The following is a 70,739-nucleotide window of genomic DNA, read 5'->3' on the forward strand; positions in this document are numbered from 1 at the left end:
ACTAGGATGTTTTCCCATGGTCGCATTTGGACATGGTAGGGATAAGTCCAAATGTGATAAGCCATGCACTTAATACTGACAAGAACTTCCCTCCGAAGCAGCAAAAATGAAGGCTCCTGGACGATGATAGAAAGAAAGCCCTAAAGGAAGAAGTCGACAGGTTAAAGGCAAATCGGTTCATACGAGATGCCTTCTATCCTGATTGGATCGCCAACCCAGTATTGGTTCTGAAGCCCAACGGAACGTGGTGAACCTGCATCGACTACTCCGACCTCAACAAGGCATTCCCCAAGGATTGTTTTCCCTTACCTCGGATCGATCAACTCATAGATGCCACAGCTGGGCACGGTCTTATGTCATTCATGGACGCTTACTCTGGATATAACCAGATCACCATGCACGCATCGGACTAAGAGCACACAAGCTGTAACGACCCCAAATTCGCTAATGAGGCTTAAGGGCCTTGATTAGTGTGCCAAGATGGCCTTACTGGATTGAATGTGATTAAAATGTGTAATTATATGCTCAATAATGTTTGTATGATAATTGATAATAATATGATATATATATATGTGATAAATGTGAGAACCACATTATTATGTGGGTAGGTTCGCAGAGCATGACTCGAGGCGATCCTAGGGCTAGTTAGCAGGGAAAAGTCACAACAGGGCATAACAACTGACTTTGGAAAAGTCAGGGGTACTTTAAGTATTGGGTAGTTATTTGGACTATCGGATTATGAAAATAAATATATGGAGATATATTTGAGGTTAGGAAGTCTAGGTGGGAATATTGGGGGATTTTACCATTTTGCCCTCTGGGACGGTTTCGGCACCCCAAGCCTTGGGATTAACTTAGCAAGTAAGATAAACTTAAGGAAACAGTAGATAGAAATATTAGACCGACTCTTTCTCAGCTCTACTCTCTACTCTCTCTCAAGGAAACACAAGGAAAGAAAGGAACACAGAAATCTTAAGGGAATCAAGCTAGAATTTCTGAGAATTGAGGTGGGGATTTGGAGGCTTAGCTCAAGAGTTAATCAAGAACTAAATCAGGGCTAAGGTAAGCATTTAATTTCCTTTTCTGTGGTTAGAAATTCTGGGTTTTGGTTGGGTTTTGAGGTAAATATGGTTTTGATGTTTAAAGACAGAATTAATGAGGAAAGCTTGGGAATTTGCTTGGTTTTGGCTTGGTGAAGTGGTTCAGCAGAAGAGGTAAGTTTCAATTCATGGTTTAGAAGTTTTAATTTGGATTTGAATGGCTGGTTTGAGTGTTTATAGCTCTTGAGTTTTAGAAATTGAAAAGAGAAGATTAGTGTGTGTTAGGCTGAGTTTTCTGTGGAATTATGTTGTTTAAGGCATGCCAAAGGTGTTGGGATTAATTGGTTATGAGTTGGGGAGCTTTGGGATGGTTTAAGGTGAGGTTTGGATGTTAGAAATGGTGGGTTTTTTTGGTCACGAAGGGAAGGGCCGCGGCTCTATTCTAGAGCGTTGCGACCTTAGGATGAAGAAAAGCCAAGGAGGCTCGGCCAAGGGTGGGCGCCGCGACACGCAAAGCAAGGGTCGCTGTGCGTGTCTTTGCCCAGGGTGGTCCTTGGTTCTATTTTGAGGCTAGGGCTGCGGCTAAGCTTCAAGGGCCGTAGCCCTTAGTTGTGTACATGAACTTTTGGGGATTTTAGGCATGGGAATGTGGTCTAGTATGCTCGGGATTGGTTTCACCATCGTGCTTGGTGGAATTCGGATTCCCGGGAGTTAGTTTTGTAACCGGGAACCTATATTTGAATATTAATGGAACCTTATGTTAAGAGTGTGTCCTAAAAGCATGTAAAGACATTTGATTTTCTATGAATAAATAAATACAATGGTTTATTATTATTGTTATATTTAGATTGTTAAATTATTGTTTGAATAATTTTGTAAATATCAGAAAAATTCCATATTCATTATTGGGGATGTGATCTTGTATTAGTACAAGAGATTTAAGATCACATGAATGAATAAAAATAGTCAACAACAACAAATTAAAGTTATGGAATTCTTTAATTGGAGTTGTAAGTACGGTTTACTGAGTATCATAATGATACAAATAATCTAGATTCAGATTATTGATGTGGAAAGACATCTCGGTAAAGGTGTTTTATATAATATGATTATATATGACATGGACCGATATGAATTAGAGTCTTTATCCAAAAACTATTTAACAATAAAGACTTGTAATTCATATCATAACTGATGATCATTTATAGATCAACCTAAATCCTGAGTGTTCATGAACTCCTGTTCATGTTTATTAAATCTTTTGATTCATTCGTTAAGGTCTCTTCAAAGAATGAGGCTAATGACTTTTGTTTTGGAGATTTAATATCATGGATGGTTGGGAACATGTATCAACAATACGAAATCTAATCTTTCCTAACGGATCGTATATTAGTTCCCTTAAGGGTTAATTCTGGAATTGAATGATTTTGAGCTCAAATCTGTAATTAGATTATAGATTAATTATTCACTAGTGAATTAATAGTACTTAAGGAAAAAGAAGTAAATTAGAAAGGTTAAATGGTAATTCTTCCATTCTAATTTATGAACTAATTAATTAGAGGGTTGAACTATTGAAAGATGGTTATATCAATGGACGACTTAAGAAAAAGATTTCTGTAAAAGTATATCTATAACATAAAGAGTGCAATTCTGAATTTATAGTAGAGTAATATCAGAATTAATAAATTAATTATTATAATTAAAGAGTTTAATTATTTAGTTTCAATTTATTAGAGCTTAATGTTATAGGTCCATGGTCCCCGAAATAGCTCAAACAATCACTGTCAAAGGCAAATACAAAAATGGGCAAAAAAGACTTATGTGATAAGTAAAATATTTTTTTATGTATCAAACATAATTATTGTTTAATTATGTGTAATTAATTAATTAATTATTTGATTTAACAAAAATATAATTAATTTTGAATTAATTTATTTTTGGGATTTTTGGTATTTAAATAATAATAAAAATTAGAAAAATCACATCTCATCACAGGCATGTGGTACACGTGTGGCACAGTGCACAGGCACTGTGCTACACACATAAGAGAATATACTCAGTCTCTTGATTCTACAATTTTAGTTATTTAAATATTAAATAAATAATGAGATATTTTAATATGATTAAAATATTATTATTCAAACAAAAATCTGATAACTGATCAGTTATTTTGAATTTGTGTAAAATAACAAATATTTTAATATATAGGATATATTAAATATAGGATATCAGTTTTTCATAGAACTTAACTTTTCAGGGATAGAAAAATATCTAGGAATCTCTCTCAGAGAAAGAGAACAATGACAAAAACTAAAGTCATTGTTCTTCACAAAACCTAGGTCCAAAACTTTATCAGATCTCATGTGTTGAGAACATATGATAAATAGTTTATTGCCTATTATTTGTATAGCGAGCCCACACTCGTTCTTTGTGTGCCTGAGAACATTTTGGAAGATCTTGGTGTGAGATCTCGAGGATTTAGCCATACAAAAAGATAGCAGCAAGGAAGGACCTGAGGTAATTTTTTTATTCATGTCCTTGATTCCATATATATATGCATGTGAAGAAGTAGATCTAGAAATTTTATGGGATTAATCTAACAATTTCATTGTTGTTCCGCTGCGTATAATCTCTGATTTGATCAATAAAAACCAACACCTTATACCTTGGTTGTGACTAGGTGATAAAAGCATAGGCTCGGGAACGAATCGTGCTTGATGAGTGTCGCTCATAATCAATAATCGTAAAGACTAAAGGTAAGAAAACTGCACCTGATTGAATATATGTGACGGGACTAAGAGTTCCCTATTGTAAATGCTTGAAATGATGGTATTATGTCGTGCAAGATATTTAGTGAACCAACGGCCTAAGGGTGCCAAGGGTTACACTAGCGCACAAGGCGCAGCTCGGCCACTGGTAGCCGAGGACAGCTTATTAAGCACTGAGCTCGGTTTAAGCGGGCCGGAATCAATGGGATAAATAGAGGGTGCGACCTAAGTCGTCGGTCCTAAATATTATGTGATATGAGTGATATAAGTGATTAATTGCATCTTAAATCTGAATATATGTGCTGAATGTCTATTGTGGATTATTTGATGAGAGTTCATGCTTAATGAATTAACTGTCTGATATCATTGATTGTGTTGCATACAATGTTTTCTTGCTGGGCCTTGGATCACGGGTGCTACGTGGTGCAAGTAAAGGCAAGGGTAAACTTGACCAGCCTTGATTGGAGAGCTCTGCGAGCGAAATGTACATAGCCAGCTGCTCAGCCGCCACGGTTGAGGTTAAGACAGAGACGCGAGACCCAGAGATTGTCTATTTTTCCTTGGTATGGCTAACCTTTGCTTATGTATTTTTTAGAATCTGTAAATTAACTTTTAACTCTGTTTCTTTTGGGATCCCGTGTATGTAATAGTTTAATCATATAAAATGCGTCTTTTGAGACCAAAACCTTTTCAACCCTAGCTCTTACATGTTTAATGACACGTTTTCAAAATAATGACTTGGTTAGCAAGTCTTGCACCTTTATAAGTACACAGTGTTGCGGTCTTGGCTATCCAGGGCGTTACATAAGCTTTGTAACCGATAAAGGGCTATACTGTTACAATGTCATGCCTTTCAGGCTTAAAAATGCTGGAGCAACGTACCAAAGACTCATGAACAGAATGTTCTCCAAGCAGATAGGTAATAACATGGAAGTTTATGTGGACGATATGTTAGTCAAGTCTAAACATAACGATAACCATGTAGATGACCTCGAAGAATGCTTTGTCGTATTACGGAAGTACAACATGAAACTCAATCCCCAAAATTGCTCTTTCGGAGTATCTTCGGGGAAGTTTCTAAGCTTTATAGTGAACGCGCGAGGGATAGGAGTTAATCATGACAAGATCAAGGCATTAATTGATATGCCCTTGCCTTGAAAGCATAAAAATGTCCAGAGTTTAACTGAACGGATGACGGCATTAAGTAGGTTTATTTTTAAATCTATAGACCATTGTCTTCCATTCTTTAACCTTCTGAGAGGAGGAAAAAAGTTTGAGTGGACAGAGGAATGTGAGCTCGCATTCCAAGATTTAAAGAAACAACTTTCAGAGCCTCCGATCTTGTCAAAACCTATCACAGGAGAAGTCTTATACTTGTATCTCGCTACTACCGAGCACGCCATTAGTGTTGTGCTCGTCCGAGAAGACAATAAGGTACAAAAAACAGTATATTATGTCAGCAAAAGGTTACTGGGGGCAGAATTGAGATACCCTTCAATGGAAAAACTGGCCCTTATCCTGATCCATTCATCTCGAAAGCTCCGACCTTACTTCGAAGCGCACCCTATCCATGTGTTGACTGACCAACCACTGTGACAAGTTTTGTCCAAACCAGAGGCCTCAGATAGATTGTTAAAATGGACAGTTGAACTCGGACAGTTCGAGATCACTTATCACCCGAGAACAACCATAAAGGGGCAAGCCCTAGCAGATTTCATCGTAGAATGAACTGGAGTACTCGACGACGAAGTTATAACCCCAGCCCGCGAGTTGTGGAAGCTTTATGTCGACGGATCTTCCAACGAAAATGGATCGGGGGTAGGAATAATACTAATCACTCCATTAGGAAATCAATTTCATTATGCCTTGAGGTTCAGCTTCGAAGCATCTAATAACGAGGCTGAGTACGAAGCTTTATTGGCAGGACTCCGAATAGCCAAAGAATTCAAGGCAAAGGCAATACAGTGATTCACAGTTGGCGATTTTAGGGGAATATCAAGCTTGAGGCATAAGAGTGGCTGCGTATTTAGAAAAAGCCAAGGCTGCACTCGAACATTTTGAGTTCTACACTATAGAGCAAGTTCCTCAAGAACAAAACTCAAATGTGGATGCCTTAGCCAGGCTCGCTACATCCAACGAGGCCGACATGCTAAACATAGTACCAATAGAGTTCCTGTCAACCCCCAGTATTAGCAAACCTGAAGAGGAAATGTATGCATGATCGGCTCTGAACCTACCTGGATGACCCCAATAGTTGATTACCTCAAAACTGGCATTCTCCTAGTAGAACGAAACAAGGCTCGGAAACTGATGTATCAGATTCCGAGATACACTATTGTGGAAGGAAGGTTATATCGGAAAGGATATTCTATGCCACTACTCCGATGTGTGACTCCACCCGAGTCAAAGAAAATCCTAGAAGAAATTCATGAAGGATTTTGTGGAGACCACACTGGGGGGCATAGTCTACCAAAGAAAATTATAAGACAAGGATACTTCTGGCCTATTGTCAAAGCAGATGCATTCGAATATGTTAAGAAATGTGATAAATGCCAGCGATTCGTAACAATCCCACGAGTTCCGCCATCCAAGCTAACCATGACGACCTCCCCATGGCCATTTGCGGTATGGGGAATCGACCTCATAGGTTCATTACCAACCGGCAAGGGTGGAGTAAGGTATGTTGTTGTCGCGGTTGATTATTTTACAAAATGGATTGAGGTCGAACCCCTGGCAACAATTACCTCGAAAAAAGTTATGGACTTTATGGTAAAAAATATCATCTGCCGATACGGAATGTGTAACGCCCTACTTCCTTAGAGCCGTTACTAAGTGAGTTTTAAACATGCAGTTAACTCGCTAATCGAGGCTTTTAGGTCAAAAGTGCAATTAAATCATAAACAGTGAAAAAAAAAAACTTTGAAAACAATTCCATTTACTACAAAACGTTGAGTGTTTGACACTTAGGATCCCAAGATACTGTTTAGAAATATTTACAACATAAAATTTACAAGTTTGAGTCGACTAGACGACAAAATCTAAGTTTTAATACAACCATCTCCCAACACCACTGGTCGTGGCAGCCAGGCACATGTACACGCTGCTTCACGCTCTCCATACTCATGGTTGGTTGACTTTTCCCTTGCCCATACATGCACCACAGAGCACCCGTGAGCCGAAGCCCAGCAAGAAAACCCTCACAGGCAGATAACATATGCACAACAAACATTTAGCATATAATCAGGCCACCAATCGGCTAAACACATACGGCCATGCCGTCCCAGGCGCTTTACCAGGCCCTGGGTTCGCGGTCCACACCGTGAGGATATCCCAGGTATCCTATAGGGTCTCACCCTGGAAACTCGCACACCAAGTGCTCAACACTGCTCCCGGCCCCTTGCCGTACTCGGCCTAGCACTCAACGTGCCCAACGCCGTTCCCGGCCCTCTGCCGTTCCCGGCCCCTGCTGACCTCAGGCTGCGCCGTTCCTGGCTCTCGCCGAACTTTCATTTAATCGCATTCATAGCATAACAAAGATATACTGTATACTAACAAATTCAATCAAAGGGCTACGCCCTGCAACTCAGACATATTGGGCTCAGCCCTGCATACAAGCTCTATGGGAACAGTGGTTTTCTTACCTGTATCCCGAGCTTCCGATGCACCAAGGCCGCAAGCACGGTCCTCTAACCTGAGCCTCTCCAAAGACCTAGTCACAACACATATAAAACATCATTTATTACTAATCAATCCAAAACAACTTCCTGGGACCAATCCCACACTCTCGGAATCCCCAAATTCCTAAAACAACTCATCGGGAACATCCCCCGAACCCCCAGAGCAAAAGCTCAAAATTGCAAAATTTCTATGCCCTGAAACTGGCCTAGCACCGCAGCGCCCAGCAAGTCAGAGAACTTTCCCTTGCCCAGAAACAGCCTCACGCCGCGGCGCCTAAGAACAGGGCCGCGGCGCTCCTTCGCGAACCCAGATTTCTGGGTTTTTCCCTGCGTTTTCCCCGAGCTAAAACCACTCCAAATCATCCTAAGTAAGTACCTAAGCCCCAAAATCAATTCACAACCCCACATAGACCATCTAACAACTCAGAAACACCAACAATAAACCCAAACACACAATCAAATCCCCAATTCACCAATTGGCTTGAAACTTTATGAAACTTAAACTAACAAACCAGCAACTTGATACACAGCAGCTAATACATAACAGAGATGCATAAAACCCTTACCTCAAGTAGAAATTTGCCCCTGAGTCTTCTCCAAGTCCAGCTCCAAGCAAATCCCCCTTATTCCCAAACTGAATCTAAGCAAGCTTCATCTCCAAGAATCCACCAAACAGCCACACATCAACTTTCAATTTTCATACTAACACTCTAAGAAAATCAAGCTTAGAAACTTAACAAAACAGAGATAAATCCTTACCTCAGAAAAGTCTTGGTTTGTGATCAAGTTTAATTGCCTCCAACCACTTGATTCTCCTCCTAGATCCCTCAAGTTTCAGCTCCCTTCTTCCTTTCCTTTCTTTCTAGTTCTCTCCTCAAACTTTCAGCCAAAACAAAATATACCTAAGTGTTAAAACGTGAATGACTTCTCTTCTCAGCTGAAGTTATCTAAATCCTTGCCAAAAGACCATCTTACCCTTCCATCTAATTCCTCTTCTAACTAAGCATCAATGGCACTCTTGTCCTTTCACTTATATTACAATTCTACCATTTTCCATCCAAACTTGTTACTCTCAGCAGTTACTAATGGTTACTCAGGTTACCTAATCACCAATAACCATTAACCACAAACTCACAACCCAACTCATGAAATTTCCCCAAAGTACCCCTAGGCTCTTCCCGAGCCGGGTATAGAATCCCGTTGTGACTTTTGAGTTATCTAGCTCTCTAGGACCATCTCGGCATGTGCATCACATTAATATCACCACACCCATGTGGTACAAACCACATAATACAATTATCACATTTATGCCCTCAACGGGCTAAAATTACCAATTTACCCTTATCATGCAAATGGGGCCCACATGCATATTTATACCACCTAAACATGCATTCTAATTACATATTCATTTAAATTCACATATTAGCATATTAATCCACTTATTGCCCTCCAGGCACGCTAATCAAGGTCTTAAACCTTATTAGCAACTTGGGGTGTTACAGAATGCCTAGAAAAATAGTATCAGATAATGGTACTCAATTTGACAGTGAATTATTTACCCATTTTTGTGAAAAGAATGGGATAATAAAGAGTTTCTCTTCCATGACCCATCCCCAAGCAAATGGCCATGTCGAAGCAGTCAACAAAACCCTCAAAAGCTCAATGAAGAAGAGGTTGGAAGAGGCTAAAGGAAAATGGCCTGAGGAGTTACCTCAAGTTCTGTGGGCATATCGAACCACAGCTCGCACTTCAACAGGGCATACCCCTTTCTCCCTGGCATATGAATGCGAGGCCATGTCACCAATTGAGGTTGAAATACCTACAATTCGAAACCATGCTTATGATCAAGCCTCGAACCAATCTAAGCTCGAAGTAAGTCTGTACCTAATTGAAGAAAGGCGAGATGAAGCTCAGCTGAAGAATGCGGCATATTAGCAACGAGCTACCCGATACTTCAATAAATAGGTTCAGGATAAAAAGTTCAAATTGGGAGACCTAGTACTAAGACGTGTATCCTAGCTACAAGGGACCCGTCCGCTAGCGTACTCGGACCTAATTAGGAAGGACCTTACCAAATTGAGTCCATTATTCGACCTGGAGTATATAAATTGACCAGATTAAATGAAGAATTGGTACTGCGAGCTTGGAATGGCGAACATCTACGACCTTACTATCAATAGTGTAGGAATGATGTCTCATTGTAACCAAGCATGTTTGTATTTACAAAATTTTCATTAATAATTTCAATTTTGATCAAAAGTTATTTTCTTTCTTATATGTTGAATTTTTTGCAAACTTTCTTAATTTAATAACCTATGGTCACACTCATAGGATATTAAGGGGGCATCAGTGGTATACAATAATACCATAAGTTTGAAAAAATAAATATCATAAAATAAAAATATCTGGATCATCAACCAGATTAAATAAGTTATAAGTGTCTGGATATAACCAGATACGTGAGCTAAGATGATCTCGATAACTGGATTATATATAAAAATTTCTAGATATAACCAGATACACGAGCTAAGATGATCTGGATAACCGAATTATATATAAAAATGTCTGGATATAACCAAATACGCGAGCTAAGATGATTTGGACACAACCAGATTATTAAAAAATATACAAGTGTATGGATTACAAACCAAACACGACCTAAATAGGTTTGGAACAAACCATCTAAAACCAATCGACAAAAGTTGAGAAAAAGATAAACCTACTTCGAGCTAAGTTGAGATCGAGGCTGGAATATTTTGAAAAAAAAAAACAATAGTTTTCACCTCATAACCTTAAGGAGATACTCGAGGAAGATGAAAAGTTACTAGAAAAGAAAAATATAACAAAACTGCTTATTTTACATGTCACATAAGTACTTTCGAGTGCGTGGTAAAAGTAAGGTCTGATCTTGACAAATAAGGAGATCGGATATGGATATATCAAGAAAACTGTGTATGAACGCATCGAAACTCGAGCCTAAATCCAACAGATGTTTGTATGAATCAACAAACATAGAGGCAAACATTTAATATAAAATGCTCAAAATATTTCGAACTAAAAATGTGAAGCAAAAATATTAAAGTAAAGCTGAGTATAAAATTAAAAACATTAAATGTGAGTTTGGACAAACAAAAAGTAACTCTTATACGAGCTGTAAAATTTTTTTGCCCCGAGGGCATATATATATAAATATATATATAAAAAAGCAAAGTTTAACTATTACAAAAAAATTTAATGGGACGCAGCCCATGATCTTGCTTTTAGGAAGCTGGAGCGCCCCCCCCCCCCTGGCAGCATTCGGCATTTCCTTAGCCTTTTCAGCCTCCTCCTTAGCTTCCTCTGCCTCCAACCGAGCTTGCCATCTCACCAAGAACTCGTCCTCAAGGGTATCCAAGAAGCTTGTATCAAGGTCGGCATTGTTGGCCCAAATCCTGTACATGGTCGAGTCTACTGCGCGATCCTTCTTTTGCTTGAATTCCTCAAGGAGGCGAGCCTTTTCACCCTCCATTATGTCGAAGGTGGCCTTTTTCTCCTCCTCGAGCTTAGCATTTAACTTTTAAAGCTCCTTAACCCTTGAGTTCTCCTCCTCGAGCTCTTTGATTTTTGAGTTCTTCTCTTCGAGCTCGGCCTCCAGCTTCGACTTGGCAGCTTTGAACTCGTCAGCGAGCTTAAGCTGGAGATTCTTCGACTCTTGAGCATAGGACATGCTCGAATGAACCTCATTATTCAGCTGAGCAAATGCAGCAAGGGCCTACACACAAACAAATTGGGTCAGAGCATATACCAAGTAAAACCCAAATAAATAACAACAAGAGTAAGAGAAAAAATTACCGAGGAGATGAGATCGATACCCTTGTCATAAAGGGCATTGGAATCTTGTGAGTTGGTCAGGAATTGCCACTGAGGACCCCAAGATTGCTGAAGCTTTGGCCCACTCGAGACAGAACGTCTGAGCCAAGAGTGGCTCCGTGGGTCCCCGCAGCACTGTCGATAACATACTCATCAGAATGAGTCGAAATCGACAGCAAGCGCTCCCGAGTGGGAGCTGGCTTCTTCGGAGCTGGTGCGGTCATCTGAAGGATTTGGTGTTGGTTTTTATTGATCAAATCAGAGATTATGCGCAGCGGAACAACAATCAAATTGTCAGATTAATCCCATAATATTTCTAGATCTTCTTCTTCACACTCATATATATATTGAATCAAGGACAAAAATAGAAACATTATCTCAGGTCCTTCCTAGCTGCTATCTTTTCGTATGGCTGAATCCTTGAGATCTCACACCAAGATCTTCCAAAATGTTCTCAGTCACCCAAAGAACGAGTGTGGGCTCGCTATATAAATAATAATAACTATTTATCAGATATTCTCAACACATGAGATCTGATAAATTTTGGACCTAGGTTTTGTGAAGAACAATGACCTTTGTTTTTGTCACTGTTCTCTTTTCTCTGAGAGAATCCTATATATTTTTCTATCCCTGAAAACTTACGTTCTGTGAAAACTGATATCCCATATTTAACAATATCCAATATATTAAAATATTTGTTATTTTAAACAAATTCAAAATAACTGATCAGTTATCAGATTTTTGTTTAAATAATAATATTTTAATCATATTAAAATATCTCATTATTTATTTAATATTTAAATAACTAAAATTGTGGAATCAAGAGACCAAGTCTCTCTCTTATGCGTGTAGCACAGTTCATGTGCACTGTGCCACACGTGTACCACATGCATGTGCAGGCATGTGATTTTTCCCAATTTTATTATTATTTAAATACCAAAAATCCCAAAAATAAATTAATTCAAAATTAATTATATTTCTGATAAATCAAATAATTAATTAATTCTCAATTAATTAATTACACATAATTAATCAATAATTATGTTTGATACATAGAAAAATATTTTACTTATCACATAAGTCCTTTTTGCCCATTTTTGTATTTGCCTTTGACAATGATTATTTGAGCCATTTCGGGGACCATGGACCTATAACATTAAGCTCCAATAAATTGAAACTAAATAATTAAACTCTTTAACTATAATAGTTAATTTATTAATTCTGATATTACTCCACTATAAATTCAGAATTGCACTATTTATGTTATAGATATACTTTTACAGAAATCTTTTTCTTAAGTCGTCCATAGATATAACCATCTTGCAATAGTTCAACCCTCTAATTAATTAGTTCATAAATTAGAATGGAAGAATTACCATTTAACCTTTCTAATTTACTTCTTATTCCTTAAGTACCATTAATTCACTAGTGAATAATTAATCTATAATCTAATTATAGATTTGAGCTCAAAATCACTCAGTTCCAGAATTAACCCTTAAGGGAACTAATATACGATCCGTTAGGAAATATTAGATTCTGTATTGTTGATACATGTTCCCAGCCATCCATGATATTAAATCTCCAAAACAAAAGTCGATCACCGAAATCATAATCCTAGCGCAACCAAATCGAGGATATTCAACGACCTATCTCTATACCATGATGATTTTGCAACATATACAAAGGGAGCTTATGTTTTCATTACATCAAGAAAATAGAGTTTGAAGAAATCACAAGGCAAGTTCGAGACAAGTTCTGTCATGGGAGTTTACGTGAAAGTTATCAACCGGATAGGAGATTTGGGATGACCTCGAGAGCATTTTGCTAGAAGAAAAGTTTATCATACGAGGGAAATCGTATAATAAACTTGGGGGGCAAATGTTATACCCAAAAATTGGAGAATGCATCCTAGGAGGCTAAGGAGAATGCATCTAGGAGAGTGCCTCCTAGGAGAGCTAAGGGGAGTGGTCCTAGGAGACTCCAAGGAGGATGTGGTCCTAGGAGACACCAAGGAGGGTGTGGTCCTAGGAGACCCCAAGGGTGTGTAGGAGGAAAGCCTCCCAAGGTTTTCTAAGTGTTGGCTCGAACGTGTCCAAGGTAAATAGCTAAGGAGGAGGAGTCTCATGCAAGAGAATGGAGACTTAGACTTTCATAAGGAAAGTCTATACAATGTTCGATCGGACATGTTTGGGAGATGCTAAAGAAGGTTGCCTCAATGTTGTCCAAGGTGAGGTTGCCTCAATGTTGTCCAAGGTGAGGTTCCCTCAATGTTGTCCAAGGTGAGGTTGCCTCAATGTTGTCCAAGGTGAGGTTGTCTCAATGTTGTCCAAGGTGAGGTTGCCCCAATGTTGTTCAAGGTGAGGTGCCAAGGAGGTTGCCTCGGACCACCTTGGTCCGAGGAGAAGCCAAGGAGATTGGTTCAAGGAGGAACATGGCATGCTAGAGGAGAGTGCATGTTAGAGGAGAGAAGTGCATCTCCTACCACCATGCATGTTCAACCTACCACCATGCATATCCTACCACCATGCATGTTCAACCAGCACTTGCATGGGTAGTGAGTAGGAGATGGACCAACTAGCTAGAGGAGACTAAGTCAGACACAACTTCAACAACATGCGCGGGAATCTCTCATTCTTCCCACAAATGGGGAGTTTGTTACATTTCGAATTTTGAATGTTTATTTGTAATATAAATGTAATAAATATAATAAAATATCCCTATTATAAGGGGATATCAGTTGAGGATCTCAGGCCTATAAATAGAGAGCTTATGGGATGAGAGAAGGGGACTTCTTTGGCTTCTTCTTTCTAGAGAGAGAAAATTGGGTCTGTCTATTCTAGAGAGAGAAAGTGCTGAAATTAGAGAGAATTCTTGTATTTTCACAATCTGTACTGAAGAAACTCAGTTGGCTCAGTCCATCTGATCTTGAGTACAGATATATAAATCACAACTCTAAGTGGATTAGGCTATTACCGACAATCGGGGCTGAACCACTATAAAAATCTCGTGTGTTCTTTATTTTCTTTATTGTACTGTCTGTGTCGTTTTTATTTCTCTTGAAGGCTTGTCGTTATTGACGTTCTCACATCGTTGGCTAAAAACGCAGTCAACACCTTCGAATACCTGAATCGCTCGATTCCAACACTCAAGATCCCCTTGAGTAAGCTAGATGAATCCCTTCACCAGTTAGATTCGAAATCCCTTCGAATCAGATCTGAACCTCTGATGGCTCTAGCAGCAAGCTTCACCTCCTTTGTTTGGCAATCCGAGGATACATTCACATGGCTAATTTTGGGAACCTGGCTCTGATACCACTATGAAGGTGATATACTACCTAAGAATCTACAATCTTAACGAATTAAAAACAAGATTTAAAGAAATAGCTAAGAACAAGTAAAATTCACACCAAGAAATTTTTACAAGGTTCACGACTACACAAAGTAATGGCTAATCCTTGGGACCTAGTCCAGAAAGAAATCCACTAAGATATGAATTGCAAGTTTTACACAGTATCTCTCAATTTACAATCAACACAATAAATCATCTATACTTGTCTCTCTTGCAACAATCCTTAGCTTGAACTAGTTGAATCTTCACACTTGAATTCTTGCAGATCCAGCTTTCTTCCAATACTCAGCTTGATGAACAATCACAGCTAGCCATGGATGAACAACCTCTCGAGATTCAGTTCTTTAACCTGTAAAAGAAAGATAACCAAAAAACAAACTATACGAAAAACATACACCTCTAAATCCACGGCTGAGAAAAGCAATTAACCCATATATTTATAGAACTAAGATCTAACTAACTCAAAAACCCAGCCATGCTCAAAACAGAAAATCGTTAGAGAAACTAATTAATTCAGCTACCACTGAAAAACTCGAAACCTAATGATACAGTCATACTCAAATAAAGCCACGTAAGCAAACAGTCAATTAAAACAATGTCCAACAGCTAGATGCAACTGGCAAAACAGAAGATGAACCAAAATACTGTCAAGAAACACAAAACAGATGGAACTGAGAAACTAACAGATGAATCATGAAATTGCCAAAATACAGAATACACAAAGTAAGACACTTACAATCTCCCCCTTGGAAATTTTATGATCAGTGCAAAAAAAAAATAAGAACATCAAAATAAACGAAACAACAAAACACTCAAAAACCACCCAAATCTCCCCCTCAATGATCATAAACGAGCCGACCGACGAAGTCTGCCACACATAAGCTTTCGCGGAGGAGACGAGGATTGAGCAGGAACAGAGACAGAAGGACCAGCAGAAGCAGGATCAAACTCCCCCTGGACAGGACCCGGAGCCCTATCAGATGCAGTAGGAGACAACTCCCCCTGGGAATTAGCCGGAGAATGAGCAGACTGAGGCACTGATGCCCTCGGATGTTTGCTTTATTTGGCTCCCAAGCGATGATTAAGCATGTTATCAAGGTCAAAGTCCATATCGCCTGCATAATCAAGTCACACATTAGTATACGAGCTCAAAATACTAAAGTAAATTCGAAGCAAACATTTTATGGAAACAAAGATTCAAGTAGCGAGAAACCTAACTAGAACTCTCCCATGAGCTCATGCTCGGTGACCAATTAATCTCCCTATCTTTAGAGGAGGCTGGGGGAGTCCCTTCCCTATATGTGTGTAACGACCCAATTTCGCTAATAAGGCTTAAGGGCCTTGATTAGTGTGCCAGGAGGGCAGGTTGGGATTTATGTGTGATTTTATGAGTTAAATGTATGGTTATGATTTAAAGCATGTTATTTGGCTATTTGTTTAACTGAGATGCATGGCTATGTTTACTAGTATGCATGTAGGCCCGGATCGTGTTAGAAGGGCGTAATTGTAATTTTGGCCATGTTGGGCATAACTGTACTGATATGTGATAATTGTATTCTGTGAATTGTACCACGTGGGTGTGGTTGTATTATTGTGATGCACGTGCCGAGACGGTCCTAGAAAGCTAGTTAACTTAAGAGTCACAACGGGATTTCTATACCCGGCTCGGGAGGAGCCTAGGGGTATCTCGGGAATTTTATGGCTAAGTTGAGATTTAGCGGGTAATGGTTATTGGAGATTTAGTAACTTGGGTAACCATTAGTTACTGCTGTGGGTAACAAGTTTTAAGGTAAAAAGTGGTAGAAATGAAATAGAAATGAAAAGACTTAAGTGTCCTTTGAGGTTTAGCTAAGGAGGATTAGTAGGAAAGGGTAAAATGGTCATTTGGCAAGGGTTATAGGCAATTCTCAGCTGGGTTTTTAGTGGGTCACGGTTTGGGCATTTGGGATATATGTTGGCTTTGCTAAAATGAAGAGGAGGAGAGTTAGGGCAAGGAAGAGAAGAAGAAGAAGAGGAAAATGGGCTGAAGTGGGAGCTTAGGAGGTGAATCAAGGGAGCTTGTTGGGTGGATTCTCCACTTGAGGTATGGATTTTATGAGCATTTAAGTTTGATTTTTGTTTTGAATTGTGAAACCTAGAGCTTGAGTTAGTGTGTTTGAGTGTTTGGTTTGAGATGCTGAAATTAGGAATCAAGGGGTGGATTCTTGAGTGTGTTGATGTTTTGGTCTTGTATCTAGTGCCTATAGGTTGTTAAGTTGTTCATATGAAGCTTGAAATTGGTTTTGGGGTTTGGGTATTGGTTTGGTATGATTTGGGAAGGTTTTAGCTCGGAGAAAACGCAGGAGAAAACCCAGAATTCTGGGTCTGCGATGGCGTGCCGCGACACAGGTTTTTCGTGCCGCGGCAAGGGAGCCCCTGTCTGATGGGTGCCGCGGCACAAGGCAAATTTCAGGTTGACATTTTTGGCAATTTTAGGCCTTTGCTCCGGGGGTTCGAAGGATGTCTCCGGGGTGTTGTTTTAAGGTTTTAGAGGTCCCGAGAGTGCGGGATTGGTCCCGGGAAGTGGTTTTGGGTTGATTAGTATTGAGGGATGTTTCTTGTGTGTTGTGACTAGGTTGTTGGTGAGGCTCGTGCTAGAGGACCGTGCTCGCGGCTATAGTGCATCAGGAGGCTCGGAATTCAGGTAAGAAAACTATAACACCCGTAGGATAGGGCGTGGGCCCATAGTATGATTGCGGGGCGCGGCCCTATATTGCATCACATGTTAGGGTGCAGACTTAAATGAATTAATATTTGATTGCATGTTGTTGTGTTATATTATATGTGTGATTATGATGAAATGAACGGCAAGGGCCGAGTGCGGTGTAGGCCGGGGCGGCCGTGGGCCGAGTACGACGTAAGCCGGGGCGGCCGTGGGCCGAAAGTAACACCTAGCACATGGGATGCTATATTCAGGGTGGGACCCAAGGGATACATGAGTTATCCTCGCGGTGAGAACCGATACCCCAGGGCTTTGGTAAGGGTCCTGGGGCGGCATGGCCGTGTTTGCTTAGTCTAATGATTGACTTGTTTATTTGTGGATTATCTGTTATGATAAACTGTATACATTGCATATGTTATGTTCTGCATGAGTTTTCTTGCTGGGCTTCGGCTCACGGGTGCTCTGTGTTGCAGGTAGGGCAATGGCTGAGTCAACCAACCATGAGTACGGAGAGCGTGAAGTGACGCGTACATGTTTGGCCTGCCCGACTGCTTTGGTTGGGGGTTTATTTGAAAATGGCTGTAATAATCTATGATTTTTATGATTTATCAACTGTGAACTCATTTTTAAGATGTAAATAGTTTTCAAACCTTATTTTGGGATCCCAATGTTTAATATTAGGAGTTTTATTGAAACAACGCATTTTTCTAATATTACAGCCTTAACTTTTAATTAGTCACACTTTCGTTTCAAAACCTCGGTTAGCGAGATCTTTGCACACTGATTTGTCTTAAAACTCACTAAGTAACGGCTCTAAGGAAGTAGGGCGTTACAATGTGGAAGTTAACCTCGAAAGGTCCCTATAGTCGTTTGTTCCGTATTGAACGGCTACCCCGTCCCAAACTTCATTTAAACTATACATAGTTTGGTATTTCCCTAGCCAACTATCAAACCTATGAACCCTATCGTCTACCCAAGACCATACATGGAAATTATCCCTGGAATCGAGGAATAGGATCAGGGTGTCAGGTTTATATTGTGGTAGGTAAAGGGACCACAAGGTCGAGCTGATAATGACTTTACCTCTGTCACTCGAGCACGAAGCCTCATCGTTCGCATCATTTCTCGAGCACGGACTCCTGCGGCAATGGGCTGGGGATCAGGCCCTCGAGCTCATTGACCTCTACCTCAGAGGGAGTTTTCCAGTAGGGAGTGGTTCGTGCTCCCACATGGTGTATTTTTGGTAGGTGGCATCGTCCGTCGACTGATCCTACTCCAGAAGGTCGCAGGCTCGAAGATTATCTTCGTGAAGAAGATAGGATAGAGAACACCTACCGTATGGCAGCTGGAGCAAGGCTTCCTTATGCTCCCTCATTGTGTCCGTGGGGGTGGGACGGTGATAGTTAGTTGAAGAATTGGATACATTTCAATTAGTTTGAGCCTAAACATTAATTGGCTCTGGTTTTTCTTTCTGAAACTTGAGAAGTTAAAATGAAGAAGAAGGGGACGACATAGTTATATATATGTGTCCCAAGAGGAGATCGATGGTTGAATTGATTTGAGCCATTGGCCAGATTCAGTATTTGATCAGACGGTCAGGTACAAACGTGGTGATGGCGGTATAAAGTTGGCAAGCGAAAGGATGTGGGTGTGTTGAAAAAGTACTCAAGTACTCTAGTTAAGCAACCCATGGCTAACGCGTGTCCACACTTGAGTATATTAGGTGACTCAGTTTCCGAGAGGGGCAGTTCAAAAGTTTCCTTCTCATAGGATTCGAACTGATACTTTTGAGGGGGAAAAATGTTACACCCAAATTTCGAACATGGGAATCATGATCTCGAAATCCAGGCTTGTTAGGTGTAAGCTCGAAATGAACACGACCATCATTTGATCCACTATTTAGAGACGGTTTCACTGTGAATGAAGACCTCGTGAGCTCGAGGAATATGTAGCCTCGAAAGTGCTCCGGGCTTATAAGTTTGACTCACAACTCACGATATCAAGGGTTCAACACTTGTATAAGTTTTTTGATGTATCTCTTGCCCTCGGACAAGATGGTTCGAGCTCGATAAGTGTAAGCTCGAAGGTGATGGCTTCATCAATGATTATTTGTTGGGAGCATAGGCGAAGAAAGATGACGAGCTCGTGATAAACAAATAGTCTCGAAGGCATAATGGACCATGTGTCTAAGATAGTCGGTTATGTGTGAACGTACTTATTGTTATAAAATCCCTATGTTTAAGGGATATGTTGTAATTAGTTATCCAATTCCACATTCTATGGGATATTATCATGCACGTAGCAAATAATGCATTAATTGGCATTATGTTATTTGATTTACTAATATCTTCCCGGAATATGTGGGAACGAATTCTGAAACATTCTCTATAAATAGAGAAGTAAATTTCATTTGTAAGGGACCGAAAGATTGAGCTTTGGAGAAAAGTCTGGGCAACTATTCTCTGAAAGTTTCAAGAAGACTCTCAAGTGCTAATAACATAGACTCGTGGACTTGGCAGATTTTTAACTCTTGAACCACGTAAAAAGATCTTGTTTTCATCATTTTTATTCATTTCCTCTGGTATATTTTTGCTTAATTTTTTTTTTTTAAGTTGACAAAAACTGGCGTCAATAATTATATATTAAAAAAAAGTGAACTGTTTTTTATTAAAATTATAGACAATATTTTGTCATAATATTTTTAATATATTTATGTCATACATTATACTAAACATCTTTTATTTATTTTTATGATATTGTTTATTTATTTAAAATTTATATGAATAATTAAAAAATATATAATAAAAATAAATATATATTTAAATAAATATGTATACAACTTTAAAATAAACCTACAAAAGAGGTTGATTCCACCTAGTATATATTAATAAACACGTTGTTATCTTGCTACTTTAGGCATATCCCCTGAAGCTGAAAATGATCAAATAATAAATAGGTTAAGCGACCAAAAAATGACCAAATCCATTTAAAATAAATCTAAACCTGTTTTTTTTATACAGGTTTCGAATAGTAGTATTTTCTCCTTTTAAAAAAATAATAGTATTTTCGTTTCTTAAACGTTTTTCCACCCTTGAACAGAATACACTATAAGTAAATGCCCAACTGCTTTCATTTACTACTTATTAATTACGAGGCCTGCACTAATAAATATAATTTGCAGGAATGTTTTAACTCTAGTAAGTAGTAATATTACCCGTTGGATTGGACCTTTTTTTTTCACTATAACTACTATAGCTGGCTAGGTTTACCACTAGAACTAGAAGCTAATTCAAAAAGGAGCATGCACACGGTTCTGGGGGCAGAGCATCATTATGATATGACCCCAGTAGCCAAAGCCAGCTTAATTAGCTTCCTGCTTTTCTGCTCAGGTTTAGGAAAGGTTTGTTGGACTTAATAAGCATGCATGTCTTTATTATCGATCACATCATTATAAAGCTTCAAGTATCAAAGTTTCTTTGCTCTTGTTTAATTTAAATTCAAATGAACATGAAAGCATATTCCTTACATACTAAAGTCGTAGCTTATGTATTATAGTACCGATTTTACAATAACAAAATAATGCATGAATGCTAACACGGTCCATATATAATAAATATGCAATTATAACTACTTTTGCAAATATACCCTTTCTCTTCTCTTTAGTTTTATTTTAAAGCCTTTTTTCTTGGAAGATGATCAGGGAAAGGAATCACTTTTCTGAACCAGCCCCGCCATATGGCCTAGGCAAATTTAGTCAGCCATTGAGTCAAAGAGACTCAAAATGCATTCTAATAATTAATTTAACGATAATATATTTTTCCATGCAAAAGCGATAAGGCGGAGTCAAACATTTAAAGCTCGTTCGAGAATTATAAATTTGCTACGTGCAGCTACGTCCCTTCCACACTAGATCTGCTTGGCTGGCTGGACTCCAAGGCCACTTCTCTTCTGCCTTGCTATTTCTACAACATTTTTCAGCTCATTAATTTGTCTACTCCTTTCCTGTTCTTCCTTCATAAAACTCGTCGTTCGTACACTTTGTTTTGGCACCTCAAATCCTATCTAAACTCACAATATTCCAAGAGTACTACTACTTTCCGGCCAAAGGTTCACTCCCTTTAGGAGCATTCAAGTACTGTGTTCTCTCTCTCTGACCAGCTAAGGTGTTTTCATGTATACTAAAATGTGGGATATATATGCAGGTGAACTAGTTAAAGTCATCGAAGGTAGTTGGTACGTGATCATGAAAGGTGTACGACTGAGAAGCGTTGTTAGTGACCCAAGATTTTCTGTAGTCTCTTGTGGTCTGATCCTTACTTTGTGCTATGGTATGTACTCATTCTTGTGGTTGTGGAGCTTTCTCTGCAGCATATGTCTGCTATTATATTTCTCCTTATGCATGTTGATGATATACACAACTAAATATGAAGCCTAACATGGAGTATAATTTAATTATATATATTAATTCGTTTCTTTTTCTTAACTTTGTACTTGCTTTAATCATAAGTATATTGAATTTGTGTCGATAACGTTCGACCTATGTTTTATTAGAATTCAAGCATTTATTTGGAATATTTCCTGTGTGTGCGGACTAATTTGCTAAGTTTTCGAAATTTGAAATCTCTCTGTGTCATGCAGTAGTGACGGAGTTATTTGAGTTAAAAGGCACAAGTACAGGAGAAGCTGGCATTAAAAAACTGGTCTTTTCCAAGGAAAGTAGCAACACTGGTTTCGGTAGGAAGCTGTTACAGTCAGATAGTAAGATCTCATTTCTTCAAGTCTTGATGAAAGCACTTCTTTTTACTCTTCTTTTTCCTTAGCACTTGCAAATCATGGGCTAATAAGTTCATAACAGAAGAGTAATACACATTGTACTGCAAAAAAAATGTTGGCCAATTTTTTTAATTTTTGAAATGGAACAACTTCATTTACAAATTCAATATTGGCCAATTCATGTAAGTCATGAATTCACTTTTTTATTGCAAAAACAGTTACTAAAGTTACCTTTTAGTGATAAGTTTTAAGTCGCAATATAGATTTTTTGTGACTAATTAAATATGACTTTTTTACTCCAACAAAAATTTATATTTCTAATGTAATTTTAATTACAATCTATTATATATGAGAATTGCCATTAAAACCACATTTAATCATAAAAAAATTTAGTCGCTACAAATAGTAATTTCTGTGACTACTACTTTTAGCTATGGATTTTTTTAGTGATGATACATGTATGATATATAATGTTTAATTAGTCACAAGTTTTTCATTTTTATTCACAAAATGACTAAAATTAAGATTTTCTGCAGGGTTTTTTTCTTACTGCCATTTTCATTTTTTATTTACATAATTAATATGGGAACACGAGACTCGATATTTTTGAGAGTTTACACCTTTACTTTGGGCAATCAGTACATCTCAATTTAATATAAATAATCTAAAACTTAGGCAGTTGTTTGGTGTATTTTAAATTTCTTACCCATGACTTAAATGCTAGAACTGATACAAATGCCAAGTAGTCTAGACTCAAAACTACCGCTGGCACCATTAATGTAAGGGAGGCTCAGTTTTGGTAGACTTTTTCTAGTTAATAAAGCAATTCATTAAGCAAAAAAAAAAAATCTAAAACATGGTGGTTGACACAGATGGATTTGATATGAATCGTATTACTTCAAGTGCATGCTCAAAAGAGGACATTGCAATCTTCCAAGGACCAATAGCCCCACTTCCTAATGGGATTCCCTCATACGCAGTTCAGATTCTAAACGCCCGCGTTTCAGGCTGCAGCATCTCCCACATTCATGTCAAATGTGGATGGTTTAGCTCTGCCCGCTTGGTCAATCCTAGAGTGTTCAGGAGACTATACTATGATGATTGCCTGGTCAACAATGGTGAGCCTCTTGGCCCCGGCGAAACACTCTCCTTCCAGTATGCCAATAGTTTCCGTTATGCTCTCTCTGTTTCATCTGTCGTTTGCTGCTGAACTTATTTTGCTTTTCCTTTTCTTTTGGTTTTTTATTTTGTTTAATAAAATGTATAATGTATGTATCTATAGTGAAATATTAATAATAGTTGACCTATAAATATTTTGCCCAGTGTGGCTTGTATATTTATCAAGCAATAAACAGATGGGAACATGTATTTATACTGTAATTTGATAACTTGAAAAGATAATAGGCAAAATTGACAGCTCTCATATTCAACTTAATTATGCTTTTACTGGTATTGAAAGTTAAAATAAAAAACAAGACATGGATTGCATCCCACTACCCTAGCTAATCAATAACTATAATCATAAGAAAAATCAGTGATGCCTACCATAGCAGAAACCACTTGGGAAACTAGGTAGAATCCGCCCCCCAGAATGGCCAAAATGAGAATTGCAGAAATGGGGTTCTTCAGTAACTCAAAAATAGGCAAGAAGATTGTGTATAGGGCTCCAGTACTGACAGTGAGAGCATAAAGTGCATATCTCCTTACGTTGTCCCAGAACTCTTCGGCCAATGGCCCTTCTGGACCTAAAGCCAATGCCTTTTGGTCATCCAACCCCATCAGAAACAGCAAGACTCCAACAGAAACCGCCCCAACTATTAAAGACCTTGAATAGTCTATCTCATTTGTACCAACTTGAGTCCAATTCTGACCTTTTGACAAATTTTGGCATCTGGGGTCGACTTCTTGGATCAAAATTGTATTGTTGATGATATCATCCGATTTGGTTGTGCATTGAGACACAGTGTGCCTATGAACGGTGATACTAACTTTTGAAAGCAAAGAGGAGCCAGTGCGTAAATTTGTGGCGTGCTTTTGGTGTGAGATGGGGAAAAGTGGTGGACGAATTGAGATAGAATTGGTGAGATTGGTGCATCTGAGGCTGAGGAGGTTGAATTGGGATTTCAAGCTACACATTTTGACCCTCAGCGGATTACTGAGCTCACCGTTCTGTTTTGGTACAACGCGATGTAATACTATCCGATTAGCTTTTTTTTTTTTTTCAGTTTGTGGCTGTTATTTGCTCCTCTTTTCCTATCCTTATCTTATTTTCAATTGCCTAAATGAGGTCGAAATGTAGGTTAAATTCACTTTTGACTTAAAAGTATTTCGAAGTTGTTAAAAAAAATTCTCTTCTCTATTTTTGCTATGTAAATCATCTCTTTTCACTCCCAGCAGTATCTTTGCATTTGATTCCTGTAAAAATTGTCCAAATTCATATGTTATTTAATTTATATGCAAATTCTGTAAAGTTACGTATTTATACATGTTTTAAAAATTAAATTTTTATAATTAATTTTCTAAAAAATTTAATTTTCTATCTATGCAACTTTTTAAATTTGTACATGTTTATTTTCTTATACCCGATTTTAGAGACAAAAAATCAGCTCGAGAAATTTATCAAGTAAATTGGAAACAATGAATATTACGAGATCTCATGTGTAATATTTAATCGGCTAGGGAATAGACTACGACACACAACATAACTTAGTAATATGTACTAGTTCAGGTGTTGAGAAGTTCAAGAGTCGGCTTGATAATACAATTTTAGCTCGAAGAAGTCCTAGGTGCGTGGGATAGCTCGAATGCGCGTTAAAGCTCAAAAACATCAAAATATATAAGGATTTATAATTAAATGGTAGTTTCACTTCTGAAAGAATTATGTAGAGATTTATCAGAACAATATCTCTATAAATAGGCTAGTCATCGATTATTTATTTTTTCATGCTTATTTTTTGTATCAGAAACATGTGAAATTGCTTCTTAGCTTTAAGAGAATACCTGCTGGATGTAACATATTTTGTTTAATTGTTCTTTAATCTGGGTATCTTCATCAACATTGTATGTCCTGATTTTCCAATGGGCTATTAGCGAGCTGAGATATGGCCTAAATATATCCGCCACATGGATACCCCATGACCGGAGCTACCGTCGGCAGGTCCTACCTCTTTAGCTCGAGGTAACCAAAGGTTCATCAAGATTACTCAAGGGCCGAGTCAGGACTATGAAGGCCACAGGTCAAGAAGGCATCCAGCTTAGGGTACGAACTGGAGTTGGAAGCTATGACCTTTTATAAAGTCAACCATGCAATGTAAACGTGCATATATGAGACATCACGTGTCTGATATATCCCTGAATTCTCAGACACGCAGCATGAACGTGCGTATTCAGGCACCCACGACTGGGTTGGGCCGTGCGGCCCATTATCCCCCTTATCTGTTGATTAGACAGCACTTCATTTGTTAGGGTTTAGGAATTAATCATGAATGTCACAGAAGTGACATAATGGGTAAGAAGGTCACGGGATGACCCCCCTTACCAACTTCCAGGTGCCCCCTCCTATAAATATGGAGACCCTGGGAGTTGCAAAGGGTTGGATTCTATTATGTAACAAAGTATCCTGTAAAGAATACCATAAATATAGTAATAATATTGGCTGGTGGAGTAGAAGGATTTTAACCTTTGAACCACCTAAAAACGTAGTTGTGTCATCAGTCCATTAAAAAATCATTTATCTATTTCAGTTCATTATTAAGTACTAATATTTTTCTCTTATTTTCTTAATTACCTGTTGGCGAAGAACCGCGTCAACAGTTTGGTGCTCTCATTGAGAGTTAGTTAGATTGGTGTTATCGCAAACATCCAACTATGGTGACCACTCGATCAAGACACGGTAACGAGGCGGAACAACATGATGGGCAGGAGGCTCATCATGCCGCCATCTCCGGTGAGAAAAACCCTGAAGTCCAGCAGCGGTCGGGCAAGCAGTCGATAGGCCAGGATGACACTAGAAGTTCGGCACCCCGGCCACCTAATCCAAACCCGGATTTTTACATGGCGGTAGAGATGGAGAACGCTCAACTGAGAAGCCAACTGGCGAAAGCTAATCAGCAGATTAAGGAGGTGTTGGCCCGGCTACCCCCTCTTACAACCGACGCTAACGTCGGAAAGAGGCAAGGCGAGACTCATAAGTCCCGCCGGGGTAATCGGTCCAGGCCTAGCCGCTCGGTCAGACCTCCAACGTCCAACTCTATTCCCTCATCGCACCGTCAAGAGGCAAACTTCGAAGAAATACCCAGAGCCGAACAACAGTATAGCCGCTCGGTCCGAACTTCAACTCCCAGCTCACTACCAGCCTCGAGCGCGCCCAGGAGGGCTCGAGGGAATTCTAGAAGGAGATCCGGGGAGGGCTCACAGCACCAGCCCGTCCTCGCCAGCCGTCCTACGCCTCGTCCAGATCGCCAGGCACGGGGCCCGCAGGTTGGCAGGGCCGAAAGGCCCCCACCTAACTTGATCCGCCCGGACGGAACCAGGATTGCATCCCCGGTCAGACATCCTTCGTCACCAATAAGATATCCCTCTCCTCCTCGACCTATCCGAGATATTCCAGCTTATGGAAGCAGCAGGAGAAACCCGCCATCCGCAGGACCTTCCCGTCGTAGCAAAGCGCCCAGAGGGAGCCCGGATCCTCACCCCTAGAGCCGGACTCCGAGCTTCTCTAACGGGAGCTACTGGACCGGCAGTTGCCGCAGTGACCTTTCTGGCGGAGACCTGCGTCAACGCTTAAGCTCGGCGCAAAGTCCTCAAGCCACCCCAAGGGGCAACCTACGAGATCGCCTTAACTCTCATAGGGGGGACCTGGTAGGAGGTGGCAGCCATGCTCGCTCAGGGGGAGACCTGTCCGAGGTACGTAACGGCGAGAATGTCCCAAATAACCTATCTCAAGATAGGAGGGGCAATAACCCACCAAACGTATACAATGGATCTGGAGCTGCTGAACAGCCCCGGAGTAACCAAGGAGATCAGGACAAAACCCTTGAGCGCCTGGCTCAGATGGAGGAGCTAATGAGGAAGCTCCTGTCGGAGAAAGAGAAAGACGAATATGATTCGGGGGACGAGCTTAAGCTCTTCTCCCCCAGCATAGCAGCAACGGCATACCCACCCGGTTTTCGTATGCCGCACATGTCCAAATTCAACGGAGACGGAGATCCGTCGGATCATCTGGGGATGTTCAATACCCTGATGATGGCCCACAACATTGGCCCTGAGCTGAGGTGTCTGATATTTCCCTCCACACTGACTGGGCCAGCCAGACAATGGTTCAAACAAAGCAAGAAACAATCAATCAGCTCCTCGAAAACTTTCTCTGCTGATTTCAAAAGGGCATTCCGAGCCTCCCAGGCTGCCCGCGTCAAGGCCGACTCCCTGGCTAACGTGAGGCAACAACCCGACGAGCCTTTGAAGGCTTACCTGAGCAGGTTCGCGAACGTCGCTGCGCGGGCCAGAGACGCAGTTGACAGCTCCAAGCTCATGGCTTTGAGAACTGGAATCCTCGTCGGAGGGGGACTTTGGAATGAAATACAAAGGAAAGGAGTCAGCTCAGTAAACGAATTCCTGAATAGGGCCCAAGGATGGATCAACTTGGAGGAAGCACAAGCCTCAGCTGCAGGAACTAGGGGTGAGCATCGGTCGGTTTGGGCGGTTTTTTCACAAAAAACAATCCAGAATTCGGTTTTCGGTTCGAATTGGTGCAATCCAAAAACCGACCGAACCAAACCAGTTTAAAAAAAAACCGACCGTTTTGGACCGCGGTTTGGTCGGTTAAACCGACCAAACCGAATTGATTATTTTTTTTAATTTTTTTTTTGAAAGTTTTAGTTAAAAAATTAAAAATTTTGGATTGTTAGAATCCATTTTTGTATGTTTTTAAAACATAAATATATAGAACATAATTACATTTACAAGTGCCTTAAGTTTTTTTTTTTATTAAAAATTTTAATAATTAATAATTATATAATATTATATTATTATTTTATTGTGTTCAGTCGGTTTCGGTTTTTTTGGTCGGTTCACCCAAAATTTCTAAACCGACCGAACAGTGGCGGTTTGCACCGTCGGCAGTTTTTTCGGTTTTCGATTTAAACGGTTTTGGTTTTTTCGGTGTTCGATAGGTCGATGTACACGATTTTTTCGGTTTTTCGGATTTTATGCTCAGCCCTAGCAGGAACCAGCCAGGTCCCTGATCAGCCCGCTGGAGTGGGAACGGAGGTCGTGATAGCGACCCAAAACGTTACACAGAATAACCAGTTCGGTGGAGGCAAAAAAAAAGGGAACGGCGAGGGCAACCAGCACGGCCCAAAAAAGAATAAGCCCGTAGAAAAATTTAAGCCAGTCTACGCGACTTATACAGAGCTCACCCATTCTAGGGAGAACATCTTCCTAGCGAACTCTGCTCGCCTCCCCTAGAAGAAGCCGGAGCCGTTAAAACACTAGAAGGGGAAGAGAGACACCTCCAAGTTTTGCCGTTTCCACAACGACGTTGGCCACAATACTGATGATTGTAGGCATTTGAAAGATGAGATCGAAACTCTCATCAGAGCCGGCCCCTTAGCTCAGTACGCGCGGAACAGGGTTCCAACAAGCCGACCTGCTCCGGAATTCCCGGTTAGTCAGCCCGGATCTCGGGTCGATCAAGACGTCCCTCCTCCAGTGATAGGAGGAGAGATATCCACAATCTCAGGAGGTCCGCATTTGGCTGGTACGAGCAGGGGTGCCCAAAAGAGGTACGTAAACGAACTCAAGGCGCATAATGGAGTAGAGTTCGTCCCAGAGCAGCATCTGCCAAAGCAGCAGCGATTGGAGAGGCAACCAATCATCTTTACTGAAGAAGATGCTGGCCACGTTCAGTTCCCTCATAACGACCCTCTGTTCGTAGCAGTGCAGCTCGCTAATCGGAGGGTTAGGAGAGTGCTGATCGATAATGGGAGCTCGATAAACCTTCTATTCCGATCCATGTTGGAGAAGATGGGTTTGACTGTCGCCGAGCTGAAGGCGACCTCCATGATGCTGTATGGTTTTTCAGGAGAAGGATCAGCGACTACAGGGACGATCAAGCTGGTGATCACCTTAGGAGAGGGACCTCGGACAGTCTCGAAACTCCTCGAGTTCGTGGTTATCGACTGCCCCGCCGCATACAATGCTATTTTGGGCCGACCCACACTTATAGCTTTTGAAGCCATCACCTCCGTTCGCCACCTCGCGCAGAAATTCCCTTCTTCCACGGGAATATGCACGGTGCGTGGCGATCAGCTCGCTGCCAGGGTGTAATGCCTCAGATTTCCTATTATGGTTAATGGCTGGGTTAGTAGGCCGGGAGGGCCATAACTGTTTAATTATGCCATTAAATGTGTTTACGCATGTTTATGAGAATTATATTATAATAGAATGTTAAATGCATGCATGTGAGTCCACATTTGTTTACAGGGGTATTATGGTAATTTGGCCCGTTGAGGGTATAATTGTATATTTGTATGTGCGACAATGATATATTGTGAGACCACATTATAATGTGGATTGGTTCGAGTATTCCGACATGAGACGATCGTTAAACATGATTTATCGGTTTGGTCATAACAGGTTTGAGCTCGGGGCTTGGGGTGAGTCTCGGGGTGATATTAAAGGTTATAATGTTACCGGGGATTTTAGGGTAACGGGTTATGAAATATTGGAGTTTGAGGATATTGAGATTAGCGGGAAATGGGAAGCGTTAATTATAATTAACGGGTTAAGCTAGAAGTACCAATTTTACCCCTAGAGTAGTTTGAAAGGCTTTAGATGTCACAAGGGCATTTTGGTCTTTTTAGGGGAGGATATATATAAGGTTTAGTGGTTGAAGGCTGTGGAATAAAACAGAGAAAAATAGAGTTTTGCCTCCTCCATTCCCGTACATCACCCTCTTCATTGCTTCTTTGAGGTTTTGGAGCTCTAGTTGTGGATTCAAGCTAAAGGAACTTAGGGCTGGGTTGGAGACTTGGTTCTGCTTGTGTGGGAAGTTCAAAACAGGTTCTAAGGTAAGCTTTGACCATTGAATTCAAATTAAGCTCTGTTTTCGTTCTGGTTTTTAACTCATGGATTTTGATGTGGGGAGTGAGGATTAAAGGGAGTTTTTGGTGTTAGATGATTGAGTTTTGGTGAGGAGGTGTTATAGGTAAGGTTTGGGGGTTCAATTACATGTTTGAGGGAGGTTTAATGGGGGTTTAAAGGTCTGGTTTGAGAGGGAATTGCACAGGGAGAAAAACTGGTTCGTGTGGCCGACTTAGCCATTCTGGGCTGGGCGCCGCGGCGCAGCAGGGGAGCGCCGCGGCCCTTGGCGTTTGGCAGGCAGGGAGCCTCTCTGTCTGGAGGCGCGCCGCGGCGCAAGAAGCAGGGAGGGCCGCGGCCCTTGAGGCTAATTTTGCTAAAAAAATGGTTTTTAGCTTGGGGATTCAAACCATAGGCCTCGGGGTTGGACCTAGTACCTGGTTGGGTAGTATTTGATGTCTCGGGGGCTGGGATTTGGTTTGGGAACCCTTGGTTATCATTTTTATTGATGAATCCTATATTTTGGTTATGACCAGGTGACCGTCGAGGAATTTAAAGGTTGATCGTTCTCAGGGGTCGTTCATATTATAATACTCACTCGAACCAGAGGTAAGAAAACAGTGTATGAATATAGTTGCATCCTGTACAGGTATATGGCATGTATGATTTGATATTTGCGGCATGCTGGTTGATATATGTGGACATGGATTGCATATTAAGTGCTAGTGAATGTTGATTACCTGCTTGAGACACTGACTAGTCAGGGACCGACTCTAAAGTCGAGAATTATGCATTGAATGGCTCTATAGCATTAATGCCAGACCGACCCTAGGGTCGAAGAACTTATAAGCGCTTGCCTGGTCTACGACCAGATAACTATAGCCAAGGTATATGACCCCGGTGACTGTTTGTCACAAGGCTAAGGGATGTTGTCCATAGTTTCGACTCTAGAGTCGTGAGGAAGGTTATGTTGGTGACCAATCACCGTGCACCTGTCCTGATCAAGTTTATGAAAGAATCACCTATCAGTTAAGCCCTGGTGACCCTATCGTCACATGGCTAGAGGGAGCGATGCTCATTACTGTGACTTTTGGCTATTGTCACCTACTTGTTGGACTGATAGTCCTGAATGGTTATTATGAACGTTGTTGATATTATATCATGTCTTGCTATGTTTTCTTGCTGGGCCTTGGCTCATGGGTGCTTTGTGGTGCAGGTAAAGGAAAGGAAAAGCTTGGCCAGCCTTGAGTGGAGAGCTTGGGCGATGTGATGTACATACAGGGCCGCTTGACCGCCACGGTCAAGGAGTTCTCGGAGGGACTAGGGGTTTACCCTATTTTTGCCGCTTAGGCCGGTGATAACTCTACAAAATAGAGTTATTTTACCACTTTTTATGTGTTAATTGTTGCTTAGTTCTTGAGTTCTTAATTGATTTATTAAGTTTTTTTTTAGTAATTTTGAATTTATTAAGTTTATTTTAATTTTATAGATTTTTGTGTATTTTTATAGTTATATTATTGTAAAATGTTATAGTTTAAATTATTTAAAATTAATATTGTTAAGTTAGGAGTAAAAAGATGTAATGTTGAGTTTAAATGTTAAATATAAATTAAGTTATAATTAATTTGATTTATTTTATAATTGAAAATATTTTATTATGATTTATTTTATATTTATTTTGTAGGGAAATTTTTATGCTTGAAAATAAAGAAGAGAAAAGAAAAGAAAAGTGATAATTTTGTGAGAAAGACAAAGAGATTGTGGCATTTGAGCAAGGGCCCAAGCATCCCCTTCAAGCCCAGCTGCCTTGCCTCCTTCGGCCCAGTCCAGCAGGCCCAGTACTAAGGCCCGATTGCCTCCCAACTCCACCAGCACCCATCAGCTTGGTTTCTCCAACTTCCCAGCACATAACACCTCAGCAGCAACATATATCCACCAATGCCACCTCACGCATCATTCATGGCTCTTCATCAACAAACCAGCCTTCACGTGTAGCATCTCATTTGGGCCCAAGCCCAATCCAGGAAGATATCTCACCAGCCCATCAACTTCCACCAGCCCAAGGCAGGCCCACGAAGCCCTCAGCTACCCATTCGGCTCACCCAGCCTAGATCAAGCACCAAACAACCACCAAAAAACCCAAAAATCACATTTTCATTCCCAATATTTTTCACTTAAATATCAATTCACTTTTCCTTATTTTATTCACCTAAATAAACATTCCTAATTCATTTTTTTTACCCTAGCTTTTCACTAATATTTTACCCAACCAAACATTTCATCTTTCCAATACTCTTACACTTACTCTATTTATCCTACCACTTCCCAACACAATTAAATTAATCAATTTATTTATTTTAATTTGATTAATTTAATCTCCATATTTTGCCTATAAATAGAGTCTTGTAAGACCATTTGGGGGGCTCTTCTTTTTCATATTTTTCAACCTCTTCTACACATTTTTCTCTTCTTTTCACTAGTTTCTCTCTACCATTTTCATCTTTTGAAGAGCATGTCAAGTATGTTATTTTGTAATTTTTATCTAGTTATGAGCTTCTAATCTTTTTCAAAGGTTATTAAGATGATGATGAAGCAAAATGTAACTAGATAGTATTTTTTATTGTATGTTGATTTCCCATTTGTGTAACATTGTTTATGGATTTTTCTATCAATGATATGCATTTTTCATCTATTATTGAGTGTTAAAGCATATTACACTTAGTTCTTCATTATGCAAAAAAATATGATATTCTTTGATTAAATGTTTTTCATTAAATTGTTCACATCTAATGCTTAGAGCATAAGTATCATATTTTGCCTAAACATAATCTCTTTGATTTTTTGTAGTTTCATTAGGTTGTAACACAACTAATGCTTAGAAATTATATCTTATATAAGTGAAGAAAAATCCTACCTTTTTGAAAGAGTAACTTGTGCTTGAATAGAAAATATATTTTGAAAAAATATATAGTGTGATTTATTTCAACTATATTAAAACTTGGGAATCAATATACTTATAAATACTATTGAACTTGCATTTTGTGGATTCTAACATCTTAATAATCTTATTTTTTATATATCATTTGAAAACAATTTTTCTATTTAATCTTAAATATTTTTATTACTTGTCTTTTATTTTTTTCTAAAACAAAATCTCATCAAATATTTGGAACTAGGTTAGAATATTATTGCTTTGTTTGAAATAGTTTCTTTTGATGTTAGTCAACTCCCATGGGTTCGACCTCGTACTTACATGAACATTATATTCCGAAACGATTCGTGCACTTGCGAGTTTAATTATTAAAACACCCTCTTTTGGGATCAACAGCCGGCGGAGTTTGTATATTTGGAACTGTAGCAACTCTTTTGTAACTTGAACTACTTGTAAACCTTTTAAAAAGCTCATGAGCAGTTTATTTTCTTAATAAAATGTACCCTTTCCTTTTTGTTGGTTTTTCACCTTAACCTGTTAATGGTACCTAGATCACGTTTTTAACCAAAGGGCTCGGGTAGCGGGTCAAATTTCCGGTTCACCGTTCATCGTAACTGTTCTGGGGTAACCAAAGCGTTACACAGGAAATGCTACAACATTTCTGTGAAGGGAAAATCGAAACCCGGGCAGCTAACGATGGCCATCCAAGGTGGAGGAAAGGAATCTCAGGAACCTTTGACTAATCCTGAGATTGAAAAACCTCAGAGCACCGAGGGGGAAAGTATCATCCTAAGTGAGGATATTGACCCTCGAATAGGCGAGGAAAAGTCCGAGCTCCAAGTTATTGAAGAGCTCGAGGAAGTGAACATCGATCCACAAAATCCTTCACGGATGGTCAAGCTCGGGAAAAACCTCTGTGGCAAGAGGAAAGCGGAGCTGATCAAGTTTTTGCAGGATAACCTGGATGTGTTTGCATGGTCACACGAGGACATGGTGGGAATCAGTCCAAATGTCATCATGCACACCCTTCATTTGGATAAGAGCGTTCCTGCAAAGTCCCAAAAGCAGAGGCGCCTGGGAACAACTCGGGCTGAGGATTTAGAAGAAGAAGTAGCCTGGCTCAAGAAATGCGGCTTTATCCGTGAAGCCAAGTTTCCGGTTTGGGTCGCCAACCCCGTGCTGGTCCCGAAGCCCAACGGGAAATGGCGGACCTACATCGACTTCTCTGACCTGAATAAAGCCTGCCCCAAAGATTGTTTCCCCTTGCCAAGGATTGATCAATTGGTGGATGCCACGGAGGGGCACAAGCTCATGTCCTTTATGGACGCGTACTCAGGCTATAATCAGATTGCCATGAATCTGGCGGACCAGGAGCACACCAGCTTCATGACCCCGACTAACGTCTATTGCTACAAGGTCATGCCGTTCGTGTTGAAGAACGCCGGTGCTACATACCAGAGATTAGTGAATAGAATGTTTGCCAACCAGATCGGGAAGAACATGGAAGTTGATAAGTATATTTTTATATAAAGTTTACCTTTCTACTTATCAGATTTTGTGTTCATAAGTATTGTGTTTGGGGATAGTTAGAATCGTTTTGTTAATTTGTTTCATTTAATCTAAATCATTATTTTTAAGGATAATTGTATATTTTTGATGATTTTTGGTTGAATGATGATTTTGTAGGATTCTAACCATTGGAGTAAAGTGTTAAAGAGAAGAAAAATCGAGAAAAGAACAAAAGCACGAGAAATCTGAGAGCTTGCCGCTACAGGGAAAAGTCCCTGCCGCTACGAGGCAAGTCAGAGAGGTCCTTGCCGCTACAGGGAAAAGTCCCTGCCGCTACAAGAGAAACAGAGAGTCTCGTGCCGCGGCAAGGAAAGTTGCATACCGCGACACGCAAAGCCTATATCGCATATCTGAAGCCTCGTGCCGCGGCAAGGAATATGGCTGCTACGGCACGCGTCTGAATTCAAATTTAAATTCATTTTTTCTTAATTTTTGGACGGGAAATAAAAGGGGAATTAGGTCATATTCGTAAAAAAAGTTTTAGATACACGATTTTAGAGAGAGAAACACAGAGAGAGCGCAGGAGAAGAGGGACGATCGCATTCAACTTTTTCAATAGTTTTCTTTTTCTCTAAACTCTTCTATTCTTTGATTTTGGTTATGTTTTTCATCATGATTGTTGGCTAAGTTTCTTTTAGGTTAAGGGTTATTCAAAACCCAGACATGAATGTTTGATTTGAGATGTGAATATTGTTCTTGATTTCCATAATGTTAAATTGCTTCTATTCTTTTATGCCTATTATATGAAATATTGTGATTCCTTGTTAGGGTGTACAACTAATTAGGGCTTGCATTATTTTACTGTCATCTTAGAATTTCTATTCACCTAATAGTTTAGGATTCTAAGTGTTTGTGATAAATTGCAATTGATGATGTGGTCAAAAGCGTTGTTGATTGTGATGAAGAATAGTACCTAGGTTAAATGAATTAAATGCTTCATTGATTTATTGCCTAGATTAACCTATCTCCACTGTTGTTAATGCTTTTACTAAATTGAATGAATCGTATGCTTAATAGGTTTGTTGTTTGGTAAAAAGAATTGATTATTGAGCGCTAAGCCGTAATTGATTGTGATAGGGAGATTGGGATAATTGACTGCTTAAGCATTATCTGTGGGGTTAATAGTTTAATTGGAATCGGAATAATATTTATTATTGATGATCATGCATGATTGTCTGAGGTGGAGAATAATTCTTAACCGTCTTTAAAATCGTTGTTAATCTCTTCTTGCTATCAATTGTTTTCTTAATTCTTGCTTTTACTTTTACTTTTCAAAACCCCCCTTTCCAATTTAACTTTGTTAAGCTTTTGTGAATAATAAACTGAATATAGTTCCCTTGGGTTCGACCTCTATTTGCCGTTATACTAAATAATTGGTTTTAGAGTAAATAAAGTATTTGTTAAATTTGGTACGCAATACGACACGCATCAAATTTTTGGCGCCGTTGCCGAGGAACTATTTAATTCTTTTTATTATTCATATTGGTTTACTTTTACTAACTTGATTTCTCTTGGTATCTCAGAGTTATATGTCTGGCGAAGACACTCAGAACAGGTTGGAAGCAATCAAGCAGTATCTTGAGTCATCGTCAGCCTCTCGGTCTTCAAGAATTATTACTAATAATCTGCTCTTTCAACGTCTTGCTCCGCAAGAAAATCCTGTTAAAGTGCCATTACCGTCTGACAATGAATCTGATTCTGACGATTCAGTTCGATCTTATAGAACAATGGCTCAGGAAAGGACATTGAAAGAGTTGGCAGCGCCAAATCTTGACCAACAACCACTATGCATCCAATATCCACCGTTGGATGTAAACTTTGAGCTGAAGTCGGGCCTCATCCACTTATTGCCTTCTTTCCATGGGCTGCCTGGTGAGGATCCGAATAAACATTTGAAGGAGTTTCATATTGTCTGTTCTAGTATGAAACCCGCTGCAGTGACTGAGGAACAGATTAAGCTGCGAGCTTTTCCTTTCTCTCTAAAGGATGCAGCTAAAGAGTGGTTGTACTATCTTCCACCTGGTACTGTTGAAACTTGGAATGGTATGAAGACTATGTTCCTAGAACGATACTTTCCGGCATCTAAAGTTGGAAGCATCAGGAAGGAGATCTGTGGTATAAGGCAGTATACAGGAGAGTCTTTGTATGAGTATTGGGAGAGATTTAAGAGGTTGTGTGCTAGCTGCCCTCATCATCAGATAAGTGAACAGCTCCTCATTCAGTACTTTTATGAAGGATTACAATCACTGGATAGGAGTATGATTGATGCAGCCAGTGGGGGTGCACTAGTTGATAAGACTCCTGCTGCAGCCAGGAGCTTGATTTCTAATATGGCTGCTAACTCACAACAGTTTGGCATTCGTCAAGATCCTGTTCCACCGCCCAAATCAGCTAATGAAGTGAGCACCTCTAATGCTAATCAGCTGGGTCAACAATTGGCTCAATTAACTGCAGTGGTACAACAACTAGCTTTGGGCCAACAGGTGCAGCCATGTGGAATCTGTCAAGTAGTGGGGCACCCTACTGATACGTGCCCCACTCTAGTAGAGGGAGAAACTGAGGGTGTTAATGCTGTGGGAAATTTTCCTGGTCAATTACGTCAGATGTATTATGAACCATTTTCACAAACTTATAATCCTGGCTGGCGTGATCATCCAAACCTTCGATATGGGAATCATCAACAAATAGCTCAACAACCAACAGCAGCAAGACCACCTGGTTTCACTACACAACAGAGGTCTCAAAATAATTATGTACCTAGACCATCACAACCACCGCAGGCTGCTCCACAACCAAGTGCCAAAACTTCTACTGAGGATTTAATCAATGCACTTGCTACAAATACTCTTCAATTTCAGCAAACCACCCAAGCGTCCATCAAAAGTTTGGAGAATCAGGTGGGACAATTAGCAGCATCATATAACCGGTTGGAGGCTCATCTATCAAATAAATTGCCTTCACAACCTGAGATGAATCCCAAGGAGAATGCTAGTGCAGTGACTTTGCGCAGTGGGACGCAATATGATCCACCTAGTCCTCAATTGCCCAGTAAATTGTCATCCAAGCCACAAGTTGATTGCTCAGTTAATGAAGATGTTCCTCCAAAGCCAACCACCCCTACACAACTCAGCCCTAAGCCTACTATTGTCATTCCACCTCCATTCCCAAGCAGACTGAAAAAGACTAAAAAGGAAGAGGTTGACAAGGAAATTCTTGATACATTTCGAAAGGTAGAAGTGAATATCCCTCTTCTTGACGCTATTAAACAAGTGTCGCGCTATGCCAAGTTTCTGAAAGAGTTGTGCACTAATAAGCGTAAGTTGAGGGGTAATGAAAAAGTTAGTGTGGGGGAGAATGTTTCCGCAGTTCTACAAAAGAAGCTTCCACCAAAGTGTAAGGATCCTGGTACTTTTACTATCCCTTGCACTATTGGTAATAAAAGAATTGAGCGATGTATGTTGGATTTGGGAGCCTCTATCAATGTCATGCCATTCTCCATTTATGCTTCATTGAATCTCGATCCACTTGAAGAGACAGGGGTGATTATTCAACTTGCTGATCGGTCGAATGCTTATCCCAGGGGTGTAATAGAAGATGTTTTAGTTCAAGTAAATGAATTGGTGTTTCCGGCTGATTTTTATGTTCTTGATATGGAAGATGAATCTATTCCATGCTCCACTCCAATTTTGTTGGGGAGACCATTCATGAAGACTGCGAGAACTAAGATTGATGTGCATGACGGTACGTTGACCATGGAATTTGATGGGGAGACAATTCGATTTAATATTTTTGAGGCTATGAGGTATCCAAGTGATGTACATGCTGTTTACTCTCTTGATGTGTTGGATATTCTTTCTCAACGAGTTTTAGATTTGCATAGTTAAGATGATTTGGAGGTTGCGTTGAGAGAGCATCTTGTGTTGACCGATGAAGATTTGTCTCATGAGATCATGGATGTCATAACCACACTCAATAGTGGTTTTGACAAGACTTTTAAGAAGGTTGCATTTCTTAATTTGCCGATTTCTAATGAGAAATTGCAGCCATCAATTATTCAAGCTCCTACACTTGAATTGAAGCCTCTTCTGGAGCATCTCAAATATGTTTACTTGGGGAAGAACGAGACACTTCCTATTATAATTGCAAGAAATCTTAACCAAGGTCAAGAAGAAAAATTAATGAGAGTACTCCGAGAGTATAAAACAACCATTGGTTGGTCTATTGCGGATATTAAGGGGATTAGCCCTTCCATGTGCATGCACCGAATTTTACTTGAAGAAGGGTCTAAACCAACACGTGAGGCGCAACGGAGATTGAATCCACCTATGATGGAGGTTGTGAAAAAGGAGATACTGAAGCTCCTTAGTGTGGGTATTATTTACCCAATTTCAGACAGTCAATGGGTGAGTCCTGTTCAGGTAGTGCCAAAGAAGTCAGGAATCACAGTGGTAAAGAATGATGAAAACGAGCTGGTACCAAAAAGAATGCAAACCGGGTGGCAAGTTTGTATAGACTACCGAAAGTTGAATGCGACAACCCGAAAAGATCACTTTCCATTACCGTTCATTGATCAGATGCTTGAGAGGTTGGCGGGTCATCCTTATTATTGTTTTCTTGACGGTTATTCGTGATATAATCAGATTGTTATAGCTCCTGAAGATCAAGAGAAGACAACCTTTACATGCCCTTTTGGTACATTCGCTTTCCGACGCATGACGTTTAGGTTATGTAATGCTCCGGCCACATTTCAGCGATGTATGATGAGCATTTTTTCAGATTATATTGAAAACATCATCGAGGTGACTCATTTGTGTTTATGGTGACTCATTTGATCGATGCCTTCATAATCTCACTTTGGTACTCCAGTGGTGTATTGAAACTAACCTTGTGCTCAACTGGGAAAAATGCCATTTTATGGTAAGCCAAGGTATAGTTTTGGGTCATGTGATTTCAGTCAAGGGAATAGAGGTTGATAAGGCAAAGATTGATTTAATTCGTTCTCTACCATCTCCGACTAGTGTGAAAGAAGTAAGATCATTCCTTGGTCATGCAGGGTTTTATCGGAGATTTATAAAGGATTTCTCTAGAATTTCCACACCTCTATGCAACCTTCTCCAAAAAGATGTAAAGTTCGAATTTAATGACAAGTGTTTCATGGCTTTCAACCTATTAAAAGAGTCTCTAACTACAGCTCCTATAATTCAGCCACCGAATTGGGAGTTACCATTTGAACTCATGTGTGATGCAAGTGACTATGCCGTGGGCGCTGTTCTTGGGCAACGAGTTGACAAGCTTCCTCATGTTATATATTATGCTTCTCGCACTCTTAATGATGCTCAACTTAATTATTCCACCACTGAAAAAGAGCTCTTGGCGGTCATTTTTGCATTGGAAAAGTTTCGGTCATACTTGATTGGAACTAAAGTGATTGTGTATACCGACCATGCTGCCCTTCGCTATTTATTGGCAAAGAAAGAAGCCAAGCCTCGGCTGATCCGGTGGATTCTACTTCTTCAAGAGTTTGATTTGGAGATAAAAGATAAAAAGGGTTCGGAGAATAGGGTGGTGGATCACTTGAGTCGTCTTATTCGGGATGAAGATAATTTGCCCATAGAAGAAAAATTTCCCGGATGAGCAACTCCTCGCCATGCAAGAAGTTATTCCTTGGTATGCCGACATTGTAAACTACCTTGCTTCAAAAGAGTTACCAAGTGATCTCACACAAGCACAACGGAACAAGATCAAGCATGATGCTCGCCACTACATATGGGATGAACCTTATCTTTGGAAGCATTGTACTGATCAAATCATTCGAAGGTGTGTACCTGAATCTGAATTTCGTTCCATCCTTGCTTTTTGTCATGCTTATGCTTGTGGTGGACACTTTGGACCTAAGAGGACAGCTCGTAAGATATTTGACAGCGGTTTCTATTGGCCCACAATTTTCAAAGATGCTTATGCTTATTGTAAGGCATGTGATCGTTGTCAACGAGTTGGTAACATAACGGCCAAGGATCAAATGCCTCAAACTCCTATTTTAATTCTTGAGATCTTTGATGTTTGGGGTATGGATTTCATGGGACCATTCCCATCCTCTTTCGGCTATGAATATATTTTATTGGCGGTAGACTACGTGTCTAAATGGGTGGAAGCGATTGCAACTAGAACGGACAATTCAAAAACAGTAGTGAATTTCATTCGCTCCAATATTTTTGTGCGTTTTGGTACACCTAAGGCTATACTTAGTGATCGAGGCACTCATTTTTGTAACAAGAGTATAGAAGCATTGTTTCGACGCTATAGTGTAACTCACAAGGTGACAATTGCTTATCATCCACAAGCCAACGGGCAAGCGGAGGTTTCTAATCGTGAAATTAAATTGATTCTTGAGAAAACTGTAAATCCAAACCGGAAAGATTGGAGTACAAGGCTTGATGATGCCTTGTGGGCGTATCGAACGGCATATAAAACACCTATCGGTGTGTCACCTTATCGGTTGGTGTATGGGAAACCTTGCCATCTACCGGTGGAGCTAGAGCACAAGGCGTGGTGGGCTGTAAAGAAGTGTAACATGGACATGGTTGCTGTAGGACAACAAAGAATGCTTCAATTGCATGAGTTAGAAGAAATACGCAATGAAGCATATGAGAGTTTGAAAATCTACAAGGAGAAAACCAAAGCTTTTCATGACAAATATATTCTTCGGAAGAGCTTTGTGGAAGGTCAGAAAGTTCTCATGTATCACTCTCGCCTTAAACTCTTTCCTGGGAAGTTGAAGTCTCGCTGGTTAGGTCCGTTCATTGTTACCAAGGTTTTTCCTCATGGAGCGGTCGAAGTTGTAAGTCCAAGTACCGGAAAGTCATTCAAGGTGAATGGTCAGAGATTGAAGCCCTACTATGAGTCAATGGCGGAGGATGAGTAGGTTCATGTGATGTACCTTGAAGACCCCGTTTATGTGGATGAAGATTGAAGTTCTAAGTCGAGCTAGCGACGTTAAACGTAGCCATCTTTATTGTTTTCAGTTTTAGTTATTTTTTATTTTTATTTTTATTTTTCAGTTGAACATTTAGTTTATTTACAATTTTATGTATTCAGTTAAACCGTGAAAATCGTGAAAAAAAAAATAAAAAAAAATAATAATAAATAAATAAAATGCAGAAAAAGGCACCATACCGCGGCACATAAAAGTGCCTGCCGCGGCACGTGATCGAGCCCACAAACAGAGAGTAACGTGCCGCGGTATAGAAAGTTGCCTCCCGCGACACGTGACTAGTACCCCTAAGCCAAGCCTTCCATGCCGCGGCACATAAACATGCTTGCCGCGGCACGTGCCCAGAAATCCCTAAAACCCCTTTTTCTTTCATTTTTCCCATTCACTCACCCATCTCTCAAAACACAAACCTATCCTACAATCCCCACTCTTCTTCTTCTCCTCAGCCCTAAACATCACTCCCATCTCCTCAAACCTCCTCACCCTCATTACACCAACATCAAATTGCTCAACCCCACCATACCCATCATCCATTCCCATTCCTCAAGTTCATCATCCTTGGCCACCCACAACACCCATTACCCATTCCTACCCTTTAAGCAGTGTTTGCACGGGCTAAAAGCAAGATCAAGGGCAGCTCACGCACGATTTTACAGTGTCTAGATTGGATTCATCATTTGAAGCTATAATTTTGTGATCCTTGGAGTTTTAAAGTGTGCACACCACCTGTTCGACGAAATGCATCAGTGAGTTGCATAGTCACATTTGAAGGTTATACATTGTTTGCTCTGTGCTGTGTCATTCATTGTTGATTTTTATCACCTTAAAGACCTTCATCCTCCAATTTTGCCTGTGCTATAATGTCAAGCAAGCGATCACGAACTGAAGCAGGGCCGTCGAACACAACCAAAGTCAAATATGATACCAAGAAATTCACCTCCAAAGAAGCTTTCGAAAGTTATAAAGAGGCAATTGATAAGAAGAAAGCTTGGGTGGCTGAGAGGGGCTTCGATCTAGACATGCATCACCCTTATCTGAGGTTGATGAGTATAATTGAACAGAGGGGCTGGCAAAAACTATGTGCTCAACCACAGCCTGCAGTAGTATCCGTAGTTCGTGAGTTTTATGCCAATGCCATTGATTGCAAGAACTTACAGGTGGTGGTTCGGGGTGTTCCTGTTGCTTATTCAGCTTCTACTATAAACCGTTACTACGGTTTGCCGGACATTCCAGATGATAAATTCAATGCCTCTGAACATAACTTGGATCCTGATGCCATCATTCAGGCTATTGGCATTCGAGGAGCACGGTGGAGGACGACAGAGAATGCCTTGTCACACAAACTGGAGTCCAAGTATATGGACTATGAACTTAAGGCATGGCATCGTTTTGTTAGGCCAAAACTATTCCCAACAAAACATTTTGGAACAGTTGATTTGGCCTATGGGAATTTGTTGAGGGCTATTATGACCAACGAGACTATTGACATTGGCAAGATCATTCACGCCTCTATTCTGAAGAGTATGGCTAGCACACAGTACGGGTTCTACCATCCTTCCCTCCTCATCGACTTATGCAGGCAAGCCGGTGTGCGCTGGAATGATAATGAGGAGGTAATAAACCCAATGCATATCATTGACAGGAATACTATTCAGCGATTTGACAAACCCACGGCCACATCTTATGCGCAACCTGCATCTTCTTCACATGCACCTGTTCAGCCTCACACTGGCCGTACCAGGACACTTACTGATCGGGTTGCCACCATGGAGAATGAACTTTATCATGCTCGTCTTGATATTCGAGCATATCATGAAGAGATGGTGGCTCACAATCAAAGAATGATGGAGTTGGCTAGCTATCAGGACTTGTGTTTCAGGATGCAGCAAACCCATCTAGGGGCGGATATGTCTGCATTCCCACCGGCCCCAATGTGGCTGCCACCGTATCCTCCAGCTGTTCCAATGCCGCCGAGTCACACTCAGGAATATGGAGATGATGATGAAGCAGGTGGCACAGAGGAGTTCAACTATGATGAGGATGACACTTTTAGTCGCAACTGATGAGGGAGTTTTCTTTTTTCTTATTTTCTTATTTTTCTTTTATTTTCTTTAATTTTCTTTTCTTATTTTTCTTTTATTTACTGTTCTTGTCTCAATTTGTACTTATTTCCATTGAGGACAATGTTCAATTTAAGTGTGAGGGACGGGTAACAAATTGTTTGTCTGGTTAATTTTCTTTGTTTATAAGTGTTTGTGTGTGTTGTTTTGTCTTGTGTCTGGGGCTGGTCTTATTGAATGCAATGGTCGATGATGAGTTTATGAGTGACACTAAACTTGAATGCTAGAAGATGATGGATAGATTATGATTCGTGTGATTGACTCCTGTTTTGATGACTACTTGAATTTGTGATTTAAATAGCGATTTATTACAGTTAGATTTGCTACTTACTTGTTTTAGGAATAGTTTATGCATGCCGAAAAAAAAAAAAAAAATATAGATATATACAACTTAGCCCCCGCCACTCTAGAACACACTAGTTAATTGCTTGAGGCGAAATCATAAGTGCACAGAATTAGGAAAATGATAAAGGCAATTTCTTTGGATCGTTTGAGCCTTTCAAGCCTACCTTATCAATAATGTATCCTTAGTTCCCTGTTTTGAGCTTTATAGACCATTTTTTTTTTTTCGATGAAAACTCATTACTTAACCCAAAACCTCTTTATTTTTTTTATCTATGTTGATAACCCATTGCACCATGGCTTAGCTAGTTAAATTTCTACTATGGGATGAAGGGTTATGTGTACTTTGGGATGAAAGGTTATATGAAAAAAAAAAAGAAAGAGAAGTATAGTAAGAGTTTCTGTATATGATGTGGTTATAAGTGTGAAATCTACTATTTATCCCCAAGAAATATGTTAAAAGCAAAGAAAAAGAAAAAGAGAAAAAGAAAAAAAAAAAAAAAATTTGCATGAAAATAAGTGTGGGGGAAAATAGAGAGATCAATAATGTATGAAAACTATGAGGGAATTAGGGAAGAAGATCCAAAGTAGAAAACGAGAAAAAAAAAAGTAAATAAAGTCTATATTAGGTATGCTATGGTGTAATATGAGCCTAAATGTATCATTCTCATCTACCCTGCACCCTAGCCATACATTACAAGCTGATAAAGACCTTTTGATTTTTGACTCTGTGTGTTTATATTAGTGGAGAGTAATTGGTTATTGTCTATGGAGTGGTTGTCCTTTTTATATATATACTCATTTTCTAATGAGGGGCTAGTTTGCTAAAAAAAAAAATATGAATAAAACGACATGTATAAATTCATCTTGATTCAAGTGAGCTGGTAAGTATGACTGTTATAACTCGTGGTTTAAGATAAATTTCAAGTGGTTCATCAATTTAGGAGTTGAAAATCTGATGGTTATGAAATTCAAAGTCACTATAGCATAATCTTTTAGTGTAATTCTCTGAGACAATCATCGTATTCAGTGAGACCGCCTTTGTGTTAGTTTTTAGTTTTGTTTAGAGTCTAGTGGGTTTGCTAAGGGACTAGCAAAGCTCAAGTGTGGAGGAATTTGATAAGTATATTTTTGTATAAAATTTACCTTTCTACTTATCAGATTTTGTGTTCATAAGTATTGTGTTTAGGGATAGTTAGAATCGTTTTGTTAATTTGTTTCATTTAATCTAAATCATTATTTTTAAGGATAATTGTATATTTTTGATGATTTTTGGTTGAATGATGATTTTGTAGGATTCTAATCATTGGAGTAAAGTGTTAAAGAGAAGAAAAATCGAGAAAAGAACAAAAGCACGAGAAATCTGAGAGCTTGCCGCTACAGGGAAAAGTCCCTGCCGCTACGAGGCAAGTCAGAGAGGTCCTTGCCGCTACAGGGAAAAGTCCCTGCCGCTACAAGAGAAACAGAGAGTCTCGTGCCGCGGCAAGGAAAGTTGCATACCGCGGCACGCAAAGCCTATATCGCATATCTGAAGCCTCGTGCCGCGGCAAGGAAATATGGCTGCTGCGGCACGCGTCTGAATTCAAATTTAAATTCGTTTTTTCTTAATTTTTGGACGGGAAATAAAAGGGGGATTAGGTCATATTCGTAAAAAAAGTTTTAGATACACGATTTTAGAGAGAGAAACACAGAGAGAGCGCAGGAGAAGAAGGACGATCGCATTCAACTTTTTCAATAGTTTTCTTCTTCTCTAAACTCTTCTATTCTTTTATTTTGGTTATGTTTTTCATCATGATTGTTGGCTAAGTTTCTTTTAGGTTAAGGGTTATTCAAAACCCAGACATGAATGTTTGATTTGAGATGTGAATATTGTTCTTGATTTCCATAATGTTAAATTGCTTCTATTCTTTTATGCCTATTATATGAAATATTGTGATTCCTTGTTAGGGTGTACAACTAATTAGGGCTTGCATTATTTTACTGTCATCTTAGAATTTCTATTCACCTAATATTTAGGATTCTAAGTGTTTGTGATAAATTGCAATTGATGATGTGGTCAAAAGCGTTGTTGATTGTGATGAAGAATAGAACCTAGGTTAAATGAATTAAATGCTTTATTGATTTATTGCCTAGATTAACCTATCTCCACTGTTGTTAATGCTTTTACTAAATTGAATGAATCGTATGCTTAATAGGTTTGTTGTTTGGTAAAAAGAATTGATTATTGAGCGCTAAGCCGTAATTGATTGTGATAGGGAGATTGGGATAATTGACTGCTTAAGCATTATCTGTGGGGTTAATAGTTTAATTGGAATCGGAATAATATTTATTATTGATGATCATGCATGATTGTCTGAGGTGGAGAATAATTCTTAACCGTCTTTAAAATCGTTGTTAATCTCTTCTTGCTATCAATTGTTTTCTTAATTCTTGCTTTTACTTTTACTTTTCAAAAACCCCCTTTCCAATTTAACTTTGTTAAGCTTTTGTGAATAATAAACTGAATATAGTTCCCTTGGGTTCGACCTCTATTTGCCGTTATACTAAATAATTGGTTTTAGAGTAAATAAAATATTTGTTAAATTTGGTACGCAATACGACACGCATCAGAAGTGTACGTTGATGACATGCTGGTCAAGTCAAAGACTGCCGATAACCATGTTTCCGACCTAGAAGAATGCTTCAAGATACTAAGAGAATACGGTATGAGGCTTAACCCTCAGAAGTGTACTTTCGGGGTCGCATCTGGAAAATTCCTGGGTTTCATTGTCAACACTAGAGGAATCGAGGCAAACCCCGATAAGATCAGGTCATTGCTCGAGCTTCCCTCACCCAGGTCGCGTAAAGACGTCCAAGGCCTGATAGGAAGGGTGGCTGCCCTAAATCGGTTTATTTCAAAATCCACTGACAAGTGCCTGCCATTCTACAACCTGCTCCGAGGAAACAAGAAATTTGAATGGATAGAGGAGTACGAAAGAGCTTTCCTCAACCTGAAGGCACATCTGGCCGAGCCGCCCGTATTGTCCAAACCAAAGGCAGGAGAGCCCCTTTTCCTTTACCTAGTTGTCACAGAGGATGCAGCTAGTGCCGTATTTGTAACGACCCGGATTTTCAAGACTCGATAATGCGGAAATATAAATGTTTTCATTTAACAAAATGTCTCAAAAACCCATAGAAAAAAAAAACTTTTTAAAAAGTCGTATGGCCATACTTAACATTTAGTTACAAACATGTTTTACAAAGATTAGAGTGAGCCTAGTTTAGGAAAATTACACAACATTTCCAAAAATAAAAAGGCTTCCCGAAAGGTCGGTCCACATGTACATTTGCAAGGAAGACTCCAGCGCTCACTGCTCTGCCTTGCCCTTGCTTTTACCTACAACATGAAACAACTAGGTAAGCGAAAACGCTTAGTAAGATCAACTTTCAAACAAAGCATGTAGAGAATTAGGGTTCCGGACCCTACACAATCAATTTCAAGAACGCTAAAGCATCCTGGCAAACTTATGGTCATGCCTGATAACCAAGGATAAATTAATTCATATCTAGATAAAAATCCTGCACTCAGAAAAATCCCAGAACAAGCAGATATATTATATCACAACTATATCTTATCAACAATTATATCCCTGCACTCAGAAAATCCCAGAGTAAGCAGATATATTATATCACAACTATATCTTATCAACAATTATATCCCTGCACTCAGAAAATCCCAGAGCAAGCAGATATATTATATCACAATATAATTCGAGACCAACGCTCGACAATTTCCAACAATTCATGCGTAACGCGCCCTCCAACATAATTGCTAATCTGTAAAAGAGAACCGAGTCCCCACACTAAGATCTAGCCAATAAATATTCTCATCAAGGGTAACTATCGTGTTACCTAGGGCATCGCTACTTATTCAAGAGTGTAATCCAATTTACACGGTTTTACGGAGACTTCTATGTTAATCAGTGGTGCTGGTGAGCAGCTGCCCCTAGGGTGTTCAACCTCACTCAATCTTGGCAACCCCTAGTGTCTCTAGGCACTCTCACTGAATGGCCAGTATTCACGGCTGCTATCCGGGAATAACTTATCAGAGCACTTGCTCGGATTCTAACCATCCAATGATTAAGTAAGCATGAGGGCCCCTAGGTCCCATTTATCTTGGCGCCCCTAGGTTTAACCAGCTTATCCTCATCTCATGGCCACTCGTCGCGGTAATGAACCGGACATAAATAAAATCAAGCAGTGTGACGGGGATCAACCGTCTAGGATATGACGGACTTCTACCGTTCATATTTTCTAAATCAGCACTCACTAGACTAACGTCTCTAAGCAACTTTCTATGACAGCCTATATATGTGCATGTATCCCTATACTAACATACAAGACAATAATCATTTCATGTTGCAGCCATACAATATAAGTTGACTTACTTGGAGTCCTTAGCGCTCAGCAAGTTTTCACCCTCCAACGTTCAGTCCAGTTACGCTTAGCCAATACTGTAGTTATCCATACAGTATACTCGGATTAATTATGGCACTAATAATTCATTATTATTATTTTGGGCAGTTTGGTCATTTTAATAAAAGTCATTTTTAAGGATTTATAATCCTTATTTGGTTTTAAACCTATTAAGGAAAGTTATACAAAATATTCGAGACTAAACCCTAAGTCTCAGGGAGACCTATCCTAAGGTCTCGATACCTAGGCTCGGGTATCACAATGGTATTTCCCACAATCCGCTAAAAATCTTATTCTTTCAAGGTATCGCTATTAACCCGCACTTTCGACTAGTCGGTTAAAATATGTAAGATTTTAGCCGGTATTATATCCAGAAAATACAAATAAATTCCTTAATTATTTTTAAAGAAAATAAACTCTTTAAATTTTCCTTTTATTTTTCTTAAGGTTTTAATATCTAAAAACCGTTTTAAGAAAATTGCCTAATTTGTCTTAATTAGGAAAACCGTTATAAATTTCTCATCTTGACTAATTAATTTTCCAAAAGCAATTAATCAATTTTACTTACTAGGAAAATAATTTATTTAATTATTTTCTCAAAATATAGGGTTTTAAACCCTCTTTTAATTTATTAACTATTAATAAATTAAATCTCTTATTTTTAGAAAGAATAAAAACTCTTTAATAAAAATAATTCATTTAAACTCAAAGGGATAATTTTAGTGAAAATATGATTTCAAGACTTACCAATTTATATCTTGAAATAAGCAAAATTTTACTTTTTACCTTATGTTCCAAAATCTCATTTTTACACTAAGTGTGAAAAACCTAATTTTCACATTTTTAACTACATACTTCGTTAGTTCATAACTTGAAATTTACTTACCCAATTATTACCAAAATTTCCCAATTCCATTTTTGTTATACCATTTAGGTCTTTGAAAAATCTTAGGTCAAAATGAGCATTTTTGATTGGTGAAATCATTTTCCAACAATGAGGTAAAAATGACATTATTTTCAAGCCCTTATTTTTTTCCAAACTTTGACAGTTAATAACTTTCAAACCGTTCAATATATTCTTACCAAATTTTACAGTGGAATAATAGGTTATGCCAGTAATATGTCCACAAAATTTTAGAAAAAACTGGGTTCATTTGCCCTATACAGTGGCTGTCCAAACTTGGTTCCGAAAATAAGAATACGAAAAAACAGTTTTTTACCTAAACTTTGAAATAGCATAACTTACTCATTTCTAAACATTTTTTTTGTGTTTCAAAAGCTCAATTTTATGTACTCAATCTCAAACACATCACAGTACAATTAAATTTTACAAAACCAATATACAGTGGCTGCTTGACCCCTTGGAAGTCACAGCTCAAAACATGTTTTGTTTTAGGGTATCCTACAAAACCCTTGGGGGTTTTGGTTCCCATTTTCAAAAATCAATACACATGCATCATAAAAATTATTAAACAACTACCATAACCTTATTACATCACCAACAAGAAACTTTAAGCATTAGATATACAAAATAATGCTTAAAACTAAAAACCCTACAACAAAATCATCAAAAGTAAACTTTTTACCTCTTTGGTGTTCTTGCTTAAGGTTTGGACCTTCCTATTAGCTTTGGCTCCTCCAAAACCTTTCAAAAACCCTAACCAACTTCCCCCAACAACATTGGTAATTAGCTATTTGAAACTCTATGATTAAAACTTGACAAAAGTCTAGATTAATGAAACTTTACCGTAGGGAAAACCCTTCCTAGACCAAGACTTAGCTTCCAAGTTTCTTTGGTGTTCTTGGGGTTGAAAATGGAGAGAACACTTGAGAGAGTCTTCAAAAATCAGATGAGAGTGAATGAGGGAGGGAGAGTGGTCGGATTTGGGGTTAGAATGGCTCACACAACTCTTCAAAATATCACAAAACACTTGGGTGCTTTTCTACCCACTTGCCCACTTGACTTCTTACACCTTTTTCACTCTCATTAAGTTTTAATCACCAAACTTACTATTAATTAATTAAATTAAATGTCTCTCATATTTAATTTAATTAACCACAAAATAAAATTTAACCTAAGGTCCATTCATGGAATAAAATTCCCCATTTCGGCAAAATTAGGCATTTACCACAAAATGCCTTAAAATTTCCATTTTCTTTTAGGTTTATTATTTTTGACCAAACTTTAACTTTTATGAATGTATTTTATGCCCAAAATATAATTGCCATGATTTTTCATTTTATTTTCTGAGATTTTTACCCGATCAGGGTTTTTGTGTCGGTCCAGGACCGAAAGTCTTATCTTGACTTTTAAAATCACAAAATTCATATTTTGACTAGAAATAACTCATGGAATACTTACAAACAAAATATAATATTATTTAAAATAATATTCTTAACCCGGGGGAAAAATCCCGACCCGAGTCGTTTAAAGGTACCCGAAAATGCAGGACGTTACAATATTGGTCCGAGAAGAAGACCGAGTTCAGAAACCGGTCTACTACATCAGCAAGAGACTTCTCGGGGCTGAGTCCCGATACCCGTTGATGGAAAAATTGGCGTTCTCTCTTATCACGGCCTCCCGAAAACTCAGGCCGTATTTCCAATCCCACTCAATACACGTCATGACCAATCAGCCTTTAAGGCAGGTTTGGCAAAAACCTGAAGCATCAGGACGCCTGTTAAAGTGGGCTATCGAACTCAGTCAGTTCGAGATTTTGTACACCCCACGAACTGCTATAAAAAGTCAGGCCCTGGCCGATTTTGTGGCAGAGTGCACAGGATTCAGGGAGGATCCTGTGGAAGACTCACCCCAGGTCACCTCGGCCCAAACATCTTGGAAGATCTTCGTGGACGGCTCATCCAATGAGAACGGCTCAGGGACTGGGATCATTTTGATATCCCCAAAGGGACATAGATTCCACTCGGCGCTGAGATTCGGATTCAAGGCCTCCAACAACGAGGCCGAATACGAAGCTTTGCTGGCCGAGCTAAGGATAACCCAGGAGCTGAAGGCCAGCTCCGTTCAGTGCTTCAGCGATTTCCAGCTCGTGGTAAACCAGGTGCTAGGTGAATATCAAGCACGAGGAGCCAAGATGGCTGCTTACCTGGCCAAGGTAAAAGTCGAACTGTCCGCGTTTGGGCGAGGCTCAATCGAGCAGATACCTCGGGAGCAGAACGCTAATGCAGACGCCCTCGCCAAGCTCGCTACCTCCAGAGAGACGGAGGTGCTGGAGTTAGTACCGGTGGAATTCCTGGAAAAACCAAGTATAGAAGAGGTCGGGACGGAGGTCGAGATGATTGACGCCAGACCGACTTGGATGACTCCCATCCTCGAATACCTCACCAAAGGAAAGTTACCCGAAGGACGTAACGACGCACGGCGGGTACTGTACCAGGCTCCAAGATATACGATGGTAGATGGGGTGCTGTACCGACGTGGGCATTCCCTACCTCTCCTACGATGTGTTCTACCAGGCGAAGCAAAGGCCATCCTGTAGGAAGTGCACGAAGTTTTTTGCAGGGATCACACTGGGGGGCAAAGCCTAGCCCTAAAAGTCTTAAGGCAAGGGTATTACTGGCCCACTTTGTCAATGGACTCGATCTCATACGTCAAGAAATGTGACAAGTGCCAGCGATTCACCACAGTTGTCCGAGCTCCCCCAGTCGAGCTAAAGATGATCTCATCCCCGTGGCCATTTGCAGTCTGGGGAATCGATTTGGTTGGCGCCCTCCCTACTGGAAAGGGCGGGGTCCACTACGCTGTGGGTGGCCATCGACTACTTCACGAAGTGGGCTTAGGCAGAACCTTTGGCAACAATAACTTCCAAGAAAGTTCTTGGCTTCGTGGTTAAGAGCATTATCTGCCGGTTCGGGCTACCGAAGAAAATCGTATCCGACAATGGGACTCAGTTCGACAACGACCTCTTCACCGAATTTTGTGAAAGGTACGGAATTGTGAAAAGTTTCTCCTCCGTGGCCTATCCTCATGCGAACGGCCAGGTCGAAGCTATCAATAAGACGCTAAAGGCGAGCCTTAAGAAAAGACTAGACGAAGCCAAGGGGGTCTGGCCAGAACAGCTCCCCTAGGTTCTGTGGGCATACCGGACCTCGCATCGGACTCCTGCGGGTCATACTCCTTTCTCTCTGACTTTTGGGATCGAGGCAGTCCTCCCTGTCGAGATTAAGGTATCTTCGCATCGAGTCCAGGCATATGGCCAGGACCACAACCACGAACTACTTTGCGCCTCCCTCGACCTGATTGATGAAAGACGAGAAGATTCACAGCTTCAGCTTGCGCATTACCAGCAAAAAATCACTCGTTATTTCAACTCAAAAGTCAAAAAACGCGCCTTTAGCATTGGCGACCTGGTCCTCAGGAGGGTCTTCTTGGCCGGTAAGGATCCCAAAGATGGAGTATTGGGACCGAACTGGGAAAGACCATATCAAATCACCGAGGTCATTAAGGAAGGAACTTATAAAATAGCTCGGCTCAATGGAGGGGAAGTCCCACAAACTTGGAACGCCATTCATTTGAAGAAATATTATCAGTAGCACCCTTGTAAGGCTTAAAGGCCACTTTTTGTTAAGCAATGAGGATTAAATCTTTGTTTATTATTGTGTATATTTGTGGGTGTAATCTCAAGTAACCACGAAAGACCCTTTCCTAGTTACTTGGGGGGCATATGGTGCCTGGATATAACCAGGTCGCCTTAAAGGCTTAGAAGTTGATTCAAATTGATTGATCGTTGTTTTTCTTAAAAAACACGAGATATTGATAAGGGATTAACGCGAACTAAGTCCTATCCTGGATATAACCAGGTCGGCTCAAAACTTAGAAGTTGATTCAAATTGATTAATCGGTGTTTTTCTTAAAAAGCACAAGATATTAGTCAAGAATTAACACGAACTAAGTTTTCAAACTAACATCCTGGACATAACCAGGTCATAAAACTTAGAAGTTAATTCAAATCGATTGATCGTTGTTTTTCTTAAAAAGCATGAGATATTGATAAAAATTAACGCGAACTAAGTTTTCAAACTAACGTCCTGGACATAACCAGGTCATAAAACTTAGAAGTTAATTCAAATTGATTGATCGTTGTTTTTCTTAAAAAGCACGAGATATTGATAAAAATTAACGCGAACTAAGTTTTCAAACTAACGTCCTGGACATAACCAGGTCATAAAGCTTAGAAGTTAATTCAAATTGATTAATCGGTGTTTTTCTTAAAAAGCACAAAATATTAGTCAAGAATTAACACAAACTAAGTTTTTCAAAGCAATGACCAAAATGCGTAGAGGCAAAAGGAAATAAACCAATTAAATGAAAAAATTGATAAAGCCAATTGTCTCGAGGTGGAAAAACCTCATACAAAAGTTACAAATAATAATAATAATAATAATGTGGGTGCGAAAAAGAAAGGCCCTAGGCTCCACTGGGCTGCTCTGTTGAGGTCGCCGTCTCGCCCTCCTGCTCGGCCGCTGTGGAGGTCTCCCCGGTCTCAGAGAGCGCCTCTCGCTGAAGACGAGCTTTGAACCCCTCCAGGAAGGGCTCCCAAACTTCCGCTCCTAGGAAGGAAAAATCGCCATCACGGTTGAAGACCCAGCAGTGGTATAACATGTTCTCCATGGCGGAGCTGGAGGTCGCCTTCTCTTTTTCAAGGGCGGCCTTAGCCTCCTCGGCCTCGGCTTTTGCGGTGTCCAGCGCGGCCCAGGTAGTCCTGGCCTCCTCGAGTTCGGCCGTTACAACGGCTAGGGAGGCCTTGTTAGCCTCGACCTCTTCCAGCTTGGGGCGGGACGCTTCTAGCTCGGCCCACGCGGCCGCCAAGGCATCTTTGGCCTCCTGTTCCTGCTTTTGGGCAGTCTTCAGGGCGGCCAAAGTAGTTTTTTGGGCGACCAAAATAGCCTGATGCTCGCCCCTCATGTCCTCGAGGCGAGCCTTGGACCTGGATATGCTCCGGTGAAGAGCCAAGGCACCCTGCAAAGCAAAGAGGCAACTGCCTTAGAAAAGAAAAAAGAAGTAACGTACGGTGCATGGAAACCAAAGGGTACAAAGTGTAAAGCCAGCTTACCGTTAGAGCCATTCCCAGTGAAGACTCCATCACGCTCTCCGGGCTCCTTGTCTCGATCGCCCGCAGGTCCCTTTCAGTGGTGCCATAGTAGTGGTCGACGGTGTAGGTCGTCGTGTCGTACACCGTCCCCCGAAAGACGTCGGGAATTTTCTCCAGGGCCTGCGGGTCCACCGGAATGCGCACCTCGGGGGCTGCGGTTGCCAAAGTCCCGAGCTCCGCCCCCGAATCCCAAACAAAGGTCGGAGCTCGTGGAGGGGGCGGGGGCATCTTCTCCACTATGGCAGGAGGCGGAGGTACCTTGGCCTGGGCAGTTGGGGTCTAGTCTTTTCCCTCTGCAGGGGACTTGGTTGGGGTCCCAGTGGCCTTCTTCGCCACCCGGAGCTTCTTCATTTTGGGCCCAGGGGCCCCAGTAGAGGAGTTCCCTCCGGCGAACATAGCTCGCAGGTCTCTATTCCCGGGCTGAGACATTTCCTCGAGCAAAACAAAGACAACATTAGTATACAAGTAAACATTCATGCAAGAACAAAAATAAGGGGGAAAAGGCGGAACTCAAGTATATATATTGAAAGGGATCCTACCCCCCGAGCTATAAGAGGAATCTATGGTCACGACCATCGGCCCCAGAGCTTCTGCGAGGGAATCTAAGAAAATGATTTCGCGGGCTGGCACGGGTTCTGGGTCCGAAACTGGCTCAGGACTAGACTCTTCTACGTACTGCCTAAGACCCGGAGCTACGATACCCTTCCGGAGCGAGGGCCATGACCGAAGATTGGTCCCATACTCCTCAAATAAGGTCGACCAAAAGGCTAAAGTGTTGTCTACGACTACGGTACCCCTAGGGCGGCTACTCTCGTAATCCAGCACGAGCCGGTCGACACACTGGAGTAGGGTTACGTCGAGGTCGGGGTTGTTTTGATGGCGTTGGACGGGCTAGTTGGGATTAAACCTAGCTAACCGAGGATCAGCGGTGGCCCTATCTAAGCCCCTGAACATGTAAGGATTACCTTGCCCAGAGGGACCTGCGGCTGCTCCAGACCGGATCCTCTTCTCGTCCATTCTTTGAGCGGCCTCCAGCGCCCGCTTCCTCCTCGTCCTTAGGAGGGGCACCTCGTCCTCATCCCTCACGGCCTCCTCCTCGGGGATGGGCCTCATCTCGCGAGCTGGGGGAAGCCCCCGGGGTCTCCTCAGGGCCAAAGTCTGGCCCGGAGAGATCAGTTTGCACGCCAACATCGTCTCTTCTGTTACGAGCTAGCGGTAGTCCTTTTCACTGGGGGGCAAACCCGCCAGTGTCTCGTACTGACTCTCGAGAATCACAGACTTGTCTGTCCTCGCGAAAATGGCTGCAGAGTTATTACAAGTCAGAAATGGATAAAGGGGGGAGCTAACCGATACTTAACTTACGAGCTAAGAGAGAAAGGAACTTACGAGGACAGTTGAAGTAGTGCAGTTCGCAGTTGCGAAACCCCTTGGACATAAAGAACTGGTCTTTGAAGTAGTTGGGGTGGCTGGGCAGCTCGATGACCACAGCAGTATTTGGAAATCGGGTCAAGTAATAGAACCCTTCGCCTCGCCCCCGCTGCTCCGGGCTGGCCTTGAGGCAGAAAAAATATAGGATATCTGCCGGAGTGGGGACCTCCCACTCCTGTTTCAAGAACAGATATCTCAACCCCGCCAACAAACGGTAGGAGTTGGGGGGGGGGGGGGGGGAGCTGGAAAGGAGTCAACCTCACGTAGTTGAGGAAGTCAGCGAAGTATTGGTCCAGTGGGAGGAAGGCCCCAGCCTTGAAGTGCTCGTCACTCTAGGCCGCGAACTCCTCGTCGAGTGGCGCGCAGCTCTGCTCACCTTCTGCGGGAGGTCGGGCGATCAGGGCGCCGCTCCCCAGCTCGATGTTGTGGGAAAGGAATATTCTATTCACTTTCCCCTGGTCAGTGATCTTCGAGACGATCCTCTCGGCCTCGAAGAAAGCATCGGGCGCCACCTCGAGCTCCTGCTCCACGGCCGGCCCAAAGACGGGGATTGGGGAGTCTGTCATCACCTCCTTTCCTTTGGATTGTTGGGAGGACGAGCTGCCTGCGATCCTCTTAGGAGCGTTCTTCTTGGGTCCCATCTGGTCGCCTAGCGAACAAAAGAAGAAATTTCAAAAAAGGCGACCTAAGCATAAGGGAGAATCTAAAGATAAGTGTTTCCTTTGCACGGGCTGAGGTAATCTCAGCCCGTGGAGAGTGAGACCACGCGGTTCTATGAACATGCGCTTGTGCTCCCAATAGATCCCCGATTAATCGAAATTCGTGTGTCAGGAGGGTCAGGATAGAAATTTGCCTTGGAAGGAAAGTTTCAGTAGGCAAGAGGTGCAAAGCCGCCTGTGAAGCGTGTCCCCTAAGCTACCCGGTTTTGCACCCAAAGTACTGGATATTTTGAACAAGCATACCCAGAAGATTTCCCCAGAAAACGCACCCTACTGAATCATGCCCCTAAATGGTTTTCCTCTACAATCGATGCCCTAAAATAAAAACCTACACCATTCATATCCACAAAAAACCAACTGAATATTGCATGCAGCTACAGGAACTATTTACCTAGGCTACAGTGAAAAGAAAATTTAAAACATGCATAGTCAGAGAACTTACGAAGTAGTTTGCTGTGGGAAGGATGAAGGGGTCGTCTGGATTGGGGGCCTCAGCGGAATGACTGATTCCAAGACCTCAAAGGAGTCCTTGCACCTGATCTTCTGAAGTGCTGGGAACGGTAACCGGGAGGAAAATAGGGTTTTTTGAGGGTGAGAAGAGGAAGAAGATGGGAGATTTGGAAAATTTTCAAATAAATGGGTGGCCCATGCGTAAGGTGGCCACCCCTTTTATATACGTGAAAGGCCACGTGAGGAGGGCCGTTGGATTGCCCTGATGTGGGATCCGAGGCTCTCCACTCGAAAGGCGAAACGACGGCTGAGTATAGGCTAGGCCATTTAATGCGGTTCTCGGAAGACGTACCGTCACCAACCACGATGTTCCACGTATTCGGCGCCTGCGTAAAAGGTGGAATATGGAGAGTCCATGGAGAAGCCTAAAAGCCCCTACTGTGGCCCTACACGACGTCGTGTACCACGGGCAGGGGCTTGGGGGGCAGATGTAAGCCCTGATTTTCCAATGGGCTATTAGCGAGCTGAGATATGGCCTAATTATATCTGCCACGTGGATACCCCATGACTAGAGCTGCCGTCATCAGGTCCTACATCTTTAGCTCGAGGTAACCAAAGGTTCATCAAGATTACTCAAGGGCCGAGTCAGGACTATGAAGGCCACAGGTCGAGAAGACATCCAGCTCGGGGTACGAACTGGAGTTGGAAGCTATGACCTTTTATAAAGTCAACCACACAATGTAAACGTGCATATATCAGACATCACGTGTTTGATATATCCCCGAATTCTCGGACACGCAGCATGAACGTGCGTATTCAAGCACCCACGACTGGGTTGGGCCGTGCGGCCCATTATCCATTTACCTGTTGATTAGACCACACTTCATTTGTCAGGGTTTAGGAATTAATTATGAATGTCACAGAAGTGACATGATGGGTAAGAAGGTCACAGGATGACCCCCCTTACCAACTTCCAGCTGCCCCTCCTATAAATATGGAGACCCTGGAAGTTGCAAAAGGCTGAATTCTATTATGTAACAAAGTATCCTGTAAAGAATACCAGAAATATAGCGATAATATTGGCTGGTGGAGTAGAATGATTTTAACCTTTGAACTACCTAAAAACGCAGTTGTGTCATCAGTTCATTAAAAGATCATTTATCTATTTCGGTTCATTATTAAGCACTAATCTCTTTCTCTTATTTTCTTAATTACCTGTTGGCGAAGAACCGCGTCAACAAACACATTTATACATTTACATTTCACCCCACTTCTACCAACATTTATTAATGGGAGAGAGAAAAAAGAGAAAAAGAATAAAAATAAATAAACAATAAAATAAAATAAAAAATTGTTTTGAGAAATTTTGAATTTGTTCTACATTTATAACATTTAAGAGATAATGTAAATTTGTGATCTATTATAAAATAGCTGTTGGAATTCTTTTTTACACCGATTCTCTAAAAATATGGAAAAAATTGTACTTTAAACCTCGACTGGGACTGCTCTTATTCCTTGACTTCACATTTTATTTTCTAAAAATATGAATAAACATAATAATATTTCTTAATTTCAATAGCAACAACTTAATTTAGATTTACAGATTAGTAAACATACCAATTTTTTTCTCCATAGAAATAACTTGTTATTCACTATTCATTTGAACAATGGTAAAGTTGATTTGGTGGTGACTGTAACCAAAAAACAAGGCAATGAAAAGTATGACTAAACCGGGGTCAACTTTAATAATTTTCAGGCTCTGCTCTCTCTCTCAAAAAAAAAAAAAAATTAAACTATCCAAGAAAATTCACATGAAAACAAGCATATTTTACTCTTTTTTTCGGGAGTTAGACCGAGTCAAAGATTCTAATCATACTACTCTTGGGTCTTGGCCATAGGGCTCTTTACAGTTAAATTTAAGCCACATGTGAAAAACTAATATAAGTCATGTTTAAAGGTGATAACCAAAATTAAGTTATGATTAATATCACTTCCCAACTTTTCTAAAAAGTCTAGTAAAACTTTATTTCGTATTAGTTAGGTTTCCAAAATTATTAAATGTGTATTATATAGATATTTTTAGTTTAAAATTTATTTACAAAATAACTGACAGAAAATAATTTATAATCTAACTAGTCTTTTTTGTAATTAATTGGATCATAAATTAATTTTTATTGCACAGTAAACTATTTTTTAACTGAAATGACATATAATACATAATTAGTAAATTTGGAACTTTAGTGATACAAAATAAAGTTTAGGAACGTAAGAGTACTCTCAAAGTATGATGTACTCTATTCATCAAAATACTTCATCAAAACCTCTTTTTTTTTTCTATTTTACTACATAAATTTGCATTCAACCTATATTAATTACTCTATTTTTTTTTACATTATTTAAATATTATATTTATAAATATTATTTAATAGTTAAAATTAAAAGAAAAAATAATAATAAAAAATTAGCTAACAAAAGAAAAAAAAGATAAGAAAAATACTAAAAAAATGTTTACATATTGATTGAAGTAGCTACATTTAGTATAGTATTTATTGGTTTTATTACAAAACTATAATACATAAACATTTAAAGGAAAATAGAGACTATATTAACTATTAAGACTTTAGCTATTTTTTTACATATGGACTACTTTATATTAGGAACATCTACTGATATAAATCAAGTAAGTTAACTCTACAAAATGACACAGTAGCACAGTTTTTTTATGGCTCAAGCAGCCACGTGGCACACAGAGTATAACTTTCTGACTGAACCAAATAAACAATAATCACGGGGTAGTTATCTTCCACGTATACAAGTTAAAAGCCTCGAGGAAACTAATACCCTCAAATAAATACTTTATTTTCTACTTCGCCCTTCTTCTTTCGTTCCCATCTTCCCTCCCTAACGTTTCGGCTCACCAAAACCAGACTTTTTATCAATGGAGTTGCTTTGACCCAAAGCTCTGCAACATGGCATTTTCTCTGTAATTCTCAAATTCTTCTGCAAATTTTCATAGTCGACTCACTAACCAGAAAAAAAACGCTTTGTTTTCTCCACAAACTCTTTAACCAGAAAAAAGTTTTCAAAACCTCTCATTCCAGACGGTCAATAACCTTTGCGTGGTTTCTAGTTTTCTTCACTTCAGGATTTTTTCGCAAACTCAGAAACCTCTCATTCCATTTTCGGCAATCGCTTGAAAAGTTAATTCCATTCGAATCCTCTGTCTCTGTCTTTGAATCTTTTCAGCGACGCAAGAGTCGAAGACGTAGTTCCTCTTTCCGTTTGTTTGTTCCTTTTGCGCTTTCTGTGGACCTTGTTTCGGGCTTTTGGGAACCCTAGTGCCACTCTTTTTCGTCTGACTTTTGCGCATTTATACTTATTTTCCTTCATAATCGTCACTTTTTTGACGGCTGGTTTCCCGAAATACCATTGCTTTTGTCTACCTTGTTTTCACATCTTAAACTCATGTAGGGTTTTGATGACATGAATTCTGTGAAACGTGTACTAAATACTTCGGTTTTTCCCTAAATGGGTTTGAACATTAATGAGAGCGTTTTTAGGGTTTTATTGTCAACTGAGTTAGCACAAAGTCTCAAAATCGTATATCGCTTGAATTGGAGATTTGCAGCTGGTATGATATAAAGGAAGTCCTCGAGTTTATTTGGGTTTCGTTCCATTCACCATGCCTGAGAACGGTCACAGTTTCGTGGCGTGGGAAGAACACATTCTATGCCATGAGCGTGGCAATCGTGTTGTTCATTATTACATGAAGGCGGCATCCGGGGATTTGATTCTCGCTGTTATAGGGACTGAGAGGAGTATTAGGCACATGATGTATGTTGTCGCGGACGAGTTTGTGCAGGCTTATGGGTCCAAAGGGTCCATCAATGCCTGCACCAAGTGGCGGGCTAGAAGAGAAGTTGTAGAGTGGCTCACATCATTGGTCTCGAGGCAGCTTCCAGCAGAGTTCACAAGTACGCACTTATTGTATTTTTTTTTCTTATTCTAAGATGTCATTTTCATTGATTTTGAGTTATTAAGATTTGTTTTTATTATAATTATTATTATTGGTGATAGACATTGCTAAAGGTTCTGTTTGGAGCGAAATCTTTATAGAATGGACACGCATTTGGTGCTAATTTAGGACTACGCATTGCATGCATGGTTTTTCTTTTCTTATGGAGAGTGCTTATGTACAAAAATTGAACATTTAAGATATTTCTCCTTTTGGGAATTAGCATCCGCTATTGAAATTGAGCCGTTTGGATAGCTTAATTAAGCGTAAGTATGCTGCAAATTTAAGATGCCTGTGTAGAATATTGATTGTTGAGTAAGGTGGATTCAATATATAGTTAAATGGATATGAAGTACAACATGCTGGTCAAAGACTCTGCACTGCATTTTCTGAAAGTAGATGCTTGTAGTCATATGAATATCATGCAAGGTCATGCCTGTGCATATTATGTTGCCACGTGTAGGATTAAATCAAATAGTTGATATATGAAAGCTATTACGCTGATTAAAAATACCTTTAATTTAATCTGTTGAAGTAGTTGTTCTGAGGTTAGCTGAACTAAATTGTTTGGGAAAGTTTTTGAATAGTTAATGTCAGCTCGTGAGAGTATGTTATATAATCACATGTTGTGATTAACTTCCTTTCCGGTAACTTGAACGGCTCAACTTGTGGGATGTGCACAACCTGCTTACTTGTGTGGAGCTTTTGTTTTTAATATCTGCCCTTGTGCAGGTGAATTTTTAGTAGAACTTAACGTGTAGTCCTCTCTTCCACCTTGAATACTTTGTTCTATCTTTACATGATGGGAGTAGTGATTTGAAGGTAAAGTGTAGGATAAACTTGATATTTAAGGTAGGATGCTTAATCACCATACACACAAATTCATGCATGCGTACATAAATGGATGCTAATAATTACTTAGTGCTTGGGTTTAACAGGCATATTTTGAGATTTTATGTGGTCAAATGTCAGTTATTTAGTTTGGAAGCCAAACGAAGTGATATATGATTATCTTGGCTCATAGATTATGGACATATATCCTTACAAACAAAAAACGTATTTCATTTTTTCTTGGCCCCCAAATCGTAGGATTAGGCACGGAGCCTAGTTTCAAAAAAATAAACAAAAAACTTGTTATCTCACCAATATTTGTTGTTTTTTTTTTCCTTTCAATCTTAAGGTTATATAGAGACATGATTATAAGCGTAATAGCTGCATGACATCACAATTTTGCAAGCATAAAGAGGTTGAAGGGATTAAATATCAGAAGTAACAAAATAATATAGGCCAACCTTTCTTCTTGGATTTTAGTAAAGATACAACAAATAACCATTGCATGCTTAAGTAATTTCATGATATGTTTGATATTTTATTTGTTAAAAATAAGTGGCGTACATATTTTTTTTGTTCCCTTTTACACTGCACTGCTATTCTAGATAATATGTCTATAGATGGTGCAACACCTAGGGCCATCAAAGAAGCACAGCTGGTTGGTGTCATAAAATTCATATTTTGTTCTGTTGCATGCATAGAAATGTATAAGATTTTATGAAGGTACAGGCGTGCAGCCATGTGTACCCTTATTTTATTTTGCTTTATTAAGAAGATTTCCAATAAATTAACTTTTTTTTCTTTTCAAACAATGCTTAGATTTTTTTCCAATTATGTTTTTAACTTTAACATCTTTTAAGGAAGAGTGGCTATTATGTGTCGATGTGTGATAATGTTTTTACAAGCACTTGCGATTGGTGTGTCCGTCTATCACATAAGCCTCATTGTCTTTTACTTTTTAGTATTTAAAAGATGCCACAATCTATGTATATATATATATAGAGAGAGAGAGAGAGAGAGAGAGAGAGAGAGAGCTGCAATGAATCAGTTGACAGGTTTTTCAAGCTCTGATAAGGGAAAGGGTACATCAACGAACCACATTTCTCTTCTTCATCAGTGTTTTTAGTTGATGCCTAGATATTGATTGCTCCCCCTGTATTGTTCTTCAATAATTTTATAGTTCCATCTCAACAGACCACAATGGCGGTAGAAAAATTAGATATGGGTCCTCTGCTTTATTTTTGTTATTATTTAATAAAATAATTGGTTGGTAAGGGTATGCAGCCTATTCTAGAATAGGGAATGGCAGGGTCAGGCATTCACCAGCCTATGTGAGAACTTTTTTTACTAGTTTAGAAGGAACAAGATATTCTCTCGCACACATTGGAGGAGCAAAAACTAACAGTTTTATCTTAGGATTGCCATCTCATAGTTTCTCGCTCTTAAATAACATTTTAAATTGTTGGTTTACTATGAATTTATCCAGTGTGTACAATTGCTTGAATATTATACTATTCTTTTAGGCTGATCATAACAGAGTAAGTTTTTGTTAATTTTTTTTGTAGTGAAGTTTTTGTTTAATTTCAGTATTTCATTGTTTTGTTAAGATTTGATTTTTAAAAGTTGATTCAATTATTCGTGCATTACTTTGACATGATAAACCTGGACATTTGCTGGGCATTACAGTCTACTTACATATTTGAAAAGTTGTTTTCATATTGAGAATTTTCAGGCTGCTGTTAGCTAGTTCAAAATATAGTACATCTATATTTTCAATTGGCATGGTGTGGGAATTTTGTACTAAACAGAACCAAATTAACAACTAAAACACAACAAGCTAATAAGCAAGAGCACAATCAAATGCAAGATTAGAAAATTAAGAACTTAACAATGCAGAAAACAGTAAATAACACCAATGATTATACTGGTTCAAGACCAATAGATCGATGTGATCTATGGCTCTAATCCAGTTTTGGAACACCACCAACTTCCTCTTTATTGATAAGAACAATTCCTTGGTACAATACAGTCAAGTAGATTCAACTCTCTTGGATCCTCTCAAAATGCTTGTCTTTCTCTCAAGAACACTCAGACCCGAGCTTGCATATTCATCAACATATGCAGCTCATTACAAAACCCAAGAACCCCAATCTCACTCTTTACTCTGTACCAAAACTCTCTCTCTTTCTTTCTCTTTTTCTGTGTAACAAATGAGGAGAATGAAGCAGTATATATAGGCAGCTGAATACGAGTGGCCTTGAAAGATTTTTCAGCTGAGATGGATCAGTTAGTTAAAACAGGAAACTAACTGGAAACTAACTGACTTTCTGTTGCTAATCATTTATAGGAACTATACCACACATGGGTTAGTTCATAGGTCAATAAGAAACATCATTATGATGTAAGTACACCCTGTATGCTGATTGGTGTAAAAACCAATATAAGAGCATGGTTTAATTGCTTGGATCTCAGAGACCTCAAAAGTTCATGTTTTAAGTACCTCTGGCTTTCAGTATTGGATCTGTTACACTAAGCAAGCTTGCCAAGTGTAAACAGCATAAGTGAGATTCTTGATTTTTCTTTTGCTGAGAACTGTGAGTTTAAATTGACATATTTTGCTAAAGATTAGGTTATTTAACTTTTAAGCATGACCTATTAACATTCATTTAGCATTTGTGCTTCGTCTAAGTAAGATGTATAATTGATTGTACGCTTCTTGTCTTAGTATCTTATTTATTTATTTTGGCACTTTCAAAGTTTTTCAAACAACTGATTTTGTTGTGTATCTGCTTGAGTTCATTCTGCTGCTACCCATTCATTTATATAGTTGGCTTTGAAACGGATTTCTAATGGGTGTATTGTTCTGATGTTAGATTCACCTACCAATGACTCAACACTGGCCTCATTGGCTCGTAGATCTATCTTGCCTGATCAGATGGTATTTCTATATTTTTGTTTCTTATTATCTAGTCTGTCTTTTTTTTCTTTTAAATACGATAAAAGATAAAGAAATCTCTTCATTGTCCAGGTTTTGAGAAAATTGAAAGTTCAATATTCAGAAATTAAATGGTCAGGTAATGCTTGGATATGTGCCAAACAGCTCAAGCACTACCCAGCTTTTTACAGGAATGGAAATACAGTAGCAGTAAGTTACAACCTCATTTCCATTACCAAGCTCCCTTCATTATTCTATTGTTTCTAGATGTAGCGGTGGTCTTCTTTTTGGCCTGTGCATTACTGTGTTTCTTTTGTATATTATTTATGAAGATTATTATTTCTACATATATTGGTGGACATCTCTCTGCTCTGTACGTTGCTTTGTTTCTTTTGCATTCTATTTATCAAGATTATTATTTCTACCTATAATGGTGGACTTCTCTGTACTCTGTACTCATTGTTTGATTTTTATGCATTCAATTTATCAGGACTTCAATTGATATATTTTGGTTCTTTTGATTATCAGGTCCATTCCTTTGTATTTATAATGGCTTTAGACAACCCTCACTACCTTGGTTACTTGGAAGATATGTATGAAGATAGGAAAGGGCAGAAAAAGGTAAAGGTACGCTGGTTTCATCATTATCAGGAAGTCATGGATTTGATTCCCCACCTAAATCCACATCCTAGAGAAGTTTTCATCACACCTCATGTCCAAGTGATCAATGCAGAGTGTGTTGATGGTCCTGCAACTGTTTTGACACCTAAGCACTATGAGAAGTGTGTAACTATTGTCGCAGAGGATTCATTTTCTGGACTTCGAATGTGCTTTAGACAGTTAAAAAACCAAATGCTTAGACCCTTTGCCCTTGCTAAATTACACGGGTACTCTAATCAAGCAATTCTTTCCTCCCTAAATATCAATACTGTCCCCAAGAAGAAAATGAAGTGCTCTAAGTTGTGTGGGGGAGATCATGATGAATTTGTCCATGATGATCATGTAAGGGTTGGTTCTAAGAGGTGTAGAAATTACAAACAAGAGCAAGGACTGGAAAATGGTACTCTTGGTTTTAAAAGTTCTGGTCCTAGGAATCAGACAACAAACTGTGAACCAATATACCCGAAGTTGAAATTTATGTTGAGGAAACCAATCGGCCCTAAAACTGTTGGATTTGAGCTTCAGCTTCGTACATCTTTTTCAGTTGATGAGAGAATAGAGGTGCTCTGTCAAGATAGTGGCTTACGAGGCTGCTGGTTCCAGTGTAAGATCTTGCAGATATCTCAGAAACTTCTGAAAGTTCAATATGAAGACGTGAAGGATGTAGATGGCTTGGGAAAATTAGAGGTATGATAAAGATGCTAAGATTTAAATTTTGTTCCCTTGGCTTCTAACTGGAAGAAAGTTTAAATGAATTGTCGTCGCTGGCATGGGGATATATTTGACTGTGCATTTGCATGATTTGCGTTCTTTAATATGTCAAAGTTAATCGGGAAAATAGTTACTAATATACATAGTTTTAATTTTGTAGGAGTGGATACCTGCATATAGAGTGGCTTCTCCTGATAAACTGGGCATGAGATGCTCAGGGCGCTTGACAATTCGGCCATGCCCTCCCAAGAATTCAACAGACGTTCTGTTTGAAGTTGGAACACCAGTAGATGCATGTTGGAGTGATGGTTGGTGGGAGGGTGTTGTTACTGGAGTTGAAATTTTTGGACCTGATACCATGCAAGTTTTTCTTCCTGGTAAGCCCTAATATTGTAGTATTTTTTGCAAATTTAAAAGCATATTTAATTATCATTGGTCGTGGCAAATGATGTCTCTCTGTGATCTTAGGTGAAGGGAGGTTTTTGACTATCCAGAAAAAGAAGATCCGGGCTTCCAAAGATTGGGATGGGAGCAGTTGGGTTATTATAAAGGCAAGGCCTGACATACTCTTGTGTATACCTGAAAATATCAGTCCCAGTATTACAAAGGTCTCAAAGGTTACAGCGGAGCTACTTGGGTCTGAACTTGATTGCACTCCTAAGCATGAAGCTTTTGATGGTCCAGATGGAAAAGGATTACATGACTTAACCGAGTCTGTTGAGATTCAAAAAAGTTTAGCCTATTCCAATTCAATAAGTTGTCCATCGGGAATTGATAAGGTTGAGACTAACAATTTTAGTGCTAACAACAATGCTGATTTTGGGAATGAATCAGGCTTGGAGAAAGATCTTTGTCATCCTAAGTATGAGAAGAGTGAAGCAGCCGTAGCAGAAACTATGTAAATGGTATTCCATGTTGGTGCTGGCTGAAGATCTCCAAATATTGACTCTGAAAGGTAGGGTTCATTGTTTTTGTAGATAGACTGAAATGTGGGAGCAAGGAAAAATGCAAGATAATGCTCAAATTTTTCTAACATTAAGAGAATTGGGTGGTGTACAGGAATATATATGTGGTATATTCAAGTGTTTCGGGATAAAAAGAAAGGTGTAGTCATAGTTAATGTCAGGCTGGACTGTAATAGTATTAGCTCATTGCTATTTGAGTAGAGTGAGAATATGTTTATAGTATTTTCTTTCCCGACTAGTAGTTCTATTCTTAGACGGCTTTTTTGAGTTTAATTGTAAAGCTTAGGAGTTTTGTTTGGGAGAATAAAACTAAAGTGTTTCATATGTTAGCTCAAGATAACTGTTTACTTTCTTTATACGTTGCAAGATTAAGAGATCGCTTCCTGGTTTATGCACCATTATTATCCAAGCCGGGTGTACACAATCAGTCGAGTAGAATGAATGTATTGCGTACTAGTTGCAATTAAAATCTTCTGCTCATAAAGGCGAATGTTTTTTTAAGCATTTAATAGAAGCTTATTTAAATTTCAATAATAAAAGCATCAATATGCCCCGTGTTTGGTCATTTCATTTCTAGATCAATTTCTATAGGCATATGTACTAGTACTCAAAATCGATTCGTGCTCCTCCAAATCCAAATGTCATAAATAGTATTACCACACCTGACAATATATATACATTAACATATTTAGGTGGGGGAGAGAGAGATGGCTCTGTTGGTTAATGGAGTTCCTTTACTAATCGGATTGAATCCCTCATGTTTCTTCTACACATTTTGCAGGCCTTTTCCTTTTGCTCCAGCAAAATGTTAAATATAATAAAAAAATATACAAGAGAAAAAAATATATATATTAAATTCAAGGTTGAGCAATTCCCTTCTTGACGAGCATGTCGTATACCTTGTCGATTCTACTAGGGTCAATCTTGAACAGCTGATGGGCATCCGATTTTTTAGTGACGTTGCCGCTGAAGATCTCAACTGACATAACCTCTAGCATCTTAAGATAAATAGGTGGAGTTAATCTTGTCTCACTGCATAGCCGTTTCTCCTGCCATGGCCAACACATCAAATACATTTGTCAATACTTGAATATCTAACTCCAACTCAAAATTGATTTTTTTATTATTGGAACAAATTCAATATATACATGCGTGTGGTGGGAGTACTTACAGCTTCAGATAGCAGATCTGCACCATTAAAACCCATGACATCCATGTCTCCAATAGAGTTTGGAGCCACCTGTCTCGAATTTGTGTCAGAGATCATGAAACCACCTCCTTGACTGCTAGGACCAACATGAGCACTTTCCTTTGTTCTACCACCCGCATTTTCCTCAACTTCCCTTTTCCTCTTCTGTTCAAGATATCTATCTGCCTCAACTGATGTTCGACAACCAGCTGCGCGCGCCTCCTGCATACATGTACAAGCAACATTAAGACACGACATAACACAACACAAAGCAAAAAAAGAAAAAAATTAATAAATAGTGACCTACCTTAAGTTCTTGAATTCTTTTTAGAGTTCTATTCTCTGAAATGACAGTCTGCAGCAATTCTTCATGCTCTTCCTTGGAATGAAAACGCATGAACACATCATATCGTCGACATATTGCCTTCTCTTCAGGCGACAAGTCATTCTCAAAATGGTTAGGATACAACAGATTTCTTTCTAATATGAAATCCTTCCGATGCTTCCTCTCATCTAGCCTGCCAATAAATTCTTTTTATAAGAAAAACAGAATTTTTTCTAAAACCAAAACAAAGAGACAAGCCAGGATTTTTTGTATCATATGTATTTATGAAAAGCTAAAAGAAGATATATCATGCAAAAAATTCGTCATCGACAACTTTAATATGTTTTCATGCTAAGCATAAAGTCCCCTCCAGCTAACTTTGTTAACTTTTCTCATGCCCAAGATAAAAAGACAATTTGTAATATTGTAGCTAGAGCTAGAACACACATCTGATTGACAATCTACAAGTTTCAGAGAAAATGAGAATCATTTTGCAACCTACCTCTTTGAGTAGATACGCAGCACTCTCAATTTAATTTCACGCTCTTCCTCAGTGTCAGCATCCTTGAATTCCATGTCAGCCAATAACTGCTCAGCATCATTATCATATTCAGGATCAAATTCCAGTCTTTTAGAGTTATAACCGCTCATTTCGACCAAAGAACCCTCGTTCCCTGAAACTGGTCTCTTCCCTTTAAAACTCCTGTCTGACTGAGGATCTGCCAGTAGCATAAAAACACTATAAATATGGATTTTATATTTGTCCAAAGTCATTGGCTATATGGTTAGACTCCAGAAGCCTGTGTCCTGTTTTCTTCCAACTGTTACCGTTACTTTCCAAGTCAAGTTGAAAATTATCTAACCTAGAGCTGCATGTAACAACTTACAATCTACTGTAACCAACTTGAGGTAACGATCTTAAAATGTTGTGTTACCAACCTTTTTTTTTCTCAAGTAACGAGAACCTTGTATTAATGAAGAAAGAACATACAAGGAAAGGTGTAAACCCCACCTACAAAAAAGAAAAGATACGGATATGTACTACAAAAAGTACTCCAATCCCTAGCTAAATCTGAAAACATGCTTACAAGTTACAACAATCATCAAAATTCAAAACATGAACTCAATACTTGTGTTTAAGATTATCAGATTTTCTATCATCCATTTAATTTTGAAGTCTTAGAGGGAATAGGGATAAAAAAAACAGGGGAGGGGGAAGTCATTTCAATTCTCTCCATTCATGGGGAGCATCAGCAATAAGTTCATGCCTATTTATTTTAGTATGGGTGTCCAATAAAATTGGGAAAAACATGAACAAGTAATCTGATTACATCTATTTAATTATATACTAACAAATATAAAAGATAGCAGAGCTTTTCTGTGTGCATGGGGGTGTACGTTTTGCATATTTATGTTTGTGCAGAGAGAGTGATAAAGATGTAAAGAACTAATGTAAGCAAACATTTGTAAACAAGATAAGAAGCATTAAACCTTCAACTTTTACAACAGGACCATCTTTAACATGGGTTACATTAGGCTTTTTGTTAGCAGCAGCTACACTTGCACCACTAGTACGAGGCCCAGAATCTGCATTTCAAGCATAATTAACTTTGAGTCTATATATCAAACTCATGGATAAACTAAAATATTAGTCAATAAAGAATTTGCCTAACCAGTATTTAAGCTAGATAGTAAACGGCTAGAGGAGCCAGCTTTGAGTGAATCTTCCAATCTGATTAAAAAAAATGGAAATT

The 70,739-nt window shown here is 39.6% G+C and overlaps 6 protein-coding genes and 1 non-coding gene across 9 annotated transcripts in view; 4 read left to right on the top strand and 3 right to left on the bottom strand.

Moving 5' to 3' along the window:
* Positions 1 to 21,387: 21,387 nt before the first annotated feature.
* Positions 21,388 to 23,490, top strand: LOC133794749 (TPD1 protein homolog 1-like). 2 transcript variants are annotated; one of them, XR_009875306.1, is made up of 3 exons: positions 21,388 to 21,490; positions 21,586 to 21,711; positions 22,022 to 22,252. XR_009875306.1 is itself a non-coding variant. In XM_062232134.1 (3 exons), exons 1-3 carry the CDS (start codon positions 21,555 to 21,557, stop codon positions 23,364 to 23,366), a joined length of 615 nt encoding a protein of 204 aa, XP_062088118.1. In that variant the 5' UTR covers positions 21,552 to 21,554; the 3' UTR covers positions 23,367 to 23,490. The 2 variants fall into 2 exon arrangements, 1 of the variants encoding a protein (XP_062088118.1); XM_062232134.1 differs by lacking the exon at positions 21,388 to 21,490 and adding an exon at positions 23,029 to 23,490 and having other exon boundaries at positions 21,552 to 21,711; positions 22,022 to 22,141.
* Positions 23,491 to 23,554: 64 nt separating this feature from the next.
* Positions 23,555 to 24,390, bottom strand: LOC133794748 (uncharacterized). Its single transcript, XM_062232133.1, has one exon. The coding sequence runs from the start codon at positions 24,290 to 24,292 to the stop codon at positions 23,663 to 23,665; it is 630 nt and encodes a 209-aa protein (XP_062088117.1). The 5' UTR covers positions 24,293 to 24,390; the 3' UTR covers positions 23,555 to 23,662.
* An 11,875-nt stretch (positions 24,391 to 36,265) lies between these two features.
* On the top strand, positions 36,266 to 38,620 carry LOC133795067 (uncharacterized). Its single transcript, XM_062232519.1, has 2 exons — positions 36,266 to 37,769; positions 37,821 to 38,620. The coding sequence occupies exons 1-2, from the start codon at positions 36,266 to 36,268 to the stop codon at positions 38,618 to 38,620; spliced, it is 2,304 nt and encodes a 767-aa protein (XP_062088503.1).
* LOC133799005 (small nucleolar RNA R71) lies at positions 36,830 to 36,936 on the bottom strand. The gene has a single exon (XR_009876215.1). It is a non-coding gene; the product is annotated as a small nucleolar RNA R71 (small nucleolar RNA).
* A 66-nt stretch (positions 38,621 to 38,686) lies between the features above and the next one.
* On the top strand, positions 38,687 to 40,370 carry LOC133795068 (uncharacterized). The gene is made up of 3 exons (XM_062232520.1): positions 38,687 to 39,238; positions 39,377 to 39,491; positions 39,691 to 40,370. The coding sequence occupies exons 1-3, from the start codon at positions 38,687 to 38,689 to the stop codon at positions 40,368 to 40,370; spliced, it is 1,347 nt and encodes a 448-aa protein (XP_062088504.1).
* A 19,879-nt stretch (positions 40,371 to 60,249) lies between these two features.
* Positions 60,250 to 67,800, top strand: LOC133794752 (uncharacterized). Its single transcript, XM_062232136.1, has 6 exons — positions 60,250 to 61,328; positions 65,074 to 65,138; positions 65,229 to 65,345; positions 65,664 to 66,482; positions 66,667 to 66,883; positions 66,975 to 67,800. Exons 1-6 carry the CDS (start codon positions 61,037 to 61,039, stop codon positions 67,406 to 67,408), a joined length of 1,944 nt encoding a protein of 647 aa, XP_062088120.1. The 5' UTR covers positions 60,250 to 61,036; the 3' UTR covers positions 67,409 to 67,800.
* Positions 67,801 to 68,092: 292 nt separating this feature from the next.
* LOC133794753 (transcriptional adapter ADA2b) overlaps positions 68,093 to 70,739 on the bottom strand; it is a 5,595-nt gene continuing 2,948 nt past the window's right edge. For both annotated transcript variants that reach the window (XM_062232137.1, XM_062232138.1), the window contains exons 8-13: positions 70,659 to 70,717; positions 70,477 to 70,572; positions 69,488 to 69,704; positions 68,968 to 69,178; positions 68,643 to 68,882; positions 68,093 to 68,520 (exon numbers count right to left, since the gene is read on the bottom strand). In XM_062232137.1, coding sequence (XP_062088121.1) covers positions 68,329 to 68,520; positions 68,643 to 68,882; positions 68,968 to 69,178; positions 69,488 to 69,704; positions 70,477 to 70,572; positions 70,659 to 70,717 — 1,015 coding nt within the window. In that variant the 3' untranslated portion in view covers positions 68,093 to 68,328. The remainder of the gene's footprint in view (positions 68,521 to 68,642; positions 68,883 to 68,967; positions 69,179 to 69,487; positions 69,705 to 70,476; positions 70,573 to 70,658; positions 70,718 to 70,739) is intronic.

Source organism: Humulus lupulus, chromosome 8 (assembly GCF_963169125.1).
Source record: "Humulus lupulus chromosome 8, drHumLupu1.1, whole genome shotgun sequence".
Lineage (NCBI taxonomy): Eukaryota > Viridiplantae > Streptophyta > Magnoliopsida > Rosales > Cannabaceae > Humulus > Humulus lupulus.

What these genes read in the sequence shown, in the direction of transcription:
- LOC133794749 (XM_062232134.1), top strand. Translation starts at nt 21,555, where the DNA reads ATGTATACTAAAATGTGGGATATATATGCAGGTGAACTAGTTAAAGTC. An exon ending in GATCCTTACTTTGTGCTATG is followed by an intron (nt 21,712 to 22,021) that starts GTATGTACTCAT and finishes TGTGTCATGCAG; the next exon opens with TAGTGACGGAGTTATTTGAG. An exon ending in GAAGCTGTTACAGTCAGATA is followed by an intron (nt 22,142 to 23,028) that starts GTAAGATCTCAT and finishes TGGTTGACACAG; the next exon opens with ATGGATTTGATATGAATCGT.
- LOC133794748 (XM_062232133.1), bottom strand. Translation starts at nt 24,292, where the DNA reads ATGTGTAGCTTGAAATCCCAATTCAACCTCCTCAGCCTCAGATGCACC.
- LOC133795067 (XM_062232519.1), top strand. Translation starts at nt 36,266, where the DNA reads ATGTCTGGCGAAGACACTCAGAACAGGTTGGAAGCAATCAAGCAGTAT. An exon ending in GACGCAATATGATCCACCTA is followed by an intron (nt 37,770 to 37,820) that starts GTCCTCAATTGC and finishes TTGATTGCTCAG; the next exon opens with TTAATGAAGATGTTCCTCCA.
- LOC133795068 (XM_062232520.1), top strand. Translation starts at nt 38,687, where the DNA reads ATGGATGTCATAACCACACTCAATAGTGGTTTTGACAAGACTTTTAAG. An exon ending in GAATGCAAACCGGGTGGCAA is followed by an intron (nt 39,239 to 39,376) that starts GTTTGTATAGAC and finishes TGATATAATCAG; the next exon opens with ATTGTTATAGCTCCTGAAGA. An exon ending in TCCGGCCACATTTCAGCGAT is followed by an intron (nt 39,492 to 39,690) that starts GTATGATGAGCA and finishes ATGTGATTTCAG; the next exon opens with TCAAGGGAATAGAGGTTGAT.
- LOC133794752 (XM_062232136.1), top strand. Translation starts at nt 61,037, where the DNA reads ATGCCTGAGAACGGTCACAGTTTCGTGGCGTGGGAAGAACACATTCTA. An exon ending in CTATCTTGCCTGATCAGATG is followed by an intron (nt 65,139 to 65,228) that starts GTATTTCTATAT and finishes TTCATTGTCCAG; the next exon opens with GTTTTGAGAAAATTGAAAGT. An exon ending in GGAATGGAAATACAGTAGCA is followed by an intron (nt 65,346 to 65,663) that starts GTAAGTTACAAC and finishes TTTGATTATCAG; the next exon opens with GTCCATTCCTTTGTATTTAT.